This window comes from Ornithorhynchus anatinus, chromosome 5 (genome assembly GCF_004115215.2).
Source record: "Ornithorhynchus anatinus isolate Pmale09 chromosome 5, mOrnAna1.pri.v4, whole genome shotgun sequence".
Taxonomy (NCBI): domain Eukaryota; kingdom Metazoa; phylum Chordata; class Mammalia; order Monotremata; family Ornithorhynchidae; genus Ornithorhynchus; species Ornithorhynchus anatinus.
The window spans coordinates 62,467,097-62,538,145 of NC_041732.1; the positions used below are offsets into that span (position 1 = coordinate 62,467,097).

The 71,049-nt window shown below is 49.3% G+C and overlaps 2 protein-coding genes across 3 annotated transcripts in view; both read left to right on the forward strand.

The window, feature by feature from the left end:
• Positions 1-3,555: 3,555 nt before the first annotated feature.
• On the forward strand, positions 3,556-54,655 carry PADI2 (peptidyl arginine deiminase 2). The gene is made up of 16 exons (XM_029066310.1): positions 3,556-3,647; positions 15,942-16,125; positions 18,549-18,621; positions 25,859-25,920; positions 30,616-30,733; positions 31,253-31,378; positions 35,898-36,076; positions 36,743-36,846; positions 37,347-37,458; positions 39,341-39,448; positions 42,169-42,320; positions 45,390-45,534; positions 48,451-48,544; positions 48,655-48,740; positions 49,992-50,120; positions 51,431-54,655. Exons 1-16 carry the CDS (start codon positions 3,556-3,558, stop codon positions 51,662-51,664), a joined length of 1,998 nt encoding a protein of 665 aa, XP_028922143.1. The 3' UTR covers positions 51,665-54,655.
• A 5,278-nt stretch (positions 54,656-59,933) lies between these two features.
• Positions 59,934-71,049, forward strand: part of SDHB (succinate dehydrogenase complex iron sulfur subunit B) — a 19,994-nt gene continuing 8,878 nt past the window's right edge. The window contains exons 1-3 of one of the 2 annotated variants that reach the window (XM_029066352.2): positions 59,934-60,144; positions 63,361-63,449; positions 70,821-70,948. In XM_029066352.2, coding sequence (XP_028922185.1) covers positions 59,955-60,144; positions 63,361-63,449; positions 70,821-70,948 — 407 coding nt within the window. In that variant the 5' untranslated portion in view covers positions 59,934-59,954. The remainder of the gene's footprint in view (positions 60,145-63,360; positions 63,450-70,820; positions 70,949-71,049) is intronic. The other variant, XM_029066353.1, reaches the window with a different exon arrangement.

A 71,049-nucleotide genomic window follows, 5' to 3' on the forward strand; every position in this document is an offset into this window, starting at 1 on the left:
CACATATGGGGCTCACAATCTAAGGAAAAGGAAGAACAGATACTGAATCCCCATTTTGCAAATGAAGAAAGTGAGGCACAGTATAGTAGAGTGACTTATCCAAGATCAAACAGGGGGATTATTTTATCAGCCTCCGTGCTGACCTCCCCACCTCTTGTCTCTTCCCACTCCAGTCCATACTTCACTCTGCTGCCCAGATCATCTTTCTACAAAAGCATTCGGGACATGTCATCCTCCTCCTCAAAAATATCCAGTGGTTGTCTATCCACCTCCTCATCAAACAAAAACTTCTCACATTGGTTTTAAAGAACTCCATCACTTTGCCCCTTCCTACTTTAACTCGCTTCTCTCCTTCCACAACCCAGCTGGCATACTTCAATCCTCTAGTGCTAATCTTCTCACTGTGCCTCAGTCTCACCTAGCCCACATCCTGCATCTGGCCTGGTTCGCTCTCCCTCCTCAAATCCGACAGACAATGACTCTCCACCACTTCAAAGCCTTATTGAAGGCACATCTCCTCCAAGAGGCTTTCCCAGAGTAACCCCCACTTTTCTTTTTCTGCATCACTTGACTTGCTCCCTTGCACCCTGACAGCACAGCACGGTCCTGGGATTCAGAAGGTCATGGGTTGTAATCCCGCCTCTGCCACTTGCCTGCTGTGTGACCTTGAGCAAGTCACTTTACTTCTCTGTGCCTAAGTTACCTCATCTGTAAAATGAGGATTGAAACTGTGAGCCCCATGTGGGAAAGGGACTGTGTCCATCTCGATTTGCTTGTATCCACCCCAATGCTTAGTACAGTGCCTGTCACATGGTAAGCACTTTACACCATCATCATCATTATTATTATACCTTTAATGATATCTATTTGTATTGATGTCTGGCTCCCCTCCCTCTAGACTGTGAGCTTGTTGTGGGCAGGGGATGTGCCTGCTTATTATTGTATTGTACTTCCCCAAGTGCTTAGTATTCATTCATTCATTCAATCATTTTTATTGAGCATTTACAGTGTGCGGACTACTGTACTAAGCACTTGGACAGTACAATTCGGCAACAGAGACAATCCCTACCCAACAATGGGCTTGCAGTCTAGAAGGGGTAGACAGACAACAAAACAAAACAAGTAGACAGGCATCACTACCATCAAAATAAATAGAACCATAGACAAATGCGTATCATTAATAAAATAAAAAGAGCAATAAATATGTACAAATAAATAAATATGTAGCTGCTGTGGGGAGGGGAAGGGGGTAGAGCAGAGAAAGGGAGTTGGGACAATGGGGAAGGGAGGAGGAGTAAGCGCTCAATAAATTCCACTGAATGAATGAAGGAAAGTGGTGGATCAGGGATTAGAACCCAGGTCTAATTTAGCTTAAAGTTTAGCCGCCTTCTGCATACCTTCCTCTCATCATGGGTGCCAGACTTTGCTAAGTAATGTACTTTATGGACTACTTGCTTCTGTGTGTTTCTCGGTGGGCTCGGGGCTCAGGCATAGAGGTTAGGGAGTAGAAACCAGCAGAACCTTTAATTCTTCCCCTCTCCCCTTTTCATCTTCGAACTCTAGGAGGGTTGCTAGCTTTCCCCCTCATTGACTGGCGCTCCATCCCCGAACAGAGCCCATAGGCGGGCAGACCTTTTCCCGTTCTGACCCAGGGCTATGCCAACTGGCGTGTCCTCAGTGCTCCCTCAGCCAGCTAGGCCCTGGGAAAGATGAAGTCACTGAGGCAGCAGGTTGTCAGGATCAATAGCCCTGGTGTTGAATTTCTCTAGATCCCTTGGCTGGGTTTGGGCATCGCTGGGGTGTTGGGACCCCCTGCTTTCACAGAGGCTGCTGCAGACATATTCCCTGTTGATGGTGGTTCCCAGCTGCTGTGCTCTTAATCAATGCCTAATTTAGCTGCCCAGGGAGACTGCAGGGGCCTGCGGGATCCCTGCTGGCCGGGCACTGAGAGGACAAGGTTGGCTGGACCGAGGGCCTGAAGCTGTTAGTGCCTTGACTTCTCTCCCCATTATGGACTCACACTTCTTCTCTCCTCTCTGGCCCCTCCTTCCTAAATGTGGGGGTCCTTCAAGGCTGAGTCCTGGATCCCCTCCTATTGTCACTTCACGCTCATTCCCTTGGGGAGTTACCACCGCTACAAAGATGACTCCCTATTCTACCTCAGTCGGTTGGACCTCCCCTGTCAGTCAGTTAATCGTATTTATTGAGCATTTTCTGTGTGCAGAGCACTGTACTAAGCGCTTGGGAGAGTACAATGCAACAATAAATGGATATATTCCCTGCCCATAATGAGCTTACAGTCTAGAGGGGGAGACAGACATTAATAGAAATAAATAAATTCCAGATATGTACAGAAGTGCTGTGGGGCTAGGAAGGGGGGAATGAATAAAAGGAGCAAGTTAGGGTGGTGCAGAAGGGAGTGGGAGAAGAGGAAAGAAGGGCTTAGTCAGGGAAGGCTTTTGGAGGAGATGAGTCTTCAATAAGGTTTTGAATCCAGGAGCAGTAATTATCAGACATGAGGAGGGATGGCACTCCAGGGCAGAGGCAGGACATGGGTGAGAGCTGAGCGGTGAGGTTCAGTGGCCAGTACTTAGTACAGTGCCTAGTACACATAGTAAGCACTTAACAAATACAATAATAGTAATAATTATTATTATTATGGGATCGAGGCAAAGTAAGAAGGTTAGAACCAGAGAAGCGAAACAGTGTGGCCCAGTGGAAAGAGCACAGGCGTGGGTGTCAGAGGTCATGGGTTGTAATCCTGGCTCCGTGACTTGTCAGCTCTGTGACTTTGGGCTAGTCACTTACCTTCTCTGTGCCTCAGTTACCTCATCTGTAGAATGGGGATCAAGACTGGGAGCCCCACGAGGGACGATCTGATCATTTTGTATTCCCTCCAGCACTTAGAACAGTATTTCGCACATAGTAAGAGCTTAACAAATACTATCATTATTATTATCATCTCCTCTGCTTCCAGAACATCTCCATATGAACGTCCCCCAGCCCTTCAAGCGTATCACGTCCCCTCAATCCCCAGATGTCCAGTCCCAGCCCTGACCGCCAGACCCCAGGAGACCCCAAAGGCAGGCCCTCTGCCCCTGAAGCTGTCCCTGTCCCCAAGTTTAAAAGGTTGGGACTTTGACCTCGAATAAGCTAGGAGTGGGTAGGGCAGAAGGCTGGGATGGAGCTCAGGGGAGGTGAAAGGGAAAGGGTCGCTCTGGGTGGCTCTTCTAGCGGGCCCTGCCCCATAGGGGTAAGTCATCTGTGGGCGGGGATCGTCTCTCTTTATTGCCGTATTGTACTTTCCAAGCGTTTAGTCCAGTGCTCTGCACACAGTTGAATGAATGAAAAGGGGGAGGTGGGACGGGGGGGGGGGGAGCGATGGGAGGGTCTTCGGGCCAAAGAGGGAGGAACTCGTCTGCGGTCCCGCCCCTTCCAGCTGGTGGATAAACGGGCAGGCCTGCGGCGGCTGGAGCTGCTGCTCGGAGCTGGGCCGTCCTCAGCTGGAGCAGCTGGGGCCGGTGGTGCTGTCCTTGTCGTCGCCGCCCTGTCGCGATGCTGCCGGAGCGGACCCTGCGGCTGCAGTACGGGAGCCGCATCGAGGCGGTCTGCGTGCTGGGCACGCAGCTGTGCACCGATGTCTTCAGGTCAGGACCCCTGCCTTCCCTTTACCCCCCAACCCCCGGGCATCTCAACCCTTCCCCTGACCCCTGCCTCCCGCACCCCGAGCTCTCCCTCCCCTGCACCCCGACTCCTACTCCCTGAAATCTCCCTCCCCTGCACCCCGACTCCTGCACTCCAGGCCTCTTCCTCTCCTTCACTCCAGGGTTCTTCCTCTCCTGCACCCCTGGGCTCTTCCTCTCCTACCCCCCACTTCCTGCGCCCCAAGCTCTCCCTCTCCTGCCCACTGACTCCTTCACCCTCGGGGCTCTTCCTCTCGCACCCCTGGTCTCTCACTCCCCTGCCCCTCGACTCCTGCACCCCGAAATCTCCGTCCCCTGCACCCATGGGCTCTCCCTCCCCTGCCCCCTGATTCCTTCACCCCGGGGCTCTTCCTCCCCTGCCCCCTAACTCTTGCACCCCTGGATCACCCTCTCCTGCCCACCGTCTCCTGCACCCGCTGTTCTCCCTCCCCTGCAACTCCTGCACACCCTGGCCTCTCCCTCCCTTGCCTCCCCACCTACTTTCCCTGTTCTTCCCCATGCCCGGCAGCTCCTTTTCCTCCATCACCCCTTCCTCCCTCATCCCTCCTTCCCTTCCCTGGGTTCCCCCTAATCTTTCTGAGTTGTCATCACCCTTCCCTGCTGCTTCTTCTCAGTCACCTGAGCCACTGCCCTCCTGCCAACCACCCCCTGCTCCTTGGGGCTCGGGGACAGCTGTGGTCCAGCTTCCCCCAGCCCTCTCTGCCACAACCGATGTGTCTGCTCCTCTTGCGCCTCTGGTCCCACCGTTGCCCCGCCAAGAGCTGGACCTTAGAAAATGCCCTTAGAGGTGGAGGTGCTGTTCCCCAGCGCAGGTGGGCAGTTATCAAGGGGTGAGATTCGGTCCTGAGAAAGCTCTGCTCTTAGTCCCCGAGTGTGTCGTGTTTCTGGTCTTTGTGTTCTGATATTGGCTATCTGATCCTGGGGTCTGACCAAGGGACCCTTGTCCGGGAATACCTTCCCTGAACTTCAGCCCAGTTGGTTACCATACTTGTCCCTGGGCCTCTGACCCTCTGGCTTGGGACAGGGTGCCGAGGGATCACCAGACTCACCGATGCCCCGCTCCCGGGCCCTGATCCGGCCAGCCGTGCAGAAAGTATTTGGTCCCCTCCCTGTCTGCCTCTGGGCCAAGAGCTGTAAGGTAAGCACTGACTATTGCCCAGAGATTAGGCCTCGAAGCTACCACCGCATGCCAGCTGCTCCTCCTGCTCATGTTTAGTGAGCTTGTAAACTTTGCTTCTCCAAGGGAGTGTTGTGTGACTCTGGGCAAGTCGCTCAACCGCTCTATACTTTTAGTGCCTTGCAAAAGGCATTTCTTTTCAAACACTCACTAGCCCAGGTCCCTCCACTACTCTTCCTAAACCCGCTCTTGCACTTGACACTTCCCCTAATTCTCTGCTCTTTCCTGCCTGCACCCCATCTTCCACCTTGGAACTTCCCTCGTCTCTGCCTGTCCATCTCATGGTTAGGATAATAATAATTGTGGCACTTGCTAAGTGCTTACTATGTGTCGGGCATCGTACTAAGAGTTGTGGTGGTTACAAGTAAATCGGGTTGGACACAGTCCCTGTCCCACATGGGGCTCACAGTCTTAATCCCCATTTTACAGATGAGGTAACTGAGACCCAGTGAAGTGACTTGCCCAAACTTACACAGCAGACAGGTAACAAAGCCGGAATTAGAACTCAGATCCTTCTGACTCCCAAGCCTATACTCGATCCACTAGGCCATGCTGCTATTCCAGAGGAGAGTAGTGCTTTATTTAAGATGATGGATGACCTTACAATAAGCCCCCACCTGCAGATGCTGCCTCAGCTCCTCCCCAAAGTCTGGGCAGTAGGAGGTGGTGGAGGGAAGGTCCGAGGAGAAAAGACATGCCTTGAGAACAGTCATCTTCCTGAAGATGGATTTAGTCTTTCAAGTAGCTTGTCTGTCATGAACCAGTCTAATCCCATAAGCCTCTGCTGTCACTGAATACTCTTGTTTATAGCTGTGCATATCTTGTGTCATCTTGAATCCTCATGAGAAGCCAGGCTGGGGAGTCAGGGGTTGAGGGAGGTAGGAGGGCAGGGTGAGAGAAGGATCCTAGTACAGGCCACCTGCTGCCTCGATTCTCCCTCAGGGCAGAGGCTCCTCCTTCTCCCCTTCTCCCCACTGAGTGCCTGAGGCACTTGCCACCACCAGATCTTAGAGGGTGACCCCCTCAACCAGGAGAAGATAACTTGGGGGGGAATGTTTTGGTCGGATGAGGGGGTGATCCCCACTGCCTCTGGGGAGAACTTTCCTTTCTGTTGGGCAGAAGCAGGAGCAGTTCTCTTCGCCTTCTCCTCTAGTTTTCCCCAAGGTAGGGCCTGAAGGCAGAGTGAGAACACCAAGTGGTTTTCTGGGATGGGGATGACACATGCACCTGGGAGAAAGAGCCCTGGGCATCTTGGCCACAGGAGGGAGAGGGGAAAACAAGGCAGGACCTGACAGGAAAGCAGTCCCTGAAGAAACTGTCCTGTTATTGGTTAGCCCCAGGTGGGTGGATGGATGGATGGCCATCCTTGGCTTCCAGGATGCTAAGTGCTGCCCTGTTACCTTGCCACCAGTGAGGGAGTCTCTGATGCTATATTCATCTCAGCCACCCCGCAGGACCTGGTTGAACCAGACGAAGGTTTTTCTCTTTGTCCAAGTGGACTCACACGGGGAAAGAGGATCGAAGGGGTCAGGAGGGTAAACAAGACGCCATGAGTGTGGGCAAGGGATGTCTACAAAGTGTGTCAGCCTCTCTCACCCCTTCTCTGAGTACTGTTAATGCTGCTGGTGGCCCTGCCCTTCCCTCCAGTAGACACCCAAGGGGCTCTCCCACAGTATCCACCAGGACCCGAGCTAATTCTCATGCATGTACTCTTTCCCAGTGCTTAGTACAGGGTTTTTGCACCCCATAAGTGCTTTAACAAATATTATTATTAATACTGGTACCATTATCTCCCCCTCTAGACTGTAAGTCCCTTGTGGGCAGTGAACATGTTTACCAACTCTACTGTTCTCTCATAAGGGTTTAGTACAATACTCTGCTCAGAGTAGGTGCTTGATAAATACCACTGATTGACAAACCAAGCTTCAGAGCTGATGGAACCCCCCAAAATCCCCTTTATCCATTCCCTTAGCTTCCAGGCCTGACTGCCCATCCTAGAGACATAGCACTCCTCCCTCCCATCCAGAAGACTTCACAATCCCATTTGGTCTTGCTGTCCAACAGCTGGAAACCTTAGGGAGGTTCTTTACTGCATCTATCTTAAATCCCTCCTATGGCAGTTCTGGCCCATTTGCTACCCGTACCCTCCCCAGCTTGACCCCCGCACATACGCACTCACACGGAGATCTTCATGTCACTGGAAGAGCTCTAGAGGATGAAGGAAGAAGATTTGGCTTAGCGGTGGTACTTTGGTGGTTCTCTCTATTGCGTTGGTTGATCCTCTCCCGGTTTTGTTCTCCCTCATCCCCAGTAGAGGCTCCCGCCTGAGATGGCGGTGCCTCGTCTTTGTCTCCCTCAGTGCAAATCGCCTTTGTCTGGACTTGTCCTCCATCCCTTCCATCAGAGTGGGTAGTGTAGGAAGACATCCGATGCTATATGCATTTTAACTGGCCCCCATTCTCTCACGTGGAAAGAGTTTTGTTTTCAGCTTTTGTTATTTGACTTCTCTCCAGGACGCTTGTACTCTCCCCATTCTTTAATGAACGGCCTTTGCCTGGAGTCAGGGTCACCACTTCAGTTCCCAGGTAGCCACTCTGGGAGATGACACCATCCCCCTCCCCTCAAAAGTGATCTTTTTTGTTTTGGGTGGAGCAGCTCGGGCCCTTGGGATCTGCACCTGACTCACTTTTGAGTTTTTGAGGTCAGGTGACTTTCCTCTGCCTGTTCATCCACCTGTGAAATGGTCTAAATTCAATCATTCAATTGTATTTATTGAATGCTTATTGTGTGTTAAGTACTATACTAAGACTGATTTCCACCACTCCCTCCCTCCTTCCCGATCCCTTTGAAGTCAAAGAGAACTTCTGGGGAGAGGAAGCCCATGAGAACTTTGACCCCATGGAGGTGCTGCTTTCCCCAATAGCTCCGAGTGCCAGGAGACCAATCCGCTCACTCCTCCATTAATTCAATCGTATTTATTGAGTGCTTCCTGTGTGCAGGGCACTGTTCTCTGTACAATATAACAATAAACATAAACATTCCCTGCCCACAACGAGCTTAACAATAATAATAATAATAATGTTGTTATTTGTTAAGAGCTTACTATGTGCAGAGCACTGTTCTAAAAGCTGGGGTAGATATAGGGTAATCAGGTTGTCCCACGTAATCCCCATTTTACAGATGAGGTAAGTGAGGCACCGAGAAGTGAAGTGACTTGCCCACAGTCACACAGCGGACAAGTGGCAGAGCCGAGATTCGAACCCATGACCTCTGACTCCCAAGCCCGGGCTCTTTCCACTGAGCCATGCTGCTTCTCTAACTCTAGAGGGAATAATTATTATGGCACTTGTTAAGTGCATACTATGTGTCAAGCACTGTTCTGGGAACTGGGGTAAATATTAATCAGGTTGGACACAATCCCTGTCCCACATGGGGTTCAGACTCTTATCCCCATTTTCCAGGTGAGGTAACTGAGGAACAGAGAAGTTAAGTGACTTGCCAAAGGTCACCCAGTAGATATGTGGTGAAGCTGGAATTAGAACCCAGGCCCTTCTGACTCCTAGGCCCGTGCAGTATCCACTAGGCCATGCTGCTTCTCTGTGTTGGGTTAGTTCACCCTGCCCCGGCTGGAGTAGCTGGAAGAGGAAGAAACAGCACCTGGGGGAAGATTAGGTAGGGAGAGAAGAAAGGGGATACACAAGACCTTGAGCACTCCTATCCTGGGCCAGACTCACCACCCACGCTTCCAACAGGGAACCCCTGGCCAACAGTTTGGAGGAAGCTGGAATTGAAGGGTACTTCTGGGGAAGGAAACCAGGACCAAGAAGATGTTGGTATGTTAAATGACACTCCCAATTAGTATGGATCTGGTTTGAGTCCACTCTTTAGGACTTTGACAGAGGCCGCAGCCAAAGGTATACCAGTTTCTGTGCTGGTCTCTGGCCCAGTGAGGATCTGCTAAAATGATCCAGCAGGGACAAACTCCCAAGCTGCTCACATTGCCCCTATAAATCACCCAAATGCCTGGACATGTTCAACCTTCCAGGACCCTGGTTGGAGGTGTTCCCAGGGGCAGGCGAGGAGTGGCTGAGCCAGATCCCATGGGGGGACGAGGTTACCACAAAGGGCCTGGGGCCTTTGCCAAGAAAGTGCCAATCTCTTTGCCATCCCAGTGGACAGCTGTGTGTTGCTCCTCTCCTTCCTTGGGCCAAGGTTGGGCAATGAGTAGGGGGAGGACTCAAGCCCCAAACTTGGTAATGAGCCAACCAGGGCACCAGACCCTGACCTGCTCCTTCCTGCCTGGTTCTCTTGTCCCAGAAGCTCCCAGACCCCATGGGACTATGAGGGGCAGTCTTCTAGCCTGCCAGGGTCTGTGGATGGCTGGGTTGGAAAGCTGATAGGACCCACTGAGTAGGGTGGGTCATAGAAGGATTAGTCTTCTTGGTTTCTCTCCAACTCTGATTTCTCAGGAGATGTAGTCAGGAGGATGGGGACTACTTGCTTAACTCCAGTGTTCTTGTTCTCCTTATCCCCCTGCCAGAGGGGACAGTGAGGGATAGTCAATTTGACAAACCAAGACCCTGTGGGGAGAATCAGAGAGGAGAATTTAATTGGAAGTGAGAAGGCATCTCTGCATTTGGAAAGGCTCATCTAGTCCAGCTCCCTGCGTCTGGGCAGGTGACATCCTAAACCCTCCAGGATTGCTCTTAACCTGAACTATCTGTCTTACCCTGCTATAGCATAAGCTCCTGAGGGCAAGGATCATGTTTACTAACTCTAGTGCACTCCCCCAAGGGCTTCGCACAGTGCTGTGCACGCAGAAGGACTCATTAAATACCACTGATAGGGAGGGTTCAAGATGTTCAGGGAAAGTATCATCCCTATTCCATATAGGGAATTCTCCTTGGAGGAAATATCCCCCCACTGCAGACCTTGTATCCTTATTCCAACTTCTTTGTCCCTATTGATCAACGGTTCCATCTGTATGAGGTTGAAAAGAGCAAGAAGCTGGGATCCAGGAGTCCTGGGTCCAGTTAGTCATATTTGAGAACTTTCTGTGTGCAGAACACTGTACTAAACACTTACAGTACATTATTATTATTATATTTGTAAAGCACTTACTATGTCCCAAGCACTGTTCTAAGCACTGGGGTAAATACAAGGTAGTCAGGTTGTCCCATGTTGAGCTCACAGTCTCAATCCCCATTTTACAGATGAGGGAACTGAGGCCCAAAGAAGTGAAACGACTTGACCAAGGTCACACAGCAGGCAAGTGGTGGAGCTGGCATTAGAACCCACATCCTCTGACTCCCAAGCCCATGCTCTTGCCTCTAGTCCACACTGCTGCTCTACCAATACAGGTGATAAGCATGATCTCTGCCCTCAAGGACCTTATAGTCTAATGAGCTATAAAGTCAATTAATGAGCTTAAAGTCAATTAATCAATTACCAATAGGGGAAGCTGTGGAGTATGAACATTAAATACATTACATGCTGGGTGTGAGAGAGTATCCAAGTACTTCCACTGTTCATTGTGTCTTTTCGCACTCCTCTGAACACACCCCATCCATTCTCTGCCTCACAGGGGTCTGTAAGGCTGGTTGAGTTAATGCAAATGGAACTGGCAAAGAATAACAATGTTCCAGTATCTCCCTGCTTCCCCTTACTGCTTAACTTACTTACCTCTCCTCCTTCCTCACCACCTTCCGTTCTTTCTTCTATTCCTCATTTCTCTAGTCTGTTGAGAGCATGGGGTTCTCTATTAAGATGTTGCTTTGCGATCCATCAGCGTTGGTATTTATTGAGCACTTGCCATGTGCCAAGCGCTGCACTAAGCGTTTGGGGAGAGTTCAGTATAACAGAGTTGGTAAAACTGTTCCCTTCCGACAAGGACCTTGCAGTCTAGAGGTGGGAGAAAGAGACATTAAAATAAAGATTAAGATCCCTGATTTGAGGCCCCATTGGTTGGAGGAGATTTTGAAGGGACAGTGGTGGAAGTCTGTGTTTGAGCCCTGGGCCAAATTTAGCATCCCATGGACAATGGGTCCTTTTGAGGAATTTTGTGCCCCTTTTGGAGCACAAAGCTCACCATCCTTAAAGGGTGAGAATCAAACCTTAGCCAGCAAATTGAAAAAGATAGACTCTTTCTCTCCCTGTGCCTGACTACTACCTGGAAAGTGAAGGCCAGACTGACTAGGAATAAAACACAGGTTTTCCCATGTCTGCAAGGCTGGGCTAAGTGAAAACCAGCTATTTAACAACACCCTTGCTCTAACTTGTTCCAGAACTGATGTATCCTGGGGTAATGATGCTTTCCACAGGGTGAGGAACTAGTGGAAACCCTAAGGGGAACATCACAGGAAGAACTATTTGAGGCATCTTTAGAGTCATATATGACTCCAGTAGGGAGCAGGAAACCTATACAAAAGGGAACAGGACACCCAACACATGCTAGAACTCATGCATTTATTAATCTGTAAGGAAACCGAATCTGTCTGCAACCCTGCGTCCTCTGCTACGGGTGGGCTGGGCATGTTGTTAGCAACAGCTAAGGCCGGGCAGCTATGTGGGCCTTGGCCAGCGGTCTGGAGCCAGGAGGCTGTCTGGGAGGTTTCCGTGGAAGGAGTTGTCCACACCTCCAACACCTGAGCCCCCTTCTAAGCCAGAAGGGGGTGGGGGGGAAGGCTGTGGCAAGTTGTGGCATTCCACAAAGGCTTTGGAAACCACTGGCTAAGGAGCTAAAACCCAGACAGGAGTACACCAAAGTCGGGAATTCTAATACTAAACAGTCACTGACATTTATTGAGCATTTAGTGTGTGCCAACTGCAGAGCACTGTTCTGAGCTCTTGGAAGAATGCAATAGAGTTGGGAGATCTGATCCCTGCTTATGGTCAAGCTGGGAGGATGGATATTAAAATACACTTCAGGTAGGAGAAGGAACTGAGTATATGTGTTCCACAGTGTTTAGAGGGTACAGATTTAAATGCACAAGTGACAAAGAAAGGGAGAATAAGGTGGGGTGATGAGCAGTTAATTAGGGAAGACTTCCCAGTGAAATGAGATTTTTTGTGAGGCTTTGAAGATGGAGAAATTGGTAGACTGTTGAGGCAGGAGGGAGGACATGGGCAAGGAGTTAACAGTGTGAGAGGGTGAATAGGTTGGGGTTAGAGGAGCTGTCTTGTCCCAGCCCATTGCCGGACAAAGTCACTCCTAACCATATAAATGATTGTGCACTGTGCCCTGCCCTTGTTGACCAATTTCCCTCCCATCCCCACTCCCACCCATCAGAAGAACCTGGGTTCATTCATTCCATCATTCAATCGTATTTACTGAGCACTTACTGTGTGCAGAGCACTGTACTAAGCACTTGGAAAGTACAAGTCAGCAACAAATAGGGACAATCCCTACCCAAAAGTGGGCTCGCAGTCTAGAAGGAAGGAGGCAGACATCAAAACAAGTAAACAGGCATCAATATAAATAAATAGAATTATAGATATATATACATAAATAAATAGAATAATAAATATGTAAATGGGGCAGGGGTGGGGGTAGAGCAGAGGGAGGGAGTCGGGGCGATGGGGAGGGGAGGAGGAGCAGAGGAAAAGGGGGGGCTTAGTCTGGAAAGTAATCCCAGTTCCACCACTTTGGTAAATCCATTTAACTTCTCTGTGCTTCAGTGACCTCATCTGTAAAATGGGGATTAAGACTGTGAGCCACATGTAGGACATGTGTCCAGCCTGATTGCCTTGTATCTACCCCAGCACACAGAATAGTGCTTGACACATAGTAAGTGCTTAACAAATACCCTTATTATTTTTGTTATTATTATTATTATCATGCTCGTGATGGGACCCACCCCAACCCCAGATCCTCCCTCAGTGCCCACAGGCCAGTTCTGAGGTGGGAACCACCAGCCTCCAGCCCCCTTCCCTTGAGTCCCAGCCAACCTGAATGGCCACTGTCTACCCCAGACCTTTGGGATTGTCCTCTGGTGAGCTGGACAGATGCCCTGACCTGCAGCATTGCTAGCAGCTTGGCCCCCCACCACCCACCCTAATGCAGTTTTGCTGCCATGAGGTAGGAGAGCGGAGAGGAGAAATCTCCCAGTGTGAAGGAGGAGGAAGAGGCTCCTGAGACAAACTCAGGCTGGTGTTCACAGAGCTCGTCTCTAGACTGTAAGCTCGTTGTGGGCAGGGAATGTGTCTGTTCATTGTTATACTGTACTCTCCCAGGAGCTTAAAGAAGCATCATGGCGTAGTGGTTAAGGGCACAGGCCTGGGAATCAGAAGGTCATGGGTTCTAGTACCAACTCTGCCTCTTGTCTGCTGTGACCTTGGGCAAGTCACTTCACTTCTCTGGGCCTCAGTTACCTCATCTGTAAAATGGGGATCGAGACTGTGAGCCCCACATGGGACCGGGCTGTGTCCAACCCCATTTGCTTGTATCCACCCCAGCACTTAGTATAGTGCCTGGTACATAATAAGCGTTTAACAAATACCACACTTATCATCATCATTATTATTATTTAGTACAGTGGCACACAGAGCTCAAAAAGTACAATTGAATGAGTGAAATGCTTCCAACATGTGGCATCAGAGATTGTATTTTCAAGACACAGAAACTCCTTGTGTTTTGCGGGCTACAGTCTGGGCAGGTGATCTGGCACCAGACCATCCCCAGGAGACTGTTGCTTCTTGCCTGACCTTGGCCTGCTCCTCCACAGGTCTGGTTGCGAGGGAGCAAGTGCCAATAGGGGGCTGGCAGCTTCTCTGGCCTGAGAGGTCAATAAATGGTACTTACTGAGCACCTACTGTATGCCACACACTGTACTAAGTACCTGGGAGAGTCCAATAGAGTAAGTAGACACAATCCTTGCCCTCAGAAAGCTGACAATCCAGCAGATACTAATGAGCAACTGGTTTCAAGAGGCCAGAGAGGAAGCTGTGGGCAGCAAACTGGACATGGACAGGCACTGTCTTGGACACTTTTCCCACCCCTGCCTCCTTCCGTGCTCCTTAGCCGCATCAGTCTTAGAGGTAATAAGAGTACTTATAATGATAATTGTGGTATTAAGTGCCTACTATGAGCCAAACACTTTACTAAGTGCTGGAGTAGATATAAGCTAATCAGGTCAGACATAGTCCCTGTCCCTGGGGCCCACAGTCTAAAGGGAAGGAGAGAACAGGTATTTGATCCCCACTGAACAGATGAGGAAACTGAGGTAGAGAGCAACTAAGTGACTGTCACAAGATCATACAGTAAGTAAGTAGTGGAGCTGGAATTAGAACCAGGTCCTCTGACTCCGACACCCAGACTATTTCCATTGGACCATAGGACTTCCTCAAGTATTGAGACTAAATCTGTTGTAGAAAAGCAGTGTCACTTAGTGAATAGAGCACGGACCTGGGAATCAGAAGGACCTGGATCTGCCACGTGTCTGCTGTGTGACCTTGGGCAAGTCACTTCACTTATCTGGGCCTCAGTTATGTCATCTGTGAAATGGGGATTAAGAAGGTGAGCCCCATGTGGGACAGGGACTATGTCCCACTTGATTAATTCATATCTAACACTGCTTGGATAAGTGCTCTGTACCTAGTAAGCACTTAATAAATACAGTTGAATGAATGAATCATTAAGTGCTTTACAAATACTGTTGTTATTATTAATATTATTAAGTAACTTATGCTCAGCAACGGTCTTACTTTAGACTATAAGCTCGCTGTGGATAGGGAATGTGTCTGCTAACTCTGGTATTGTACTTTCCCAAACACAAAGTAGAGTGCTCTGCACATAATAAGTGCTCAATATATATAACTAATTATTTCCTGACACTTTCCCTCCACCCTTCCTTTCCTCTGACTTCTTTCATCCTGGTTCTCATGTTTCCGACATGGAGCATTTTCCCCAAATCCAGTGCTCTGAGCCTCAAGGTGAGAAGCTCCAGACCCTCAGATTGGCCTCTTTCTCTTCTAGCCCAAAAGATGCTGGAGGAGAGAGAATCCTCCAGGGGCTTTGAGGTGCTGAGCTCCAAGTACTGAATGACAAAAGGATCTTCCTGGGTCTAAGGTTTCAGCCCTTGATTCCAGAGAATGGCTCCTAGTTAATGACTCTCATTATTCCCGAGCCCAGATGGCCTGAGCGGGTTCTATTCCCTCACACCAAACAAAAAGGCAACAACAGCAACCGCCAACAGGATGAATGTAGCTCTTTGTGCTGCTGGTTCCTGGAATGGCTGTTTTGCTACTTGGAGCCAGATTTGATCTCGGGTTGCCGGGGAGGGGAGTTAATGGGGAGTTGGGGTTGGGACTCTTTTCTTAGCTGTTGTGTTAACTCCTTGGGACTGGCAGGAACCAAGAAGTGGGGAATGTCCTCCTCCCTGGGCCTCCATCTTTCTCAAATGTCAGAGGAAGGAATAATAATATTAATGATGGCATTTGTTAAGCGCTTACTATGTGCCAAGGACTGTTCTAAGCGCTGGGGTAGATACAAGGTAATCAGGTTGTCCCATGTGGGGCTCACAGTCTTAATCCCCATTTTACAGATGAGGTAACTGAGGCACAGAGAAATTAAGTGACTTGCACTTAGCTGATAAGTGCACACAGCTGATAAGTGGCAGAGCTGGGATTAGAACCCAGGGCTTCTGACTCCCAAGCCCATGTTCTTTCCACTAAGCCATGCTGCTTTTAACAAATACCATTAAAATGGAAGGCTGTGTCAGGCAGAGGAAGAGCTCCTGCCTGCCCATTCATTCATTCAATAGTATTTATTGAGCGCTTACTATGTGCAGAGCACTGTACTAAGCACTTGGAATGTACAAATCGGTAACAGATAGAGACAGTCCCTGCCCTTTGACGGGCTTACAGTCTAATCGGGGGAGACAGACAAGAACAATAGCAATAAATAGAATCAAGGCGATGAACATCTCATTAAAACAATAGCAATAAATACAGTCCAGGTGATGTACATCTCATTAACAAAATAAATACGGAATTTATGTCCATGGCTTCCTCTCACCACTATTTCTTGACCCAGTGCTTCCCCTCCATTTCCTCTGTTGCAGTGCGGCTCCAGCTGAGGCCCGGACCTTTGGCCTGAAGTACACAGCCGGGGTGCGGGTGGACGTGGTGAAAAATGGGCAGGCGGAAGAGACAACTAGAAATGGCAAACGGCGCTGGGCCATCTCCTCGGACACCACCCTGAGCCTCAGCATGAACCAAGCCAGCGCCGAGGCCAGTGACCATAAGGTACGGCAGCCAAGAAGGGCCACTTCCTTCTCCTCCTAGGCCCCCCGTTCATGCCATGCAAACCTAGTAGCCAGTCCCGACTCACCATAAGCAATCCAAAAGACCGGCCCCCTGCCCCAGTTGTGCTTCAGGATACCCAGTGGACTGGAGACGATACCTGGCACTGCCCAAGGAAGGAACCGCTGCTACTGAGTTCTACCTCAGCCCTGCCCTTAGTCCCACCCCCAGTGGCCTAATCCAAGTAGCTTCCTGGGATTGGAGAAAGGTTCCCTCTAAAATTCTCCCCTCTCTCTCTCTCCCAAAGTGGGAATCATCCAGTGGCCTCCTGAGCAGAGTTTCTTCAACCTGACATTTTCTGAATCCAGTCTTATCTGCTGTTCTAATATAGAGTGATGCTGAGACACCGATGAGGCCCCTCCTTCTCTAAGGAGGCTTTACAAGAAATATGTCATGCCATTCATTCATTCAATCCTATTTATTGAGCACTTACTGTGTGCAGAGCACTGTACTAAGCACTTGGGAGAGTACAATACAACAATAAATAATAAACAGACACATTCCCTGCCCACAATCTTCAACCTCCCTGATTCTAGTTGGCATCCTCTCACCTGAGAATCAGCTCTGCAATAAGGAGAAACTCTCCTCCTCCCTCTGGAGCTCTGCTCAAGAGGAGCCCGAGATGGAGGCTGAGGAAGCCGTGGAGCCCATGAGAGGCTGACTGGGTGACCAGAACCCCTGAGTTTGGCTCCTGGCACTCTTTCTTTCCCACAGCTGAGTGGACGGTGGTCGGGGGAGAGAAGTTCCTTTCCCTCCCTTGGTCTCAGTTTCCCTCTCATACAGAGGAAGAAAGGGATCTACCTATAGAAACGTTGTTGCGAGAACTTATCAAGTCTTCCTTGACAGGCAAGCAGGGTGGCCTAGTGGATAGAGCACAGGCCTGGGAGTCAGACGGACCTAGGTTCTAATCCCAGCTCCGCCACTTGTCTGTTGTGTGACCACGGGCAAGTCACTTAACTTCTGTGCCTCAGTTCCCTCATCTGTAAAACGGAGATTTAAGACTGTGAGCCCCGTGTGGGTCAGGGACTGCAGGACAGGGACTGTGCCCAACCTGATTAGCTTGTAACAATGCTTAACATACAGTAAGCGCTTAACAACTGCCCTCATCATCATTATTATTATTATTATTATTTAGAAGCCAGGTGCTGAGGCTAGCTGATGCTCTTTCTCCCACTTGAGCCTTGATCTGAGCTTAGTGTCTTGGAACATTGAGCCGTCAGGCCTGTAGATTCCTCACCTGGCCCCCGATATTTAGTTTTCCAATGTGAAATCCCACTTTCCCAATCTCCAGTCCCTAAGGAAAGGTCTGAATCTTCAATAGAATCTGACAAGGAGAGCCTCCGGCCTAAATTGGGGTGACCCAGGCTGGGACCGTCCAGCAGGACCATTGCTCAAGTGTCTGGTTTTCTGCCTAATAAGCAGTGTGACCTATTGGAAAGAGTGTGAGCCTGAGAGTCAGAGGATCTGGGTTCTAATCCCCGTTCTTAACATTTAATTCATTAATTCAATTGAATTTATTGAATGCTTACTGTGTGCAGAGCACTCTACTAAACACTTGGAATGTACAATTTGGCAACAGATAGAGAGAATCCCTGCCCAACAACAGGCTCACATTTGGCTTCTGTGTGAGCTTGGGCAAGTCACTTAACTTTCCCGTGCCTCAGATACCTCATCTGTAAAATGGCGCTTAAATTTTCCACCTTCCAACTTAGACTGTGAGCCCCATATGGGACTGGGACTGTGTCCAACCTGATAAACTTGTATCTGCCCCATTGCTTAGACAGTGTTTGACATATATTAAGTGATTAACAAATACCATAAAAAAAACACCCTGCTTACCTAGGCACAGGCCTACTTCAGGCACTACTGGTTCTTCAGAGTTCTCTTTGGGAATTGTTATGGGCAGAAGTAGGTGAGCCCTGCTCAGGGGCACCAGATGACCAGGACAGCTGGCAGTTCTGGGAGGGACTCTTTTCTGCCCTGAGCTGGCCTTTTACTCCCCACCCTTTCCTTTCCTTGCCAGCAAAAAGCAGAAGTTGGAGGAGCTGAAGAATAGCAACTTGGTGGGGAGCTTCAGTGCAACTCTAGAGAAGTAGCAAAACTCATTCAGATACACTAGCAATAGTGTGGGGTAGAGTTTACCCACTGCCAGTACCTGTGGCCTAACCCCTCAATATTCCAGCCCACAGAGGGGGTTTTCCCAGCCCTTCACCCTAGGAAGTACCCATGGGTACAGTCTCTTGAACCACTTTCCCTGGCTCACCCGCGCAAGTGTTCCTGGAATTGTTCCCCAGGTGTAACTGGACACATGACCTACTTTCCCTCTCACTTCTTTCTCTCCCCTCTCCCACTTTGTGCACCCCCAGGTCACTGTCAGCTACTTCGGGGAGGAAGGGAACTTGCCAATCGACCAGGCCGGGGTCTTCCTCACTGCCATCGGTAAGTGCGAGAGGGTTGACCGGGGTTCCTCCCAGGGGGGTCCCCCTCTGGAATTTGCCATCACCAGCTCCAACCTGAAGAGTCCTGCACTAAACATTAGGGTAGATATAAATTAATCAAGTTGGACACCATCCCTCTCCCATTTAGAGCTCACAGTCTTTTACAGATGAGGTAACTGAGACATAGAGGAGTGAAGTGACTTGCCCAAAGTCACACAGCAGACAAATGGGGGAGCTGGGATTAGAACCCAGGTCCTTCTGACTCCCAGGCACGTGCTCTATCCATAAAACCATGCTGCTTCTCAAAGCTGTGGAATTATTCACCTCCTTCTTTAGTTTACTGCCTGTGAGTTTTCATATAGAAAATATTCAGCCTGGATCTGCCTTAATAAATCATCCAGATAATCCAGCCCCTCAAAATACTTTGGCTGAAATTAACTGGATAGGCAGTGTGGCTTAGTGGATTCAGCACGGGTCCGGAAGTCAGAAGGTCATGGATTCTAATCCCAGATCTGCCACATGTCTCCTATGTGACCTTGGGCAAGTCACTTCACTTCTGGGCCTCATTCGTCATGTGTAAAATGGGGATTAAAAGTGACCCTCTGTGGGACAAGGACTGTGCCCAACCTGACTAACCTGTCTCTTCCCCAGCACTTAGGACAGTGCTTGGCACAAAGTAAGCACTTAACAAGTACCATAATTAAATGTATTATTATTATTATTTTTGGAATTATTATATGTTAAGTTCTCATTATGGGGCAAGCGCAGTACTAAATTCTGGAGTAGAAACAAGTTAATCAGATAAGACGGAGTCTGACTTAGTTCAGTGCTTGGCCCAAAGGAAATGCTTAAAAAATATTATTATTACTATGCTGAAATCCCCCCCCGCAGGCTCATATCTGGAGAGTTCCCAGTACCCTACCAATCTCAACTACAGGAGGGAGAGTCAGGCAGAGGTCTATCCATTCCATTCCTAACTCTATGGATACACGACCAGATCAATTGCAGATGAAGGTGGGGCATTCTGAGAGAGACGTGTCCATGGCGTCACTATGGGTCGAAGACAACTCGACGGCATAAAACAAGACCCTGAAATCAACTCTTTTCTTTCCTCCTCCCTCCCCACTCCCTACGGCAACCAAGCAGGGCCAGGTCTAGGTATACCAACTTGGGTGGAAAGGTCATACTTTTCAGTCTTCTGCTTCATGACCCAAGAGGGCCAAGGGTAGGATCCACTGAGGCTCCTGCTTTTGGCCAGAATTGCAGGAGAGAAAAATCCTCAGCTGCTACAGTGGCGGCCACGGCTGCTGCCCCCGAAAAAAGTGGGGGAAGAGGAAGAGGAGGGGTACCGTGATGCATGGCTGCAGTCTCCACTGTAACTAAGCTGGGCTTCCCAGGCCAGCGATTAGAGCTTCTGGCCCCGCCAAAGAAATGTCACCCAGCTGCTGGAAAGCTCAGGTCTGATATGACTCCCAAGGTTAATGATGATGATGTACTTGTTAAGCACTTACTATGTGTCAAGCGTTGTTCTGAACACTGGGATAGATACTGGGGTTGAAGAAGCAGCGTGACTCAGTGGAAAGAGCACGGGCTTGGGAGTCAGAGATCACGGGTTTGAATCCCGGCTCTGCCACTTGTCAGCTGTGTGAATGTGGGCAAGTCTCTTAACTTCTCTGTGCCTCAGTTACCTCATCTGTAAAATGGAGATTAAAACTGTGAGCCTCACGTGGGACAACCTGATTACCCTGTTTCTACCCCAGCACTTAGAACAGTGCTCTGCCCATAGTAAGCGATTAACAATTACCAACATTATTATTATTATAATACAAGCTAATAAGGTTGGACACTGTCCCTATCCCACCTGGGGCTCACATTCTCAATCCCCATTTTACAGATGGGGTAACTGAAACACAGAGAAGTTCAGTGACTTGCCCAAGGTCACAGAGCAGACAAGTGGGAGAGCCAGTATTAGACCTCAGGTCCTTCTGACTCCCAGGCCCATGCTCTATCTCTAATAATAATAATAATTGTGGTATTTGTTAAGCTCCTACTATGTGCCAAGCACTGTACTAAGTGCTGGGGTGGATACAAGGGAATCAGGTTGCAGACACGGTCCCTGTCCCTCTTGAGGCACCCAGTCTAAATCCCTATTTTACAGATGGGGTAACTGAGGCCCAGAGATGTGAAATGACTTGCCCAAGGCCACACAGCAAACAAGTAAGAGAAGCAGCGTGGCGCAGTGGAAAGAACACGGGCTTTGGAGTCAGGGCTCATGAGTTCGAATCCCAGCTCTGCCACTTGTCGGCTGTGTGACTGTGGGCAAGTCACTTAACTTCTCTGTGCCTCAGTTCCCTCATCTGTAAAATGGGGATTAAGACTGTGAGCCCCACGTGGGACAACCTGATTCCCCTGTGTCTACCCCAGCGCTGAGAACAGTGCTCTGCACATAGTAAGTGCTTAACAAATACCAACATTATTATTATTAAGTGGCAGAGCAGGAATTAGAACTCACGACCATCTGACTCCCAGGTCCATGCTCTATCCACTACACCATGCCTATTTCTAGGACATGCTGTTCCCTAGGCCATGCAAGCTACACTGGTCACCAAGCTCAGCTGGCTGGCTTCCCAGCCCAAATACCATGGCACGAGTCCCATCCTCCTAGGATCCGCCGGTGGTTCCACCCTGGTCGCCCGGGGCCTCTGGTTGGTCCTAGTTGGCAGAGGCGAACCAGGCTGGCAGAACTATTTAGCTGGTTTCATACCAGTCCATCTGGTTTTCAGTTGGTTCATCCCCCGGGATGGTAAAGGATGCAGAGCCGGATGCTTCTATTGTGGAATTTTTCTTTTTAACACTTCTGCTCCTGCCCTCAAGTCCAGTGGGTGTTGGGGCAAGAGGGCCTATGTTTACTGGGACTGGGGAGTGGGACACAATGGCTGTGGAACCAAGTGGGGTTGGGGGTCCCAGCATCAACACGCTCTGTAGAGTTCGTAGGTTACCTCAGGATCAGCAGGGAGCTGTCCCACGTTTGTGAGTGCTTTCAGCGTCATCCCAGCTTGGGAGGCAGGGACTTGTCCAGGGGAACAGGCTGGGAAACAGTGGCACCAAGGACCCCCATTGACAGGGTCTGAGGCTCTACCTGCCCCTCACTCTGCCCCATTCATTCATTCAATCGTATTTATTGAGCACTTACTGTGAGCAGAGCATGACACTAAGCACTTGGGAGAGTATAACAATAAACAGGTGCATTCCCTGCCCACAATGAGCTTACAGCCTAGAGAGGGAGACAGACATTAATATAAATAAATGAATTACAAATATGTACATAAGTGCTGTGGGGCTGGAGGGAGGGATGAATAAAGAAAGGAAGTCAAGGCGATGCAGAAGGGAGTGAGAGAAGAGGAAAAGAGGATTTAGTCTAGGAAGGCCTCTTGGAGGAGATGTGCCTTCAGTAAGGCTCCCTTGCTCTGCCCCTCACTCTGCCCACCCCTAGCTTCCAACATTTTTCTCCCCTCTGAGTTCCCAAAAGTCTGTTCACATTAGGCTCTCCTCACCCCAAGTCAGTAAAGATATGATTAGCTGAGGGTAGGATGAGCTGCTAGGAAGAAACAGGGCCCAGACACTCCTTCCCAAGGGAAGCCAGGGGATTGAAAGGTGAGAATTGCTGGCGGGCAAGGCTAAACCTGCCGCCCTCCTGTGGGGCAATCAAGCTGAGCTAACTGCCCTGGGCCATGGGTTGGCCGCCGGGGGCACAGGCCATTTGGCTGGCGACCCCAGGGTGGGAGTACAGACAGTCCCCTGGGATGGAGGTAACAGAGGCAAGGGCGGTGAACAGAACTTCAGAGCCCAGTTCTAGGCTTCACACCCCGTGGCAGGGACATTCTGTTCACACTCACTGCAATCCTAAACAACCATAAATTGTAAGCAAGAAGGGTAATCTCGCAGTTGCCTAGATCTGCTTTCAGGGGGATTTACTGAACATCTACTGGGTGCCGTGCATTGTTCTAAGCCCTTGGAATGGCACAGTAGAAGTAAGTCAGAGTCTCTGACCTTGAAGAGTTTCCAATTTAAGGGGCACCCCCCTGTAGCACGTGAGGCGACCGATGCAATGGTGGTCTGAGCACTTCCCGAATGAGAAGCACTCTGCTAAGTGTTTAGGAGATGATAATTGAAGCAAGACACACATTCCTTCTTTTAATTCTGAGGATGACAGATGTTGTGAAGGGGACCCAGTTTTTACTCCGACTGAGATTCCCAGGCCACATTAGTGCTGGACTTCTTGGATTGGGAGCCCTGGGCAGCAGCTTGGCTTTCTGGAATGACTTTGGGAACGGGAGCTGGGAGATCCGGGTTCTAGTTCCAGTTCTGCCATTGGCCCTCTGAGTGACCTTGAGCAAGTGACTTAATTGTTCTGTGCCTACATTTCCTCATCTGTAAGAGGGGGAGAAGATACCTGTGCTCCCTCTCTCTGAGATTTTGAGCCCCACATGAGGGTCGGGGAATGATCTGATTTTTTGTGTCTACCCTCCACATCTAGCACAGTGCTTGGCCCACAGTAAGTGCTCAGTAAAACCGTAATTAAGGTGTGGGGTGTGCAAACGACATGTGTGAGGCTGTGGTACTTGCTAACTCTGTGGCCCTCAGAGACCAACACAGGAAAGACACTCGCATTGGAATGTGGGATAAGGAGATTTTAGTTATTATTAGTATTAATATTATTAATGCCGGGGTAGGTACAAGTTAAATTAAGACAGAGACAGTTCCTGTCCCACCTGGTCAGGTTAAGTAGGAGGGAGAACAATTACTAAATCCCCATTTTGCAGATGAGGAAAATGAGACCCACAGAAGTGAAATGACTTGCCCAAGATCACATAGCAGGCAAGTGGCAGAGTGGGGATTAGAACCCAAGTCCTCAGACCCCCAGGCCCATGCTCTTTCAACCAGGGCAAGCTGTTAGTCCTCAGTTCCTTCCCTGATCCAGTGAGGGGCCCTGCCTGCTACTGATGCCGGATTGAAGAGGGGTGAAGAGGGAGTGTATGTTGGTTGGAGGCAGGGGGAGGGAATGGCCAAAGCCAGGAGCCTGAGCCAGGCTGGCGCCATCACCCCGCAGGCAGGCTGCCCCGAACACAATCCCCCTGACATTTCCCATTAATCTGCCACTCCACGGCCACCTGACACCTCAGAGATTATTTTGGGTAGCTGAACTGCGGGCACATTCCTCTGGAAAGCATCCCTCTTGGAGGACCAGCTCCAAAGCCAGACTGCCCCTCTTGCTTCCTGGGAGGGAGTTAAGGGGAGGGGTGTCTGAGGGAGAGATGTTTGATGCTGTGGAATCACCCAGCTTCCAGCCCCTGCCCCTCTCCCCAAACCAGTCCCTTCCCAGCTGACCCTGCAGTGGCTCTGTTGGGTCCTGAGGGAAATTAGGCTGGACTAGAAAGAAACTAGGCCAGGAGCAAGTCAGACCTTACTTCTGCAGGGAGCCCTCCCTAGCTGCCCCACCCCCATCACCAGGAGCAGCCAAGAATCAGTCCAGCTACCCTCAGGGAGGGGGCAGGGCTAGCTCCCAGCACCCACAGCCAAGGACACAGGTGCCAGCCGATGAGGTGAGCCCAAAAGATCCCCAGTACGACCTCACTGTACACTGATTCACTCCAGCTCACGCACAAGGTGGCCAAAATCCCTAGAAGACTCGGCAGGCAGAAAGAGAAACCCTGCCTGGTCCGGAGAGGTGCCCCGACCACCGGCCAACCGGTTGATAACACGGCCGTGTGATGGCCGGGAGCCGAGGATTCTCCATCATCACTGTCCCTCTCGGGGTAAACGCTTTCCTCTTTCAATAGGGCTGATGGATCGGGGGTGCCCCCCTCCCATAGACCTCCACCCACCTGGGTTAGTGGTCACCAGGCGATGAACCACTGATACTGTCTGCCTTCCTAAGGGAGGAAAAGGAGGACCCAGTAATCCGGGTCCTTGTTTGTTTTAAGCAATTACTGGGCGTGGGGTGTACATATTGACTGTTAAACTGTGCTGTGACCTTCAGACTGAGGCATAGTATACCGTAGTATGGTATAGTGGATAGAGCACTGGCCTGGAAGTCAGAAGGTTATGGGTTTAAATCCCAGCTCCGCCACTTGTCTGGGCAAGTCACTTCACTTCTCTGTGCCTCAGTTACCTCATCTTAAAATGGGGATTAAGACCGTGAGCCCTATGCGAGACAAGGACTTTATCCAACCTGATTTGCTTGTATCCACCCCAGAACTTAGTATGGTGCCTGACACATAGTAAGCACTTAACAAACACCATAATTATTATTATTTTTATTATTATTATTCTGCATTCTGTATCTAGCAGGATTTTATCCCCATGACAACTCCTCCCTGCCAACCCCTCCCTGCCACCGCCCCCTGCACCCTCCCCCCATGCCCCCATCCCAACACACACACACACAAACACACACACACACACACACACACACACACACATACTACCAACCCACCTCTCAGGGGGGAGAACAAGGGAAGGCCATTTAAGAGCCTCGGTTTAGGGTCTGGGCACTCTCCATTCAGGGTGTGGATTAGCCAGGCTTCTGTCTCTCTTGCCCTCCTGCCAGCATTTGGGCCCTTTCCTTGCTCCCTAGCAGTGTCCTGTGGCCCCTCACTAGGAGAAGGAGCAGGAACAATGGAAAATGAGGAAGGAACAGAGACTCAAATGAGCCCATATCGGTTCTCCAATATGCGATGTCTCCTATATCCCCGGAGCCAGAGGTCAGTGGCTCTGGGGGTCGGGGAGGGAAAGAGGGTGACCCCAGTGGCTCAAACCGTGCATTAGGAAGCCCAGTGGGATTTCCCCTCTAGACAGCTCGTTGTGGGCCAGGAATGTGTCCATTATACTATCGTGTTGTACCCTCCCACGTGATTTTACACCATTATACTATCATGTTGTACTCTCCCACATGGTTATACACTGCTCTGCACACAGTAAGTGCTCAATAAGCATGATTGATTGATTGATTGATTGTAGCCCAGGTTCAATCTGGTCCACGCAGGCTTAGCTCCTGGAAAGTTGGCTGCTGGATCATCTCCAGGCAGGACCGACTCGGTTCAGTAGTCAGTATTGAGTGCTCACTCGGTGCACAGCACTGGGCTCACCAGCATGCAGGAGAGTACACTAGAGCAAGTAGACGCGACTCTGGACCTTGAGTAGTTTACACCCACTGGCCAACTGTGTGTCCCCTGCAGAGATCTCTCTGGACGTGGATGCAGACCGTGATGGCGTAGTGGAGAAGAACAACCCCAGGAAGGTAACAGCCCCCATCTCTACCCCATGTCCTCTGCTCCATATGAATGCTTACCGACCCGGCCGTCCAGAGCAGAGGTGGCCATAATGCTCAGCACCCAGAGAAAAGTGCTCCAGCCCGGGGGAGGGAAGGGATTGTCAGGGGAATAGAAAGGCACAAAAGGAAACGAATGGAGAAAAGGTGAGTTTAGCTAAGCTGAACTCTGTAAATCTATGCAAAGGGTGGCAACAAGTATGAGGATGTGGGCATAAGTGCTATGGAAGGAGAGGTGAATACTTAAGTGCTCAGGGGGTATGGACTTCAGCACATAGTACAGAGCTCTGCTGACAGTAAGTGCTCAATAAATATGATTGACTTCAGTGCAGAGGTGTTGCAGAAGAGAGGAGCTTGGGTGGGGAGATTAAAGGTTAGTCAGAGAAGGCTTCCTGCAGATGTGATTTTAGCAGTACTTTGAAGATGGTGGAGGATGACGGTCTATCAGATATGAAGGATTTATATTGATATCTGCCTCCCCTCTTGAGAATGTAAGCTCGTTGTGGTTGGGGAATGTATCTGTTTATTGTGTGTTTAGTACAATTCTCTGCACACAGTAAGAGTTCAGTAAATATGGTTGAATGAATGAATAAATGATTGAAAGGGGTTGGCTGAGGTCCTGCTCATGAGGAGTCCTCTGAGGTAGCACAGAGAAAGAATCGGGCCAGTTTCTCAAATGGGTAGGGTAGCCCTGGAAGAAGAAGCAGTGTGACTTAGTGGAAAGATGATGGGCCTGCCAGTCAAAGGACCTGGCCTCTTATCCCAGCTCTGCCGCTTATCTGCTGGGTAGCCTTGGCCCAGTCACTTAACTTCTCCATGCTTCTGTTTCTTCATCTGTACAATGGGGATTCAATACCTGTTCTTCCTCTGTGAGCCCCCTCCCTCTTATTTAGGTTGTGAGACCCATGCGGGGCAGGGATTTTGTCCAACCTGGCTATCGTCAATCTACCCCCAAGCTTAGACTGCTTAACCCTCATTACTATTATTATTGATTATATTATAGGGACAATACTAGTTAAGCAGTATACTAAGTACAGTGGTAAGATAGGAGATATTAAAATGTCATTATTATTAAATTACTTATAGGAATAATGATAATAACATGTGAGCTCTGCAGAAGCAGTAACTCAAGGCAGTTGGAGGGGGGGGGTCACCTGACGTAACCACACCAGCCTTGCTGAAAATCCAAGATTAAGTTGCCTCTTCTCTCTCACTTCCCCTTTCTCACTGTGGGCTCCACCCACTCTCCCCACTCCCAGTTTTAGCAGTCAGAACCCCCAGACTCAGGGTTCCAAGTTCTTTGACTACCTACAGCCCCCCGCCCTCTGAGAAGGCAGGCCTTCGGGGCAGGGGCTTTGGGCCTGTTGCCTCACCAGCTTCCCCAGACAGAAACGAGGCCCGGGCTTAGCTCACTCCTCATCTCTGGGTGGTAGAAAGTGCTGTATCCTGAGCAGAAGGCCACTGTCTTCCTTACTGAGGCCAAGAGGGACTAGGCTTCCCCTGCAACAAGAAAGATTTAAGTCAGACGATAAGAAGAACTTTCTGACTTTGGGTTGCGAGACCCAGGAGGGGGTAAACAGAGACCGTTGTGAAACCTCTATAGCTGGAGCTTTTCAAGAGAAGAGGATTCTGCAATCTGCCCGGGTTTTGTTTTTTTTTAAAATAGTAGTATTTGGTAAGCTCTTACTATGTGCCAACCGCTGTTCTGAGCACTGTGGTAGACAAGTTAATTAGATCAGACACAGTCCCTGTCGCACATGGAGTTCACAGTCTAAGTGGGAGGGAAAACAGGTATCTCCATTCTAAAGTTGAGGAAACTGGGGCACTGAGCAGTTAAGGACTTTCCTCAGGTCACTAGACAGACAGCAAGAAACAATCACACTGAAGTCCTGGAATTAAGTTAGGCTCCTATCACTGAATTACTACCCAACTGTACGACGTGGAATACATGAAGAGAATGGAAGACATTAAGATACCCCACCAAGGGTTATACAGTGATCTGAAATTAGAAAACCAAACAGGGAAGTCAGAGTCCATTTCAGGTGGAGGAGGATTAGAACCCGTGTCCTCCTGATTCCCAGGACCGTGCTCTCTCCTCAAAGCCATACTGCTTCTCTGATTCTTCCTGGGCTTTGATTGGGTGAGGTTCTGGGGGCCTTGACAAACCCTAGTCCTCATGAGCCCCTGCCTGCAGTGGGCATTCTTTCTGGGAAGAGTCCACCTGTCACTAGATAGCGCTCAGCGGCGAGGTGGCCCTGCCCTTTAAGAACGATTGCGCGAGCACATGCCCCATCTGTGCATCCAGAAGAAGCTGAAATAGAAACCCACTCTCATAAAGCCAAGATCGGCACGAGAGCATGTGTCATCTTTGCCCAGAGCCAAAGCACGTTAAAGGCACAAACTCAGTTTAAAAAACATTACCTGGCTGTCATCAGAGGAGTGGAGACTGATGGATAGGAAAGGAATCGCAGACTCCAGTTCTATTCCATCATGAACAGGCTATGTGACCTTGAGTTGAACATTTACCTTCTCTGGACCCTTAGAGTTCTGTCTTCACCGAAGGGATGTGGGGAGGAAAGCAGGGTGATGGCTGAAGTCCAATATGGCAGGGGAGAACAGAATGAGGCCAGCAGAGCGGGGACGGGACTGCTACAACAGGGCGGGAGTGGACAATTGCAACTAAGAGACCAAGTTCTCTTTTTACCAAAAGTTTTGAGTGAATCAACTTCCCCAAGGTCACACAGCAAGCAACTGGGTGGAGCCAGGTTTAGAACCCAGGTCCTCTGACTCCCGGGCCCATGCCTTTTCCACATGCTGCTTCTCAGGAACTGATCTTGAGGACGCTTCTGCTCGGAAACCAAGGGCTGCCAATCAGCCATCATCATAGCTATTGAAATGGGGCCAGCGGGGGCCCAGGGGAAGGAATGGGAGGATTTGGGCGGATGTCAGTGAGCATAATGGCCAAGCTTCTCTCTGGTTGCTTCACTGCCAGGACAAGTTGTCTAGGATGCTAACGGTTTGCACAGCATCAATGGAGCTCTCTCGTCCCTACCAGTTGTGATCCTGCTGGGGCACAAAGGGCAACTGGCAATTAAAGCAAGCTGGGGTGCTGCACATTACGACCTGCACACCAAGGCATTGGTGCGTGCAGGCTGCATTTATGGTTGGAGGGGTGGCATAATTGTGCCTTTAGTGCCACACGACTCAGGCAGGGTAGAATGTGGGCCTCTCCCTCTCCCTTCCACCCCTGCCTGCTGTTGTCTCTGTTGTTTCCTCTTTCCCTTCTTCATCATCAGCCCCAAACAAATACTGGGGAATCAACCAGCCCCGGGTTCTTTCTGGGAATGATCGGACTTTGGCCTCAACCCCGGCACTGGGTCTACTGTCCCAGGTCCTCCCATCCAGCTCTGAGGAGCCAGCTCTCCCTGTAAGTCTCCTCTCCTTTAGACTGTCAACTCCTTGTAGGCAGGGAGTGTGTCTTCCAACTCTGTTGTGTTGTACTCTTCCAAGGGCTTAGTACGGTGCTCTGCACATGGTACGTGCTCAATAAATACCATTGATTTATTGAGGAGGAGGAGTCTGCAGGGGCTGGGAGCCCAAACAGCTCTGAGAGATGGTTGCTAATCCACCCAGAGGTCTTACCTCTTGGAGTACTGGCAACCCCAACTCCTTTACGCTTGGGGATTTTTTTATGGTATTTGTTAAGTGCTTATTATGTGCCAGGCATTGTACTAAGCACTGGGGTAAATACAAGCTAACCAGGTTGGACATAGACTATATCCCTCGTGGGCCTCACAGTCTTAATCTCCTTTTTACTGATGAGATAATTGAGACAGAGGGAAGTTAAGTGACTTGCTCAAGGTGTCACAGCAGACAAGTGACAGAGCCAGGTTTTGAATGCAGTTCCTCTGACTCCCAGCCTGACATCTTTCCACTGGGCCATACTACTTTTCCCAAAGGGACTGTCATGCTGGATGGGCTTCTTCAAAAGAGATTCTCCTGCCATATCTGACCTACCATTCCAGCTGAGTGTTCTGTTTTCCTCCCTCCACCTTCCCCATCCTTCTGTAAAGAAAACTCCAGAGTTGACTTTCTGTCCTATTAGAGAGGGCAGACATCTCCTTCTCTGGGGATCATTAGGAAGAAGAGAGACTCCCTGGAACTGATCAGAATCAGTCCTGCCTGGTGGCAGGGGAATCTTTGGTTCAACCCCGTGGACATTGCCTTCAGTGAGGGCCCGTCTATCTTTCAACATAGCTCACTGTGGGGAATGTATCTGTTTACTGTTGTATTGTATTTTCCCAAGCACTAAGTACAGTGCTCTGTACACAGTAAGCGCTCAATAAATAAGATTGAATGAATGAATGAATGAAGCCCTTGTATTGAACTGCACCAAGCAGCACAAATGACTACATAAACACAAACCCTGGAGTCTTTGGGAAAGGGTGCAGGAATTCAGGGATGGTGGGGAGGGCTCTGCCCATCTGCACTCCCCTCCAGAAAGCAGCAGGAAAGGGAGATCTCGGGCCAGCGTGGCACAACGGAACAGACATAGTTGGGGGTGGGGCAGAATGGATTGGGGTCCCGCAGGAGGTGGAATTTCCTGGTCTTAATCACTGGTTTCCTGGTTTCCCGTCTTAATCACCGCTCTCCTTGTGGCCACAGGGTTCTTGGACCTGGGGCCCTGATGGACAGGGGGCCATCCTGCTGGTGAACTGTGACCGGGAGACCCCCTGGCTGCCAGAGGGGGACAGCGCCGACGAGAAGATCTATAGCAAGGAAGGTAGGCGGTGACGGTGGAGGCAGAGGGTGGGATCCTGGGAAGATTAGCTTCAGGAGAGGTGGACCCCTTCCTCTGAGTCCAGAGGAACAGGGAGCAGGAGGTAAGGGGAATGGCTTGGAGAGAAAAAAGCGGGCTGATGGGTATATTTGGCAGTTGGGTGTTCCTTTCTCCCATTCAACTGTAAGCTCCTTGAGGGCAGAGGCTTAGTCTTTTACTTCTGTTGCGTGTTCCTAAGGGCTTATGCTATTCTCTGATGGGTCAGGGTGGACCAGTTCAAGGTGAATTTATTGGAGCTGAGAGGAAGGGTTCTGGTGTCTGGGGGAGAAACCAGAGTAAACATGCCTACCCCTTCTGCCCAGGTTTGTCTGCCAGTCTGTTGAACCAGTATTTGAACCCGTTTCCCTCAGAGGTCTGCTAGAACCAGAGAATTGGGAATGTGAGAAAGGCCTGAGGAGAAGGGATGGAGAACCTGGACTTCCAATGGTCCTGACCTGTCTGTCTGTCTGCACTCCCCCCCAGATCTGAACGACATGTCCCGGATGATACTAAGGACGCGTGGCCCTGATAGGCTCCCGTTTGGCTACGAGATGGTCCTCTACATCTCCATGTCAGACTCCGACAAAGTTGGCGTGTTCTACGTGGACAGTGAGTGCCCTCCTCTGATTCATCAGCCCATAACTGGGGCAGCCCCCTCTCTGGGGAGGGCTCTCACCTCTTTCTTCTTCATTGTCCTCCTCCCTCCCTCCATTTCCCATCTACACCACCGAGAGTAGCTAGACCCCATCCTGCTCGGTTCCTTAGCAGCTTTCAACTTTCTCCAGGACTCCTTGAACTGCTCCTCTTCTAATTCCATTGTGGTTCCCTGGGCCCCATCTTTCCTAACCTCAAATGGAATCCCAGGGCTTCCCATATCCATCTTTCCAATCCCTCTTCTCCTCCCTTTTATCCTGAGGCCTCGGGCCTACTCTGTTTCCCCCTCCTCCCTTGTCCCACAACCAGGACCTTCTCCTCCCAACCAGCTTCTTAATTCTCCCCCAATTCCCTGACCAGAGCAAGTTGGAATCTGGCTCTTCCTCTGCAAGCTGCATCTTCTAGACCCCACAGAGTGACTGAATCTCAGTCTACAGGATCTCAAGTTGAAGAAGGAGCGGCCTGCCTAGCTCCCCAAATGTCCAGATCCTGGCTCTGTCCATGAGTTCTCAGTTTCTCCACTCATAAAACAAAGATCCTGGGAGATGTGGAATGGCAAAGCCCAGTAGGGAGAACCGAAAGGAAATTCTGAGGGTTGGGTTTTGGAACGGTTAGGTAGGAAGAAACTTTTAGATTAAGATAGTAAGAGCTTAATACAGTGCTCTGTACACAATAAGTGTCCCATAAATACCAATGATTGATTATTGTAAACCTTTCATTTCTCTCCTGCCTTTCTTCCAGAGTGGATTATCAATTTGTTCTCATTTATTCCTATGACACTCCTCTTAGCTCGGAAAGAAATGGCAATGACTAGCCCCGTTTCTCAGTGGCTCAGAGATATTAAGGGATTTGCCAAGACCCCAACAGTACCTAAGTGGTGGTTCTGAGAAAAAAATGCAGGTGTCCAGGCCCACAACCCAGTGCCTTCTTCTCTAAACTCTCTGACCAAAGTCCCTGACAGGCCTGTACTTCCAGAGGAATAGTATGAAAAGCAGCATGGTCTAGTGAGTGTGGGCTTGGGAATCAAACAGACCTGTGTTCTAATCCTGGCTCTGCCACTTTTCTGCTGTATGACCTTGAGCAAGTCACTTCACTTCTCTGTGCCTCACTTACCTCATCTGTAAAATGGGGATTAAGATTGAGAGCCCTTTGTAGGACATGGTCTGTGTCTAAACTGATTACCTTTTATCTACCTCAGTGCTTAGTACACTGCCTAGTACACAATAAGCACTTAACAAATACCACTTTTAAAAAAACAGTAAGTAGCATTTATTGAGCACCCATTTGGTGCATTGCACAATACTAGGCTCTTGGGAAATACAGAATAACAAAAGGATATGTTCCCTACCCACCAGGATCTAACCCTCTAATGGGTGTCCAGAGGACCTGCACCTGAGGCCTCAATTACGAGGTCCTGGTTTGGCATTCTGGGTAGTTAAATTCCTCAGACCAGGAACCCCAAGGGAGGTTGAGTTGTTACTGAATGCGACTTATGGCTTCCCCTCTGGCTGCCTAGAGCTGATGGATGAGAGTTGGGAAGAGCAGACAGACGGAACCCAGACGAGGGAGCCCAAGGGCAGGGCTGGAGGAGACCTCGGGCTCGGGGATCAGACGGGCTGACTCAGGAGAACTGCATCATTGTTTGGCAGTGAGAGCTAGCGCGTGGCAGAGGCGTGGGTGCCGAGGGGGGCCGTGCTCTCCTCCAGACAATGCCGGGACTGTTCTTCCTGATGAATTGACCAGCCCGGAGCTGGACCTGGGGACTCGGCCCGAGAAACAAGGTCCATTGTGGACAACAAGCCTGGCCTCCTTGTCTTCGTCCCCCCCTCAGACCTGAGTCAGCCCCAGGGGTGGGATGGGAGTCACGGGATGGTTGGGATCTTGTTTGAAGGTCCAGACTCTGTTTCCTTGGCTCCTTCTGGCTCTTCCCCAGTGTCTGTCCCCAAGCCCTATCTCTCAGAGAAAGCACAGATTCATTCTGCTCCCATCTCTGCACTGAGTGTCTTGTAATGTTTTCTCTGAAGTGCCCCATCTCGCAAGTCTCCGTGAACACAGCTGTGCATCAGGATTTTTCTTTGTTCTGGATCCTAGCGACATTAACGAGAGCAGTTTATCCTTTGGTATTTCTGGGGAATATTTGGTCAGTGGTATGTATTGAGTGCTCACTGTGTGCAGAGCACTGTACTAAGTGCTTGGAAAAGTACAATATCTTAGAGTTGGTAAACATGTTCCCTGCCAACAAGGAGCTTACAGTCTTGAGGTTTGGTTTGGTTTCTCCCGACAGTTGGGTTCCCCCAACAGACTTTATGTTCCATCGTCATTAGGAATTGCTGATGAACCAACAGGAAAACTGAGGGCCCAGCGTGATTCAAAGGGGGGATCCCATCTTGGAACTCAAATCCTAGGTTCTAATTTTAGCCTGACCCTTCCTCAGGCCTCAGGCTTCCCCTCAGAGCAGTGGGGAGAATGGCTGTGGACAGAGGTGGGGAACAGAGCAGGAATCCATGTACATGGCCACTTCTCCTGGCCTTTGGAATAAACAGATGTTGAATTTGAAGTCAGAGCACCAAAGTCACCAGCTGCCCTTCGATTGCTGTCAATTCAGTCAGCACAGATCTCCCACAGAAACCAACTCATTGTAGGATCCCAGCTGGAAACCCGTGTGATTTGCCCTTCACCCACTTCTTTCTCTGGGGAGATCAGAGTGGCCGCAGTCATGAGCAGTTGCAGAGAAAGCCATTCTATTCATGTCACAGTTGGCTATTCCAGCCTCTCCTAGCAGGCCCAGCACCCCTCTAGAGGCTGGAGCCCAGACAGATCCTATCCCTAATCCCAAAGGAGACATCCTAGCTCAGGATGTTGGATGCTTGGGCTCTGGCTCTTAGTCTCCTAGTAACCCAGGAGCCTGCTGGGCCCTGAGCAGTAAATGCCTAGAGCGTTTTGGCTTTCCGCCATAGGAAGGAGGGTGGCCCCATGTCGTCACTGAAGTCTTGGTAATTCCAAGAATCACTCTGTTGAAAGAGAACTCCAGAGATCATTTGGTGCAGTCCTCTGCCTCCCCAACAGAACTGTATAATCCCCATTTCAGGTATATGGTTGCCTGTTTTCCAAAGGGTCAGCACCCAACATCTCCTCACTCGGTAGCCTGTTCCAGAGGGCTAAGTGACCCCTGCAGTCACAGTCCATCCTTTTCATTCATTCATTCATTCAATAGTATTTATTGAGCACTTACTATGTGCAGAGCACTGTACTAAGTGCTTGGAATGTATAATTAAGCAACAGATAGAGACAATCCCTGCCCAGGGATGGGCTCACAGTCTAAACGGGGGAGACAGCAGAGCAAAACAGAATAAAACAAAAAGACAACATTATCAAGATAAATAGAATCAAGGGGATATACACCTCATTAACAAAATAAATAGGGTAATAAATAATATATACAAATGAGCACAGTGCTGAGGGAAGGGGAAGGGGGAGGAGCAGAGGGTGGAGGGGAGGGGAGGGAAGCAGAGGGAAAGGGAGGCTCAGTCTGGGAAGGCTTCTTGGAGGAGGTGAGCTCTCAATAGAGCTTTGAAGAGGGGAAGAGAGTTATTTTGGCAGACTTGAGGAAGGAGGGCATTCCAGGACAGCGATAGGACGTGGGCCAGGGGTCGACGGCGGGATAGGCGTGAACGGGGGACAGTGAGGAGGTGAGCCGCAGAGGAGCGGAATGTACGGGGTGGGCAGTAGAAAAAGAGAAGGGAGGTGAGGTAGAAGGGGGTAAGGTGATGGAGAGCTCTGAAGCCAAGAGTGAGTTTTTGTTTCTTGCGAAGATTAATAGGCAGCCTCTCCTGTGCCCACTTCTCCCTCTGCTTCTTGTTTCATCCTCAGAGGAGGTCATCTGGATGTCCTCCTCTATTGTGGCCCTTTCAGACTCGATCAAGGACAGTCTTCAATCGATCAGTCTTTTTATTGAGCACCTCTGGGAGCCCAGCCCTGAACTGAGCTTTTGGGAGAATACAGTAGAGGTAAAGACAAGGTCCCCACCCTCAAGGAATTTACAGGCTAATGGGTGACTTTTCTTCTCCTGGCTCCTGGTCCAAGCTCTGTTCCCTGCTCTCCACCATAATAATAATTCATTTTGGAATTTGTTAAGCGCTTACTACGTGCCAGACACCATACTAAGTGTTGGGGTGGATACAAGCAAATCAAATTGGACACAATCTCTGTCCCATGTGGGTTCACAGTCTTAATCCCCCTTTTACAGATAAGGTAACTGAGGTCCAGAGAAGTTAAGTGATTTGCCCGTGGTCACACAACCAGACAAGTGGCAGATCCAGGATTAAAACCCAGGTCCTTCTGACTCCCAGGCCCATGCTTTATCCACAAGGCCACACTGCTTCCCATCATCTAGAGACTGTTCTCTAAGGGCCTCTCTTGAGACTTGCCCCAATCCCCACCCCCAACCCCTCCCACCATTCCACCTCCCTTCCAGACCCATTTTTCGGTCAGCGATACATCCACATCCTGGGCCGCCGGAAGCTCTACCACGTGGTAAAGTACGCCGGTGGCTCCGCTGAGATGGAGTTCTTCGTGGAGGGCCTGCGTTTCCCGGATGAAAGCTTCTCTGGCCTGGTCTCCATCCACATTAGCCTGCTGGAGCGTCTGATTGAGGTGTGGGGGCAGTGGGAAGCGGGGGGTCTGGGAGGCCCAAGGAGGAGTAGGGAAGGGCAAGAACTGGGTTTGGGTGGGTGGAGGTTCCCTTGCTAGGAGTTACCTAACCCCCACTAGGGAAATCTGGATCTTTTGGGCTTTCCAACAGATTGCCTCGGTTCTCCATGCAACCGGAAAAGGAAGCACTGGGGGTTTTCAGCAGCCTAGTGGAAAGAGCACAGGTCTGGGAGTCTGGAGACCTGGGTTCTAATCCCCCAGCTCCACCATTTGCCTCCTGTGCAACTTTGGGCAAATCACTTCTCTGTCTCTGTTCCCTCATTATATTAGTATTATCATTATCATATTTGTTAAGCACTGTGTGTCAAGCACAGTTTTAAGCACTGGGTTACATACAAAGATAATCAGGTCAGACACAGTCCCTATCCCTCATGGGGCTCACATTCTTAAATGAAGTGAAAAATGGGGATAAGCTACTTGTTCCCCAGCCCTCCCTCCTTGGCCTGTGATCCCCATAGGGAACAAGGAGATTTATCACTGTGCTTAGCACAGTGTTTGGCACACAGTGTACTCAAATACCACGGAGTGTCAGTCCCCATGGGGTTGCGAGGCTTCTTCCAGCTCTCGAATGGCTCATTCGCCAGTGGTGCTCTGCCCCCATCTCTCCAGGGTGTTCCTCGGACCCCCATCTTCACAGACACTGTGACCTTCCGAGTGGCTCCGTGGATCATGACCCCCAACACCCTGCCTCCCGTGGATGTGTTTGTCTGCAAGTAAGAAGTGGGGTGGGAGGTGGGGATTGGCACTCCCTGTGTGCCCCTGACCAGCTCACCCAAGTGGGCATTTCTGGGATTCCTGCCTCCGTCTCAGGGACCATCAATCCCTGGGATCAGAGTCAAATACCCTAAGGCACACAGAGAACTGTTTCCCTAGCCCTCCTCAATCCCCTGCCATAGGACCATTATTATGGGGGTACAGAGTTTGGGGTTATTAAACCACATGGGGTCCTGTTGGAGGGGCAGATGGGTCTTAAAAGAATGTCTACATTCCACCCTTCGATCTCCCTTCCCTCCTGATAGATGCTGGCAGCTCCGGCCACTGTACGGAGCAGGAGGGGTACCATCCCAGGCCCCTGACTGCCTCAGGGGGTCCCTTCCCCTGTTGCCTCATGGGTGGCACCAGTCCTTCCCAGCTTGTCCACACAAAATCTGTGAGTGTCTTACCTCTGGCTCTGCACTCTTGCCCTTCCATCCCCCTGTCACGTTCTCCTCAGCGTGAAGGATAACTACCTGTTCCTGAAGGAGCTGAAGAGTCTGGTGGAGAAAGCTCGCTGCAACCTAAAGGTCTGCTTCCGGTATATGAACCGTGGGGACCGCTGGATGCAGGTGAGGGGCCGGCCAGAGAGGTCCTGAGACATGGTTCTCCCCCATTCCAGAAGTACCGCCCAGGACGCGATTGGCCCCCAGAAAAGGTCACCCATTCATATGGGATCAGCCTGCCTCTGCCCTGTAGGGCATTTTCCCACTGTGCCAACTGAGTGGAGCTGCCCCAGGAGGGACTTCCTGCTTACCCCTTAGGATTGAGGTGGAACATTGGTGATGCTCACTAACCAGTCACCGCTGCTCTCTCTTAACTTCCTTAAAGTGTGAGCCCCCTACCCAATTGTCTCTGAAATAGTCCAACCCTGATTCCGTCCCTTCAATTCTGATCTCTCGGTGGAGCTTCCAGTTTCCCTGAAAAATATGGACTGTTCCCCTCCCCACTCTCTCCACACCAAACAAGAACTTGTGAATGCAGGGCTTCAGTGGGCAGTTGACCCTTTCCAGTGAGCTCCTGGAAAAGGCTCTTGTGCTGCTCAGACTGCTGGGCTAGTGCAGCCTGGTCTGCTCTCCCTCTACCATGGTTTGAGGGAGAAGCACACCAGCCTCTAAGGAGAGCAGAGTAAGGATAAATCCAGGGCTGAAGGTGGGAACAGTGGTCATCACAACAGCAAATAGATGCTAGAGGATTGGGCCAGAGGCAGTGGTGATCACAGCAGTCAGTCGGTCAATCGTATTTACTGGAGAAGCAGCGTGTCTTAGTGGATAGAGCATGGGCCTGGGAGTCAGAAGGTCATGAGTTCTAATCCTGGCTCTGCCACATATCTGCAAGCCAATTCACTTCTCTGTGCCTCAGTTACCTCATCTGTAAAATGGGGATTGAGTGTGAGCCCCATGTGGGACAACCTAATTGCCTTGTAATAAAAATAATGCTGGTATTTGTTAAGCGCTTACTATGTGCAGAGCACTGTTCTAAGTGCTGAGGTAGATACAGGGTAATCAAGTTGATACAGGGTAATCAAGTTGTCCCACATGAGGCTCACAGTTAATCCCCATTTTACAGATGAGGGAACTTAGGCCCAGAGAAATTAAGTGACTTGCCCACAGTCACACAGCTGACAAGTGGAGGATCTGGGATTCGAACCCATGACCTCTGATTCCCAAGCTCGGGCTCTTTCCACTGAACCACACTGCCCAGTGCTTAGAACAGTGCTTGGCACATAGTAAGTGCTTAACAAATACCGTAATTGTTACTACTATTATAGGCCAGAGACAGAACATGGGCGAGGGGTTGGCGGTGAGGTAGACTAGATCGAGGTACAGTGAGAAGATTAGCATTAGAGAGCAGTGCATGATTCTAGAGGTCTGAGCCAGCAGCTGCAACAGGGACAGGCCCTGCAGCCCCTTGACCCAGTCCACATGGCAGCCAACCCTCCTTGATCCAGATGCTTCCAACATCCTTCTCGTGTTTCCCGCCTCACGGCCACTTCACTTTGGATGGGCACTACTCCTGAAGCTGGGACAGGATCATGGAAAGGAGGAGAAACAAAACTCAGCCATTCTAGCTGAGCCCAAATGACTCAAAGAAAACTGGTGGGGAGGGGGTAGAAACAAACCACAAAGGTGGCACTGTAGGATTAGATGTGGGTCTCCACTACCAGGGGCACTCCCATCCCCCAGGACTGGTAACTGGGAGTTGGCAGGACTCAACGCCCTCATAATTGATTCTATTTATTGCTATTGTTCTTGTCTGTCCATCTCCCCCGATTAAACTGTAAGCCTGTCAAAGGGCAGGGACTGTCTCTAGCTGTTACCGATTTGTGCATTCCAAGTGCTTGGTACAGTGCTCTGCACATAGTAAGCGGTCAATAAATACTAAAATACTATAATTGGAATGGCTTCCCCCAGCTTGCATCTCCCTGATGTAGATTTCCTGTCCCCTTAACAGGATGAGATTGAGTTTGGCTACATCCATGCTCCTCACAAAATCTTCCCAGTGGTGCTGGATTCCCCCAGAGATGGAGACTTGAAAGACTTCCCGGTGAAAGAGCTCTTGGTGAGACTTCAGGGGCCCCTCATCTGGGTTTCGGTCTGGCAGCCTGTGCTCGGACAAGCACGAATTCAGAGATAGGCCCTCCCACTGCAGCAACCGCTGTTTGTTAACTCTGGCTGCAATAACCCTTAGAGACATTGTGGGGTGGGATCCAGTCAAGGGGAGGAAAGAGGAAAGCTATGTGGTGGGGGAGAAGTGAGAATCTCCAAAAAGACTGAGGAAAGAAAAATTCCACTGAAGGGTTTTCCCTGCTTACCTATCTCATCCTGCTCCTCCTCGTCATCTCTCACCAACCTCCTACCCAACCACGATTCTCAGTTCTTAAACCCAAAAAGACTCAATTAATGGGATTTATTGAGTGTTTACTGTGTGCAGAGCACTGTACTAAGCACTTAGAATACAAAAGAGTTGGTAGATATGATCCCTGCCCACAACAAGCTTACAATCTAGAGGACCTTACAGTCAAGATAGATACCAGAACTTTGCCCACAAGGGCCTATGGGGGCATTGGAGGAGGAAGCAAAACGGATCTCTGACTTGGAAAGGAAGCAGATTTTTCAGTGCAGCTCAGCTCTAAACTACCTGTAGTACCTTGCCAACCTGGCAAGCAAGGACTGTGTCTAACCTGGTTTTCTGGTATCTACTCCAGCGTTTAGTACAGCGTTTGGCCCATAGTAAGCGCTTAAGAAATACCACAGTTATTATTACTGCTATTATGTGGTACCCTCTATTCCAGGAGGGCCAGTATATTCTTTCAGAATGGTGTTAGTCGGCCTGGAAGCCAGAAGGTTTGGGTTCTAATCCCACCTCTGCCACTTGTCTGCTGTGTGACCTTTGTCAAGTCATTTCACTTCTCTTTGCCTCAATTTCCTCATGTATAAAATGGGGACTAAGACTGTGAGCCCCAAGTGGGATAGGGACTGTGTCCAACCCGATCTGCTTTTATCCACCCCAGCGCTTAAACAGTGTCTGGGGCTATTATTATTATCATTATTATTATTTCAGTCTCTCATGCTCGCTGCCGTCCTAGTTCCCTCTTCTTTGAAAAGCCCACTTCTCTCCTCTGCAACCCATCGGGCAGGTGGCTTCTCCCAGGGACAGAGGGCAGGGGAAGAAAGTGCAGCAGCAGACGTTTACTTGCAGGAGAACTCTGCTTTGCCAGCCCCCTGCTCCCGATTACATTGCCCAATTCAGTCTTAATTTTTGTTTTTCTCCTCCAATCACCTCTGAGAAGTAAGCTACGATAAATGTTATTTCCATCGTCATTATTATACAAATGAAAACTGAGGTCCTCTGCCCAAGATCCTTTGGAATGTCAGTGAGTCAACGCCCCTGACTCCCTGCCCATTTCCACCCCACTATCTTTCCATGGTTCCCTCTCTGCCCTCCTTCCCCGCACAGTCCAGGTTGGTTGGCCTAGAGGAAAGATCATGGGAACAGGAGTCAGGAGACGTAGGTTCCCTGGGCCTCGGTCTCCTCTTTTGTAAAATGGAGATTCGATATCTGTTCACCCACACACACACACACACGCAAGCACACACACCCCCTACACATAAACACCTATCGTAGACCGGGAGCCTCGTGTGGGTCTGACCCTGGACTTGATCTGAATGTATTGTTTCTATCCCCAGCGCTTGGCACAGTGCTTGGTGTATATTTAGTAAGCTAAGCTCTTAACAAGTACCACAACACACAAGGATTATTATCTGTTTCCTACAACAGCGTTACAAGCCCGGCAATCATCCACAGCACTCATTCGGTGCCCATCCACGTGGGCCTCTGGGCGCTGGCCAGACGAGAGCCAGTCATGGTCGCCGCCCCATAGCTGCTCACACAGACTAAGGCAGAACAGATGAGAGTAGACAGACAGATGAAAGCTAGTGACAACATCTCTCCCGTGTGACCTCTGCCAAAGGGGATTAGGAGCTGTGGGTTCAGAGATTTGTTTTTCCATTCTCCCCCCTCTCCTCCCGCACCTGGTCTTTGACGCCCGTGGCTTGGAGGGGGCCCAGAGAGATTTGGGTTGTCATCACTGATTTGGCTCCTGGAGGCTGAGCAGCAGTTGAGTGATCCGTGCCTGGCTCTGATTGTCACTGTGCTCAGCTCCCGGAGATGCCCAGGGAAGCCCCCACCTCATCTGCTTTACCAGCTGAGACTGCCCATCCACCCAAATGAGAACTAACCTTTCCCCATCTGGCTGGAGGAGAGTGTGAATGACTGTGCGGACACTCTCTCCGCTTTAATAGAGGGATTTATTGGACATCCACTGGGTGTAATGCACTGGACAGTCCACTGGACTGGAACAAGTGAAACTCAGTCTCCCCCAGCCCCATCGTCCCCTGTCTGAAACTTGGGGTTGGGGAGGAAAGTGGATCCTGGCCTGATGCCCAGTCCAGTATCCATTGGCTACTGTGTGACTTTGGGTAAGTGGCTTAACTTCTCTGTGCCTCAGTTTCCTCATCTATAAAATGGAAATGAAATACCTGTTCTCCCTCCTACTTAGACTGTGAGCCCTGTGTGGAGCAAGAGTCTATTTACCATGTATCTTCCCCAGTGCTCAGCACACAGCAAGTGCATACGTCCTTAACAAATACTAATATTATCATTATTTAAAAATGCTTCTGTTCAGCTCAATGTTTTATTAACAAGAGCAGCTGTGTGGATTTGGGGCAGGGGTGCAGCTTCCAGAGTGTGGGCACTGACTGTGCTGTGTGACTGCCCAGGGCCCAGACTTCGGCTACGTGACCCGAGAGCCCCTGTTTGAGAAAGTCACCAGCCTGGACTCCTTTGGGAACCTGGAAGTCAGCCCTCCGGTGAAGGTGAACGGGAAGGAGTACCCCCTCGGCAGGATCCTCATCGGCAGCAGCTTCCCCATGTGAGAGACCCTCGGGGGTCTGGGCACTCCAGGGTGGGGATGGGGGGTGGAGCAGGTGGGCCAGGTGTAGGGGGCTTCTCCAGCCCGGTAGCCTGGATGCTAGACTGGGGAGAGTAGGGGGAGGCATCAATCAGTCAATGGTATTTATTGAACACTTACTATGTGCAGAGCCCTGTACTGAGCACTCGGGAGAGTACAATACAACAGAAGTAGCCGACACACTCCCTTCCCAAAATGAGTTTACCGTATAGAGGCATGTATGTTTCTGGTCAACTCTAAGTACCTCGAGGAGAGGTATTGTATCTACTAACTCTATTGTGTTGTAATCTTCCTAGTGCTTCCAGTGCAGTGCACTGTATCAAGTGTTTGGGAAAGAACAATACAATAGAGTTGGCAGACTTGATTCCTACTCACGAGGAGCTTACATTCTAGAGGGGGAGGCAGGTATTAAAATAGTGTAAGGATATATACATAAGGGTTGAGGGTGGGGTTAATATCAAGTGCTTACAAGGTGTAGATCCAAAGGTGACACAAGGGGAGGGTGGGTAAGGGTAATGAAGGATTAGTTAGGGAAGGCTTCCTTAGAGGAGTTTTGATTTTAGGAGGGTTTTAAATATAGGGAGAATGAAGGTCTGTTAGATGTGAAGGAGGAGGGAGTGGACAGAAGGAGGCCGTGGGCAAGGGGTTGGTGGTAGGACAGAAAAGACTGAGGTACAGTCAGTATGTGGGCATTAGAAGAGCGAAGTGTGCAGATGGGTTTGTAGTAGGAAATCAGCGAGGTAAGGTAGGAGGAGCACTGATCGAGTGACTTAAAGCCGATAGTATGGAAGTTCTATTTGATGCAGGGTGGATGGGCAACCACGAAAGGTTTTGAGGGTGAGAAGAGGCACTGTTTATGAAAAATTATCTGGGCGACAGAGTGAAGCAGGAACTGGAGAGGGGAGCGATGAGAGGCACAGAAGTCAGTAAAGAGTCTGATGCGCTAATCAGCATAACAGCCATTTGGATGGAGAAGAAAGGTCAGATTCTAGAGAAGTTGTGAAGTTAGAAATGACAGGAGTTGGTGACAGACTGAATATGTTGGTTGAATGAAAGGGATGAGAAGAGGGTAAGGACAAAGTTACAGGCTCTCCACAGTGATGGAAAAGTCAAGGGTAGGACAAGGTTTGGGTGGGAAGGTGAGTAGTTCTGCTCTGGACATATCTAGTTCGAGGTGTTGGCGGGACATCCAAGTAGAGGGGTCCCAAAGGCAGGAAGAAATGTGAGACTGCAGAGAAGGAGAGAGATCAGGCTGGAGATGTAGATTTGGGAATCATCCACAAAGCGATGATACTCGAAGCCACGGGAGCGAACGATTTCTCCAAGGGAGGTGGGTTTAGATGGAGAATAGAAACGGACCCAGAACTGAGCCTTTAGGGACTTCCGAAGTTAGAAGTGGGGCCCCTCACAATAAATGCTCAATACTTGACTGTTCACTTTTAAAGCTTGGAAACAATCTGCTGACCTCAAGTAGGATGGGAGCTTTTTGGGGGGAGGGTGGTTGTTTATTTGTTTGTTTCATTTTTAAAGGGGACAGGCCATCTGGGGGAAGATATTTCAGATATTCCAAATGCTTCAATCCTCACTGTTCCCCTTCCCTCCCCCCCCCCCACCCCTGTTTTGTCCCTGGTTGCCCAATGTTGATCTCCTGGGATGGAAGTGAAGCTGAATATAGACCCCTGGGGCTGGCCAAGGGATCAGAAAAGGCTCTGGCTCCGTGCTTGGGTGGGGCTTTGTTCAGAGCATCTTGGCAATGGTAACGTTCCATTGGATAGTCAACTCCTTGAGGTCAGGGGTCACATTTTCTACTTCTGTCATGTTTCCAAATGCCTAGCACAGTGCTTTGCACGCAGGAGGCAATCAATTTTGGTGGTGGTGGTGGTGGTGATGGTGATTTGCTCATCCATTTCACCAGCTTCTCTCTGACCCTCACTGCCCTCCCATAACTGCTTCTGGGAAGTGCTGTAATCAGCCTTCAGTGTTTCTCTCCAGCCCCTCAAGGGAGGGTCCTTGAGATGGAATGGGACAAGTGATCTCTAGAGGGTCCTTGAACCTTGGCCTTGAACCAGCCAGTGGGAATCCCTAGATGATGAAGAATTCTCCCTTTGGGGAAAGATTGATTATACAATCCTTACATGTATTATAGTCCTAGAGTTCAAAGATACTAGGGATTGAGCACTTACTTTGAACAGAGCACTGTACTGAGCTTGGGAGAGTATAATACAACAGAGTTGGAAGATCTGTTCCCTGCCCACAAGGAGTTCACAGCCTAGAAAGGGAGAGAGAACTGATAATAAATTATGGATATATACATAATGCTGTAAGGCTGACGGGGGGTGAATGTCAAGTGCTTAAAGGGTTCGAGTTCAAGAGTGATGCAGAAGGAGAAGGGAGTAGAGGAAATGAGGGCTTTATTTATTTACCTATTTATTTATTTATATTAATGTCTGTCTCCCCCTCTAGACTGTGAGCTCATTGTAGTCAGGACTGTGTCTATGTGTTATTTTATCGTACCCTCCCAAGCCCTTAGTACAGTGCTTTGCACACAGTAAGCACTCAATAAATGTGATTGAATGAATGAATGAATGAATGAATGAATAGTCAGGGAAGGCTTCTTGGAGGAGATATGAATTTAGTAAAGCTATGAAGGTGAATTCAGTGGAGAGGCCTAGTCCAAAGGAAAGGGTAATGGAGGGGGAGACAGGAGACTTGGCTTCTAGTTTCAGCAGCACCATTCCTCTGCAAACTTGCCACTGATTGATTGATGAGATATTTGTTGAGCACCTACTGTCTGAAGAGCACTGTAATAAGCGTTTAGCACTCAGTAGCTTATCATCTCTGAGCTATATTGCCCCCTCTAGTCCCTTCCCGTCTGTGACTCTGCAAGTTGGGCTGTGGGGCATGTTTTCCTCCGCTGTTCATACCCACAGCCTGTGTCTAATTCCCACCTGGATATTCTCTCCCATTGTTTAGTGCAGGACTCTGTACACAGTAAGCGTTTAATAAATACTATCACTGCTACTGCCTCAGGGCTGCTGGAAGGAGGATGACCAAGGTGGTGCGAGACTTCCTATGTGCCCAGCAAGTGCAGGCCCCCATTGAGCTGTACTCGGATTGGCTGGTCGTCGGCCACGTGGACGAGTTCATGACTTTCATCCCCATCCCGGGCAAGAAGGTGAGTGGAGAGGTGAAGCTGAATTGGATTCAGCCCAGTGGGAGGGCGGGAACCTGTCCTCCCAGTTCTTGGCAGCAGACAGTGGTGTCTGCAGGAAGTGACCTAACCAGAGGAAGAAGGGCATAGACTGGAACGCAATGTAGTGTTGGGGTGATGCCATCCCAAGAGTTGGGCAGAGGTTCTCCAACATTTTCATCCGACGACAGCCCCCCACGAAAGGCTCCCATAACTCCTCTGAACCATCTCCATATCGGAGTGTTCCACTTTAGGTCTCACAAAAGACCTTTAGGCCTTTCTTTAGATCTGAAATTCCGAACTAGATAAAAGGCTTCAATCAAAGAAGCAGATTGACCTAGTGCATAGAGCCTGGGCCTAAGAGTCAGAAGGACCTAGCTTCTAATCCCGGCTCCGCCACTTGTCTGTTATGTAACCTTGCCCAAGTCACTTAACTTCTCTGTGCTTCAGTTACCTCATGTATAAAATGGGAATTAATATTGTGAGCCCCTTATGGGGCAAGGACTGTGTCCAACCAACCTGATTAGCTTGTATCTACCCCAGTGCTTAGTACAGTGCCTGGCACATAGAAAGCACTTTACGAATACCATAAAAAAATCAATCTCTCAGTTAATAATGATATGTAATGAACACATACCGTGTGGAGAGCTCAGTACTAAGAACTTGGGAGAGTACAATATAAAGAGTTGGTAGACACATTCCCTGCCCACAAGGAACTTACAGTATAGAATGGGAGATGGACATTAAATGACAAAAGTAGATGGCCACTCTGGTGACTAACACCATCACACAGCTGTTCAGAACTCTATTGCTCTTGTCTCCACCAACTTCCCAAGCTCCCCTGGTTCCCCACATGAAGTTCCCAACCCCTATTTTGACCGGTGTTGCCTAGTGGATAGAACTCGGGTCTGGGAGTCAGAAGGACCTGCTTTCTAATCCCGGCTCCTCCACTTGCCTGCTGTAGGACCTTGAGGATGTTACTTCGCTTCTCTGTGCCTCAGTTACCTCATCTGTAAAGTGGGGATTAAGAGTGTGAGCCCCATGTGGGACAGGGACTGTATCCAACCTGATTAACTTGTATCTACCCTAGTGCTTAGAACAGTGCTTGGTACATTGTAAGCACTTAACAAGTACTATTATTATTATTAATAATAATATTACAGTCTAGAGATGAGCTTACAGTCTATCCATCAGTAGTATTTGCTCAGTGCTGACTGTTTGCAGAGCACTTTACTAAACACCTGGGAGACTACTATAAAGTTAATAGGAGGCAGGATCTCTGCCCTCAAGCTTTCAAGCTAGTAGGGCAGAAACTCTAAATTTAAAGGTGGGGAAACAACTGAGTATAATTGAGAAGCCGTGTGACTTAGTGGAAAAAGCACAGGCCTAGGAAGCAGAGGACCTGGTTTCTAATCCCAGTTCTGCCATTTGTCTACTGTGTGACCTTGGGTAAATCACTTAACTTCTCTGTGCCTCAGTTGCCTCATCTATAAAATGGAGATTAAGACTGGACAAGGACTGTGTCCAATCTGATTACTTTGTTTCTATCGCAGCACTTAGTACAGTGCCTGGCATATAGTAAGCACTTAAAAAAATCTCTTTTTTAAAAAAGTATAAAGATATATACCCAAGTGCTGTGGGGTGGATTGAAGATCAAAGTACAGATTTGAGTGCACAGGTGATGCAGTAAGGAGGTAAATAGGGTTGCATTTAGTCAGGGAAAACTTTCTGGAGGAGAGGTGATTTTAGTAGAGCTTTGAAGATGTGGGAAGCTTCATTTGAGAAGCTGGAGGTGGAGTTTAAATTGACACTCTGCCTCCTCAGAGGAAGGCACTGGATGAGAGGACCCAGGGATCTCCATTGTGATTCAGTCCCTTAGACCTGTGAGAAATCCACAGGTTTGTCCTGTTCCCTTGCCTCTTCCCAGCCGTCACTTTTCCTGCTAGAGTGTAAACTCCTTTAAGGTAGGGATCATGTCATTCTCTAGTGTACTCCCCCAAGCATTTAGTCCAGTGTTCTGCACACATTAAGCGCTCAGTACACACTTTGTCTTCTGGTGTATGTTTCCCAAGCATCTAGTCCAAGGCTTTGCATGTAGCAGGCTTGCTTGGCACAAAGTCAGTCCTCAACAAATACCACAGTTATTATTCAATCAATTGCCGCTGAACTCTCTTCTCACCCCCGTTCCCACTCTCCTCCACTCCGCTGCTCCCCTGTCTCATTGCATTCCCCCCTCCTGCTCTCTCCAGTGTTCCAATCTCTGCTCGGCAAACAATCAATCAACGGTATTTTTGTTGAGCACTTACTGTGTGCACAGCACTGGACTAAATGCTTGGGAGAGTATAAGAGAGTTGGTAGACACGTTCCCTGCCCACAACGAGCATACAGTCTAGAGAGGATCCTCAGCAGCAGCCTCAGTCAATCAATGGCATTTATTGAGCGCTCACTGTGTGCAGAACACTATGCTAAGTGCTTAGGAGAGTTGGAAGACACACTTCCTGACTACGAAGAGCTTACAGTCTAGATACTGCAACCAATCCCCCTCCTTTTCTCTCCCGGATGATGTGAATAATTCCTTGAATTTGTGGAGCGTTCTTAAATTCTATCATATCAATTTTTTTATTTTATCCTCCCAACAGCCCCATGACATGGGAAGAGGCAAGTACTATTATCCTCATTTTGCAGGTGAGGAAACCGAGGCCCAGAGAGGTGAAGTGACTCACCTGTGGTCACTCAGCAGGCCAGTGGCAGAGTTGGGATTAGAACCCAGGCCACCTGCCTCCCAGCCCCTGCACTTTCCATTAAACCACACAGCTTTCTGGGCTACCGGATTATTAGAACTTGGATCTTTTCAAGTTTCATCTTCTGTCCCCTGGGCTTTCTCCCCACACCCCACCTCAGGAATTCCGAATGGTCATGGCCAGCACTTCTGCCTGCTACAAGCTCTTCCGGGAGAAGCAGAAGGAGGGCCACGGTGAAGCGGTCATGTTCAAAGGTATGTCACCCAAGGGAACTGGGATGGCCAGGGGGGTCAGGGCCAGGGAAGCCATGGTCGGTGGAGGCTGGCAGAGGGTGGTTGGGCACTGGGCAACCTGTCCTTCACAGGCTTCAGTGGTGTGAACACCAAGCGGATCACCATCAACAAGGTCCTGTCCAACGAGAACCTGATACAGCAGAACCTGTACGTCCAGGTAGGCGTGCGGGCCCGAGCGCAGGGGTTCCGGCCCTGGCCGAGGACCAGAAGTTGTAGGGGGAGGAAGGAGGGGCCTGGAATTGCTAAGCCCTATTCCACCCTCCTCCGGCCAGGCCCAGGTGTTGGACAGAGAGGGAAACCGGACTCCCGCTACCCACTGCTTCCCTGGAATGGGGCTCCGAAACTGACCCAGGGGTGCCAGCTCTCAGACATGAGGGTGGGGAGGAGTCAGGAGAAACCATTTAGAGACCCCCACGAATGGGGTGACAGTGGAGATGGCTCTGTTAATAATCATCACTGGGCTATTGGTTAACTCCTCTGGACTGCGAGCTCACTGTGGGGAGGGAACGTGTCTATCAACTCTATTATATTGTACTCTCTCAAGTGTTTAGTACAGTGCTCTGTACACAGTAAGGCCTCAAATGCCATTTACTGATTGATTGATGATTAAGTACTTTCTACATGCTAAGCACTATGTTGAGCATTGAGATAAATACAAGATCACCAGTCTCTGTCCCACAAGGGGCTCACAGTCTAAGACGGAGGGAGAACAGATATGTCACCCCCTTTTGACAGATGAGGAAACTGAAGCAAAGAGAAGTGAAGTGACTTGCCCAAGGGCACTCAGCAGGCAAGTGGCAGAGGTACAATTAGGGTCCAGGACCCCTGACTCCCAGTCCCGGGCTCCATGCACTAGGCCACACTATTCCTCAGGAAGCAGGGTGGTTGCTGAGATGGAGTGATGTGTTGTTCCACCCCAGCTAGGTCACCATTTAGATGAGCCACACGGAGCGAGACTGCAGAGCAGATCAGGGAGGAGGCTTTGGGGACACTTCCCCAGGCGCCTCTGATCCAGGAAGCGAAATGAAAAAGGCTCCATGGGGAACTAGATGAAACTACCCTGGGGCTGTTTGCTGGTTGTTCAGATCCAGAGCTGTGGCCTTTCATGGCTTCTCTCACATCCTCCTGCAGCCCTTCTCCTCCCTCTTCCCCCAGAGCAGACAGATTCCTCTACACCAGGGCCAGAAAAGGGCAGAGGCAGCCTACATCCGGGATAGGGTGGGAGCAGGGCCAGTGCTTTGCCAGGTGGTGGGGATCAAGGAGCTCGGCTGCAACGTGGGATTGGGGAGACTGGCAGAAGAGGGACCCACCCTGGCTGTGGGACTAGGAGAGGGCGGCCCTGGATCTCCTCATCCTGGCATCCTGGCTCCTCTGACTGCTCTCCCCACCCCTCTCCTGGCTTCCACAGCGCTGCCTGGACTGGAACCGGGACATCCTGAAGAAGGAGCTGGGACTGACGGAGCGTGACATCATCGATCTTCCGGCCCTATTCGTAGTGAACGAGCAGGGCCAGGCCCTGGCTTACTTCCCCAACATGGTGAGCCCCTCCTTCCGGTCAGAGCTTGAGGTTGCTCCACCCCTTCCTCTGGGGCCTGGGCTCCAGGGCCAGGATCCTCGCACCCACAACCTGTCTTCTCATCTCACCTCCAGAACCACCTGCTGGGGGGAACTGGAAGGGGGAACTGACAGTGAGAATGGACACCAGGGATCCCTGGGGGCAGGGAGGGCTGGAGCTACAGCCAGCCCACCCCCTTGCTTTTCCTAGGCCCTGCCCACCGAGGGCTAAATCCTACCCCAAATTGTACATTCCAAGTGCTTAGAACAGTGCTCTGCACATAGTAAGAGCTCAATAAATACTATTGAATGAATGAATGTCCCCTACCACCACGTTGCCCCCATACCTCAGTCAGGAATTGTTAAAACAGTTGGGGGAGCACCCCCTGCACCCTATCCTGGCTTAGCACTCCAACTGGAAACTTCCCAGGGCAAGCCCCTTTAGGGAGGGTTTCCCAGAGCCACGGAGGCAGGAAGGGGAGAGAGGAAGGAACAGGAGAAAAGAGTGCTTCCAATCCCACCTCCTTCTCAGCTCCCCAGCTCCCCATTCCCAGTGACTGATTCTTGGGCTTCAAGGTGGCCCAACTGGACCTAGGGGATCTTTCAGGACATCTCACCCGGGAAGCTACTTTATCCTTTTTTCAACCAATCAGTCATCTCTCTTTTATTGAGCACCTTCTCTGTGCAGAGCACTGTACTAAGCATTTGGGAGAGCAAAGTAGAATTATTCAACCCCATACCTGCCCTCAAGGAGGTTATGATCTAGCCAGGGAGATGGACAGAAAATACTTTACCGATAGAAGGAGAGAAAGGAAAGGTGGATGTGTAGATGAGTCAAAGCTTAAAAAAGTAGGGTAAGTCAGTGTGCACAGAATGGCTATGCATGGCACGTGAGGGCATAGGTGCATAGGTGACAAAAATGCTATTTTTTGGAAGGGAGACAATGCAGGGAGAAGAAATATTAAACAGGAAAGGCTGCTTAGAAGGGTTTGGAGTTGAGGAGAGTAATGGTCCGGTAGATTTGAAGTGGGGAGGAAGGGATTTGATGTAAGGAATCAGTAATTATTGGAGGTTATTGGGGAGTGGGATGATGAATGCTGAATGATGTTTTAGAAAAATGATCCAGACAGCAAGGAAAGTATGGACTGGAGAGGGAAGGAGCTGGAGGCAGAGAGGTCAGCAAGGAAGCTAATTGTGACTTAAAGAGGGGAAGAGAGACAGACAACAGAAGACAGTTGGACCGGAGCTCAGAGGTGGGCAAGGCCTGCTGACCTGCTGCCCTCTCCTATGCAGGTGAATATGATCGTGCTGCAGAAGGACCTGGGCATCCCCAAGCCCTTCGGGCCCATGATCGAGGAACAGTGCTGCCTGGAGGCACACGCCCGAGCCCTCCTGGAACCGCTGGGCCTGTCCTGCACCTTCATCGATGACATCTTCTCCTATCACAAGTACATGGGCGAGGTCCACTGCGGCACCAACGTGCGCCGTGAGCCCTTCCCCTTCAAGTGGTGGCACATGGAGCCATGACCCCTCCCCCGGCGGGCTGGAGCTGCCCCTCCTCACCCCCTGCCCCCAGAGCAGATCCCTGCGGGGAGGCCACTTTTCCCTGTTGGCATTTGCAGGGGATGGGGTGGGACCCGAGGAGGGTCGCCTGTGATAGATGTTCCCCAAAGACCAGGAGGGTCCCAGAGAAATCCAGCCTCAAAGGGGCTTGTGCCCAACCACCTGTCTCCCCCATCCCAAAGAATCACCCAGGTCACCTCCCGCTCCAACAGATCTCCAAGTTCCTGAGCAATAATTCCCAACCAGATTACCTGTCAGTGGGAGCCCCTGTCCCCGCCCCAACTTCTGACGCTCCATCTCTGCCACCCGCATTCGCTCCCTATTGCAAAGGCCTCCCCATTGTGGCCCGGCTGGGTCCACATTCCTGAACGAGCAGAGTTGGCATGTTCCTCTGGCCACTCCATCAGCAGCAGGGATCTGCCCACTGTGGCATCCCAATTGCCAGTATGCTTTGCTGGCCCCAGGACCTCTGGGCATTGGGCATTTAGCATCCTCAGCTGAGGTGTCCTGGCTCAAGAATCAGCCTATCACACAAGGCTGAATGCTACTGGGCCTCCTGGGGTCCTGATCTGGGGTTATTCCAGGCCACTAGAGCCAAAAGATCCTACAGCTGGAAGGGGACCTGTGGGGGGAATCATGTGGTCCAGCCCCTGCCTCCAAGCAATTGAATGGTCATCGTAATCAGGAAAAATGGTTCCTTTTAAAATAATAATAATAATCAGGGACAAAGACCCAAGAACCTCTCTTGGCACCCTGTCCTAGTATCCTAATCCCTTTGTCTAGGAAGCTTCTCCTTACTGAGCCAGGTCCTGGGAGAGTTCTGTTCTAGAATCAACTAGGATCCAGAAAGTTTCTGTCTAAGTATCGCAGAGCAGAGGAGAGGGCAGGATGGTTATTAATAGAACCCCAGCAAGAGACTGAGAAGACACTCCATTGGAAGGTCTATTCAAGGAACACCAGCCCTCTGCCTGAGGATCTGATAACATTTCTCTTAGAGAGACACCAGTCTGGTTGAAAGACACCCCACCATGAGCTCCCACCACACCCCACAATGAGGCCTGTTGGTCTTTCTATCAGAGAACAGCCTGGGATGGATCCTTGGATCTCTCTTGGTAGGGGAGCCAGGGAGACACCTCAGGGCTGTAGGGGCTAAAGGGGAAGTAACTGGCCCAAACTGGCCCATCTCTGTCAGCCTGCCTGACCTGCTTTCTGCTTCCGCACCCTGATTGGGCTGTGTGCTATAAGACTTTGCACCCACCCGCCTTCTGGCCCAGCTCCTGTTCAGGCAAGGTTCTCATGGCCAGCCTTAGAGAGGGTGGATTCCAAACCAGCCTGATCTGGTTCTAAGGACACAGCCTTCCTCCCAACTCCCGGGCAGCTCCCTGGCTTTTCCCTTCTTTCCAGCCTCTTGTCCCGGCCCTCATTTTTCCAACTCACAGGGGTGGGATTTGACTCCATTTACAGCTCCTAAGCCTCACTGGAGGCTGGCCCAGCCCCACACCTCATAGAGAATTTAACAGGTAATCAGCCTGGCTTTCCCAAGCTGTCAGCTACTGGTTCCCTGGCACGGAGGGCTGACCTGTGACTTGCCTAGTAAAATCAGAGGGAGAGATGGAGAATACAGAGCAGGGTCATTTTCTCAACTCCACAAACCCTGAACGGATTATCCCCCATCCAAAACACTCTCCCTTCATCCCCGGGAGTCTCTCATTGACTCTGAAGGACCTTGCTGATTATTCAGAGATGATGATGAGCATAGTGATGATTCAACCCTCTCTGGTGTTAGAGACCAATAGCAAAAACAGGCTTGGGAGCCAACAGTAAGATGTGGCAGAATTCTGCACCTAGATCACTTTCTGGCACTGTCCACGTTCCTGCCAATCTGCATGATTAATGTGATAATCCTAACACTCCTGCAGCATCACACCTAAAAAATGGCTTGGGGCAAAAGGAAATGATTTAGTTTGGAAAGAGAATTCCATTACAGAAAGATCCTGCTGGGTGGCATGAGAATGCAAGTTTTTCATTCCACCTGGAAGGACGCAGTTTATTTTGAGGGAAATTGTGGCTGGAGTTTTCGGGTCTGGAGAGGATTCTGACTTTCTTCCCTCCCCTCTGTCCCCAAATCCCACGCTGCCTGTGTTACCCCTGCAACTGAAGGGTGTGTGTGTGTGTGTGTGTGTGTGTTTTCGAAGAACGTGACCCTTCTGTGATAGGATCATTTATATGTATCTGGGCAGAGAGACCCACTTCAACTCCATTTCACATTCAGTAGGGAGCATCCTTCGAAAGCAAAGGCATCTGAGGCTCCGGAACCAAGGTGCCTGCCAAAATCCAAAATAGCCAAAGGGGTCTGGGAACTCTGGCTCTTCAGTTCTTCCTCAGGTTCTCACCTTCCTGCCTATGCATGCCAAGTGCCTGTTAGAGGGTGTTAGTCTATGGGGAAGACCTTCTCGTGGAGGTGTGTTTTTCTCTTTCTTTACTGCTTTAAGGAGATGCTAAGTTTTTGGAGTGCAAAATCGGTTTACCTGTGGATTTTTCTGAGGTTTTTGCAGCCAAAGTCAACTGTTTGACATGATTCTTGCCAACAATTAAGCCTGTCATCTTCCAACCTATTTAGAAACATGAGGGCCAAGACATCTGTGGAAGCAAGGAGTGTGGCAGGTCACTGTGTTCTGGACTAATCGGCTAGTTCTTAGTGTTGGCGGGGATGAGACTGTGTGTGGCAACTAAAGCCAGTTCCTCTTCCTGTTTTTTCTTGAAATGATTTGGTCACTGGTGGCTTTGAATTCAATGAGCCACAGTTGATTTTTTGACTCTTTTGGTAAAATGAAGTATGGGCAGCAGCAATCCTGAGGGCCCTTAGGAGTTGGTTTGCGTGAGCCTAATGCTGCTTACAGCACTGCTGACTAAAAGAAAATAAAATGCTATTGTGAAATTGAGGGGTAGTTGTCAGAGGCTGCTTGACTCCTCTTTCTTTGGTGAATGCACACGGAGGGAGTCTCTCACCAGGAGCGGCAGAGAAGCTTGGGCCGAGAGCCTTTGGTACCAAGACATGCCCAGAGGAATTGATTCGGGTGATGGTGGTTGTGTGCTATCCCCACCAGTGTGTTCTCACTGGGACAAAGAGTATGTGAAACTAAATACATTCAGGTACATTCTTGTATACACAATTATTTTCCCTCCCAAACATAGACCGCCCCCAAATCCTCACAGAAAAGAAATAGAGAATTAGAGAAACAGCCTGGCCCAGTGGATAGAGCATGGGCCTGTAAATCAGAAGGACCTGGGTTCTAATCCCAATCTAATCCCAGCTCTGCCACTTACCTGCTGTGTGACCTTGGGCAAATCGCTTCAGTTACTTCATTGGTAAAATGGGTATTAAGATTGAGAGCCCCATGTGGAACACAGACTGGGTCCAACCTGATTAGCTTCTATCTATCCCAGCATTTAGTACAGTGCCTGGCACATAGTAAGCTCTTAGCAAATACCTTTAAAAAAAGGCAACTAATTTGAGCAAGATTATTTTGAAAGTCTGCCCAGTGTCTCTGAAGAATGGCCCAGAAAATCAAGGATGAGGAAGTGAAGACCAGAGTTGAGGCCTCGACTCCAACATTGCATCTTTCTTGGAACCTAAGCAGCCGAGTTGCTCAACCACAGAACGTGCGGCCTCAGCTCTGGCAGGGCTGATTCCTTTTATCTGAATCACCTCCTCTTTACCAGAAGGCTGGAGCTTCAGCTGCCCATATTCTTCCCTGGAATAAGTGGTGTAATCGTGCTTGTTAATTTGCAGTTAATGCTTGAGCAAACCACTGCATGATTGACTGGCCATTGTCACCAGAGAGCATCTGCTGAGTGAGGGAGTCAGACTCTCTTGGGGGCCACCGACCATGGGCCCATTTACAATCCTTTCCTCTCCAAGCCCGAATTGTCAGGGCTTCGCAGCCCACAGGGGAAATAGGATCCCTCCTAAGGCTTCCCCACAATGGAAATCTGTCTCTGAGGCATTCACCACTTCTGGGGAGTGTGACCAATCTGATTGTCTTGTATCTACCCCAGCACTTAGTACAGTGCTTGGCACAGAGTAAGCACTTAAATACTATTATTATTTGAAGCAGGATGGCCTAGTGGATAGAGCACAGGGCTGTGAGTGAGAAGGACCTGGGTTCTAATCCTGGCTCCACCACTTATCTGCTTTGTGACCTTGGGCAAGTCGCTTAACTTCTCTTTGCTTCGCTACCTCATCTCTAAAATGGGGATAAAGACTGAGCACCCTGGGGACATGAGCTGCTTTTGGAATGAGAGAAACAAGAGAAGAAAGGAATGGCCATTCTAAAGGCATGGGGCCCAGTGAGTGCGAGTCCTGTCAACTTTCCCCTCAATGCTGGTATTTATTAGCCCGATGTGCCGAACACTGTGCAATGTGTGGGGTGGCCACAAGATAATCCGATGCAGACTCTGCCCCACATGTCCTCCAAAGGTACTTTGTAATGTCCAAGAAGAGGGGTAAGCACCCTATGTGAGCAAAAGAGACACACTAAATTATGCCTTTGAGCAGTAGATGTGCAAAAAGTCAATCCTACAATATAAACACACATGAACGTCACTTCTTTCAATATGAATAACAGTTTTAAATGCCCTGCCGCTGTCCCCCCAGCTTGAGAGCCACATTTGATTCCAAGGGCCAGTTACGGTTCCCAAGCCATAGATTGCCCAACCCTGCTCTAGAAATGCTCAGTGAGACATTTGGCAGCCGCTAACTCCTCCAGAGAGCAGTGACTCACAGCAAGAAGTGTAGCACTGGAGCCGGGTTACCCAAGAAGTCTCAGCCCTTGGCTCCGATTGGTTGCGTTCAGATGCTGACTCTACTCGCCTGGGAGCCAAAATAGCTTACCCTAGCCTGTGGCAGGCCTCTGCCCCAGCCCAAAATAGCCTCCTTCCAGCTTCGCCCTTTTTGTGCAGCTGCACATATCTAAAGTTATCATAGTAGCAGCTCATGATGAATGCCCGCTGGGTGTAAAGCACCAAACTAGCCCTTCTAAATCGCCGGATACTTCCCTCCCCACAAATCTCCAAAGGCTTTGCACATACAACACTCCTAGCCACTGGCTTCTAGTCTCTCTATCCTCACCCACTTATCTGTTCGCTCTCTTCTCCCATTACACTCCAGTTCCTGCTCTTTGACCCTTTAGAGCAAACCTCCTAGAAAACCTTTGCTCTTAGCTCCCCCATCTCCAGCCCATTACTCACATAGACTCTAATAATAATAATAATTACTTGTTAAGCACTCACTATGTGCCAAGCACTGTTCTAAGCACTGGGGGTATTCACAAGTTAATCAGTTCGGACACTGTCCCTGTCCCACATGGGGCTCATGCTCTTAATCCCCATTTTACAGATGAAGTAACTGAGGCACAGAAAAGTTAAGTGACTTATCCAAGGTCACACATCAGACATGTGGCAGAGTCGGGATTAGAACCCAGGACCTTCTGACTCCCAGGCCCCTTTCTATCCACTAAGCCATGCTCTTCTCTCTTGTGTCTACTTCATTAAACCCCTCTCTTCCTTCAAAGTCTTCATTAAAGTCTCCTGCTCCAGAAGATATTCTCTGATGTATCTCCTCTCTTACCCGGCTCAAGCCTTCCTTTTAGTCACCTCAGCACCCTGAGGTTCTTATTCCTTTATTGCTTATTGATTTATTCCTTTAACTAGTACATAGGAATGAGTCAAAAGTGTTTTTCATAACTTCTTCCATAACCAGGAAGCAGCATGGCCTACTGGATAGAGCATGGGCCTAAGAGTCAGAAGGATCTGGGTTCTAATCTCTGCTCTGCCACACTGTTGTGTGACCTTAGGTAACTCACTTCGCTGTGCCTCAAGTACCTTATTTCATTCATTCATTCATTCAATGGTATTTATTGAGCGCTTACTATGTGTAGAGCACTGTACTAAGTGCTTGGAATGTACAATTCGGCAACAGATAAATACAATCCCTGCCCAATGAGGGGCTCACAGTCTAATCTACTCTTATTTGTATAATGAGGTTTAAGACTGTGACCCCCCACGTGGAACAAGGAATGTGTCCAACCTGATTATCTTGTACTTAGTACAGTGTCTGGCACATGGTAAGCACTTAACAATTCAATAAAAAAAGGAAGCAATATTCAGAGTCACTGCTCATTATCCTATCTACTTATGTAACAACAAGTGTTGGAAATGTCCACAGATGCCTGTAGATATGCATTTCACTGCTTATCTTGTTTGCAGACATCCACCAATGCAATAGAGATTTGTAATAGCTTTCTTCAGATAAAAGAGATTGAGGATTGTCTTTAGGTCAAGGCTTGTCATTGTTCCAACAGCAAAAAATCGGAGGGTTTAAATTCAGGTAATTATAGTGTCCAAATGTCTTTAGATATTACCTCACTGAACACTCCATATAGAAAAGCGGAACCATGAGCCGTATTATAGCAGATCCTTCCTACTGGGAGACAATTTTCTCATTTAAATGTTCAGTAAAAAGGTAGAGGATCATTTGACGAAAAACTTTCCAAGATGGGCGTGCCCTTAAAGAGCTGGAGCTGATTACCCAATTTTGCAACAGGGTGTCACCACACCCCAATTGTCCGTTTGAAAGATTTTTTAATCTCCCAGGAATCCATCACAATTTGAGCACAGTTATTTTGGTTGTCAGTCTAATAGGATTAATAAGGCATATCTCTGTCAAAGATAACCACGTTCTCTGCACTGTGTTCAAGGGGGTATGTTAGTGACACTACTAATCAATCAATGGTATTTATTGAGCACTTTCTACGTACAGAGCACTTTATTAAGTGCTTGGGAGAGTATAATACAAGAGAATTACTGGACACGTTCCCTGCCCATCACCAGTTTACAGTCTAGTAGGGAATGGTGGTTGATGGGCAGTTACCTCTACTAGCGAAGGCCAGTTCAGCTCCAAATGATAAAGAATTTTTTAAATATAGTTGGTACAGAATCCGAACTGACAGCACAATACTTGATATGGATTTTAAGATAGGCAGCAGTGAATTCTCTCCTCTGAGCAATTGTCCTCCTGTAATAGAAGCCAAGTGAGCAGATACCACTTCCTGCCTCTGACCTAATCTACTCAGGGGTTTTGCCTAGACAAAAAAGGAATACCGCCATCCTAATATGAGACCTTTAATACACCAATCTCTCTAAGACAGGCGGGATGGACAAAATGGTTTCTTCCCCACATCTTTCAAATATGCTCCTTTCCCCTTTTCTAAAAAAACCCTCCCTTGGCGCCACAGCTCCCTCAAGTTATCACCCCATTCCCTCCTACCATTCCTCTCCAAACTCCTTCAGGCAGTTGTCTGCATCTGTTGTCTCAAGTTCCACTCCTCCACTTCTCTCCTTGTCCCCCTCCAATCTGGCTTCCAGCCCCTTCACTCCACAGAAACCACCCTCTTAAAGATCACAAATGATCTCCTTCTTGCTATATCCAACAGCTATTCCATCCTAATCCTCCTCGATCTCTCAGCTGCCTTCAACACTGCTGACCACCCCTTTCTCTTGGAAACGATATTTAACCTCAGCTTCACTGACACTGTCCTCTCCTGGTTCTCTTCCTATGTCTCTGGGGGCTCATTCTCAGTTCATTACACAGGCTCAGGTACAAAAACCAACATTATTCATTCATTCAATAGTATTTATTGAGCGCTTACTATGAGCAGGGCACTGTACTAAGCGCTTGGAATGGACACATCGGCAAGAGATAGAGACAGTCCCTGCCGTTTGGCGGGCTTACAGTCTAATCGGGGGACACACGCAGACAAGAACAATAGCAATAAATAGAGTCAAGGGGAAGAACATCTCATAAAAACAATGGCAAATAAATGGAATCAGGGTGATGTACATCTCATTAAACAAAATAAATAGGGTGATGACAAAATATATAGGGTGATTAAAAAAATAGGGGGATGACAAAATAAACAGGGTGATAAAATAAATAGGGTGATGATAATAAATAGGGGATAACATTATTACTATTAATAAATGCTACTATACCAACATTATTATTATTATTAATAAATGTTGTGGAATGAAGGACTTGTCAAAATGGCCAAGGAATCCCATTTCGAGACAGGCCTCAAGTGCGCGTGCGCCACCGCCTCCTGCGCATGCGCAGTGGGGATGGCCGTTCAACTCTCCCCCCCTCCCCCGGGCTCGCCCCGTTGTCCCCCTGGACCGGAAGTGGCTTGTCAACTCGATGTCCTGGGCGCGGCTAGAGTGTCCTCCTCCCCCCAATGCGCAGTGGGCCTGCGGAGGAGCGCCGGCGTGGAGGGGGGCGGGGTCCGACGTCAGCGGCCAAGATGGCGGCGGCGGTGCTGGGAGTCTCCTTGAGGCGCAGCGGCCCGGCCGTGACCCTCCGCGGCGGAGCGGCCGGGGTCTGCCTGCGGGTAAGGCCCGCCGGGCCGGGACCACCGGGGCCCAGGGGGCGGGGACGGAGCCCCTCCGGGGGCTGGAGAGGCGGGGGCAGCTGCAACAGCGCGGATCCCCTGCCCCCCCTCGCTGGCCGCCCCTCAAATCTCGTTATCGCGATATCTGGCGGTGCGGCCTGTGAGGGGGACAAGCCCGAGGTCAAAGGTCGCGGGCCTCAACGCCTGAGGAAAACTTTCGCATTTAATAATGTTGGTATTTGTTAAGCGCTTACTCTGTGCAGAGCACTGTTCTAAGCGCTGGGAGAGATCCAGGGTCATCGGGGGGGGGGTCCCACGTGAGGCTCACAGTCTTCATCCCCATTTGACAGATGAGGGAACTGAGGCCCAGTGAAGTGACTTGCCCGCAGTCACCCAGCTGACAAGGGGCAGAGCCGGGATTCGAACCCATGACCTCTGACTCCCAAGCCCTTGCTCATTCCACTGAGCCATGCTGCAATAGTATTTATTGAGCGCTTACTATGTGCATAGCACTGTACTAAGCGCTTGGAATGGACAAATCGGTAACAGAGCTCCTTCATTCATTCAATAGTATTTATTGAGCGCTTACTCTGCGCAGAGCACTGGACTAAGCGCTTGGAATGAACAAATGGGTAACAGAGACAGTCCCTGCCCTTTGACGGGCTTACGGTCTAATCGGGGAAGATGGACAGACAAGAACAATAGCAATAAATAGAATCAAGGGGAAGAACATCTCATTAAAACAACAGCAATAAATAGAATCAAGGGGATGCACATCTCATTACAACAGTACCAATAAATAGAATCAAGGGGATGAACATCTCATTAAAACAATAGCAATAAATAGAATCAAGGGGATGCACATCTCATTAAAACAATAGCAATAAATACAATCAAGGGGATGTACATCTCATTAACAAAATAAATAGGGCAATAAAAGTATATGCAATTGAGCATCCCTCCAGCTCTGCCCCCGCATGGCCCCTGCCAAGCACTTAGCCCAGTGCGCTGCACATAGTAAGCGCTCAGTGAACCCGAGCTTGGGAGTCAGAGGTCATGGGTTCGGATCCCAGCTCTGCCACTTGTCAGCTGGGTGACTGTGGGCAAGTCACTTCTCTGGGCCTCAGTGACCTCATCTGTAAAATAGGGATTGACTGTGAGCCTCACGTGGGGCCACCTGATGACCCTGTATCTCCCCCAGCGCTTAGATCAGTGCTCTGCACATAGTAAGCACTTAACAAATGCTAACATTACTATTATTATTATTTCATTCAATTCGACTGTGTTTCTTAAGTGCTTAACAAACACCAACATTATCGATTAGACTATAAGCCCGTCAATGGGCAGGGATTGTCTCTCTCTGTTGCCGAATTGTCCATTCCAAGTGCTTAGCCCAGTGCTCTGCACATAGTAAGCGCTCAATGAATACGCTTGATTGAATGAATGAGTGAACTCGCCCAAGGTCACACAGCAGAGAGGAGGCGGGAGTTAGACCCAGGTCCGCCAAGGTCACCTTGGCGTTCTCCTTGACTCCCCTCTCTTCTTCAGCTCCCACGTTCAGCCTGTCACTAAATCACTCTGTCAGCTATGTGACTGTGGGCAAGTCACTTCACTTCTCTGGGCCTCAGTTACCTCATCTGTAAAATGGGAATTAAGACTGTGAGCCCCACGTGGGACAACCTGATGACCTTGTATCTACCCCAGTGCTTATAACAGTGCTTGGCACAAAGTAAGCGCTTAACAAATACCAACATTATTATTAAATACTGTCAGTTTCACCTCCACCCCATCAATGAAACCCTTTCCTCTCCATCCAAACTGCCACCACGTTGCTCCAAACACTTGTTTTACCCAGCCTTGATTACTCCGTCAGTAATCAGAGAAACAGCATGGCCCAGTGGAAGGAGCCCGGGCTTGAGAGTCAGAGGTCATGGGTTCTAATCCCGGCTCCGCCACTTGTCAGCTATGTGACTTTGGGCAAGTCACTTAGCCTCTCTGTGCCTCATTTACCTCTTCTGTAAAATGGGGTTAAGACTGAGCCCCATGTGGGGCAACCTGATTATCTTGTATCTCCCCCAGCGCTTAGAGCAGTGCTTAGAACATAATAAGTGCTTAACAAATACCATCATTTATTACCAGCCTCCTGTCTCTCCACTTCAGTCCATACTTCACTCTGCTGCCCAGGTCATTTTTCTTTAAAAACGTTAAGTCCATGTTACCCATTCTTCAAGAACCTGCAGTGATTTTTTTTTCCATGCATCTCCACATCAAACAGAAACTCCTTACCATCAGCACCCGATCACCTTGCCCCCTCCTATTGTACTCTGACTACTAGGCTATGCTGCTTCTCAGGTTTTCTTCAGTTTCCCATCTCCTAAGGCTTTAGTGCAGTGTTTTGTGCCCAGCAGGTGTTCAATATAATGGCCTTGTGGATAAAGCTCAGGCCTGGGAGTCAGAAGGAAGTAGGCTTTGTTACTTGTCTGTTGTGTGACCTTTGGTAAATCACTTAACTTCTCTAGGCCTCAATTACCTCGCCTGCAAAATGGGAATTGAGACTGTGAGCCTGATGTGGACTGTGTGCAACCCGATCTGCTTATATCCTCCCCAGTGCTTAGTACAGTGCCTGGCACGTAGTAAGCACTTAACAAATGCCACAGTTGTTATTACTGATGAGTTGATTAATTGTCAGTCTGTGGGATTGTGACTGAAGAGACCAATGCAGGATCATTGAATGCACATAAGGATAGATTCCTGCTGCCATCTTATTCGGCAAGTTTTTTCCCTGTCAGGATCTAGGTCTGTTTCCAAGCCTGTCTTTTCATATCCCAATTTTCCTGAAGCTGTTCTGCCAAGTGATTCATAACATTACTCGTGGAGCATTATTTCTGTGTGCTTAACTCTTGAACTGTGTGATTTCTTTAGACTGTGAGCTTGTTGTGAACAGGTAACGCATCTCCCAACTCTGTATTGTATTCTCCCAAGTGCTTAGTACAATGCTCTGCACACAATAAGCACTCAGATACCATGGACTGATTGATTCTGGTTCAGGGCCTGACTTGTTGCAATTCAGTTTGGGCAAGTGACACTCAACCTCTGGCCCCTTCCGAGTTGGTTATGCTTTCAGTTTGTGACCTGCTCTTCAGAAACCTAGGTTATTAATGATCAACTCGCTTATCCCCCCAAGACACTGTTTGCCAATAACCTCTACCTTTGCAGAGAAAAGAGCTGAGAAAGCAGATGTCGCTTTAAGAAAAGCCAACCTGGGAACAAATTCCAAAACCTGGATTCCCTTTTCCATGTGTACGGTAATGGTAATAATATTTATTAAGTGCTTACTCTGTGCAGAGCACTGTACTAAGTGCTGGGAAAGAATACATGGGTGCTGGGAAAAGGTTGTTTGGAGTGAATTTCACACACAAATTAGACTCACCTCCTTGAAGCAATTAAAGTAATGATTTCTCTATTTGTGGGGAAGGGTATTTACCTGAATTATCAGATAACTCAAGAGTGCTAAGGTGTGGTATATATTATTACCTATGGGGTAATAATAGCAGTGAATAGCAACGGTGACTCCTTGAGGGGTGAGAAGAAGTGATGGGAGACCAGGGAACAGTGGTATTTATTAGCATTTACCGTGTGCGAACACTGTACTACGTGCTTGGAAGAGTTCAGTACAGCAGAGTTGGTAGACATGATCCCTTCTCAAAAGGAGCTTCCAGTCTAGAAGATGGAAAGCTATTGTTATTTTTGGCTACGGGGTGTTGAGAAAGTGAGCAAAACTCAGAAATTGACCCAACTGTACCAGCCCACGGCCTCCACTTCAGCTCACAACATCTCTCCGGTCTTGTTTTCCACCTGCAACCTTTCACCCCCACAGTCCCAAGCGCAGTCACCTCCTTCTTTGAAATTGCAGCTCAAGCCCCTGTTTATGCCCTTTCCCTTTGAAACACTAGTCCTTCTCCAATCACTCAGTGCTTCAAGGTGTGTTTGTCTTGTCTCCCTCACTGATTATAAACTTCTTGAGGGCAGAATCATATCTGGTTTTTATTTTAGGTAGCCTAAAGATCCTAGTGGATTTTCAAAAGGGGCTTGACCCCAGTAACCCGATGAAATTGATTAATAATAATGGAATTTGTTAAGCGCTATGTGCCAGACAGTGTACTAAATGCTGAGATAGTAACAAAATAATGGGGTCCCACATGGGGCTCAAAGTCTTAAGTAGGAGGGAGAATTGGTATTGAATTCCTACTTTGCAGATGAGGGAACTGAGGCCCAGAGAAGTTAAACCAAAGTCACACAGCAGGCAAGTGGCAGAGTAGGGATTAGAACCCAGGTCCCCTGAGTACCCGGCCTGTGCTCTTGTAATCAGTCAACCAGTGGTATTTATTGAGCGCTTACTGGTGGAGAGCACTCTACTAAGCACATGGGAGAATACAGTACAACAAAATTAGGAAAGACGTTCTCTTCCCATACGGGCTCTTCCCCCTGGACCACACTGCTTGATTGCCTGCCGGGTGCAGATCTCTTAGGAGACCACAGTCACATCAGTAGGCGTGATCCCTGCCCTCAAGAAGCTTACAAGGTAAAGTGGATTATCTGTCAGTGAACCAACTCCAGGAGAGCAGGTTTTGGGGTTGTTTTTATTTCCCCCCAAGGCTGGCTACTCAGAACTTTGAGCAGTGTGTGGGGTGGAGCAGTGGGTGCTCCTGCCTCAGGGGGTGATTTCTGGAAGGATCCTTCAGTCAGTTGTATTTGTTGAGTACTTACTAGGTGCAGAGCACTGTCCTAAACTCTTGGGAGAGTACAATACAGTCCTTGGCCTGGCCGCCCCAAGGAATCATCCTCCACATGCCCAGGACTCTCTTAATGTTTTCTCTGTTTCTGAGCTGGTTCCTATTCTGCTCTTCTCCCAGACCTTGGGACCTTCAGGCTGTTTTTTGAGTTGTTCCCAGATATGTACCCTGTCCCCCTAGGATGTAAGATATTTATTCATATAATTTTAAGACCTCTTCGTTGAGATGTCTTGTACTGTAGTGTGAGGGCTTCGATAGCTCTACAAAATGACGAGTTTTGGATTTGGGGGTCTCTTAAAAGAATGATTTGGCTGTAATAATGGAGGAGAAAGGAGTGGAAATTACCTATTGTAAATTACGTGTTCATATTAATGTCTGTCTCCTCCTGTAGATTATAAACTCACTGTGGGCAGGGAACGCGTCTGCCGATTTCCCTTGCGTTGTAACCGCTCAAGCACCGTGCTTAGAAGCAACATGCAGAGTGGTGAGAGCTTGGGCCTGGAAGTCAGAAGGTCACGGGTTCTAATCCCGGCTCTGACACTAGCCTGCAGTGAGACCTTGGGCAGATCACTTCTCTGTGCCTCAGTTAACCCATCTATAAAATGGCAATTGAGACTGTGAGCCCCACATGGGTCAGGGATTGGGTCCAACTTGATTTGCTTGTACCCACCCCAGCGCTTAGTACAGTGCCTGGCAAATAGTAAGCACTTAAGAAATACCATCGTTATTATTACTATTATTATAATTAACAGTGCTCCGCACATAGTAAGTGCTCAATAAATACCGTTGTTTTTGAAATTACGGTAATCTAGAATCCCAGGGACATTTCCTCCAGTTACCATTAGGTGGCAATAGAGAGCCACATGGCTTCTACCTGCAGCTCTGTGCAGCCAAGAGTAATAATAATAATAATAATATTTTTAAGCACTATGTGCCAAGCACTGCTCCAAGCGCTGGAGAAGATACGAGATAATCAGGTTGACCCACATGGGACTCACAGTCCTAATCCCCATTTTACAGATGAGGTAACGGAGGCCCAGAGAAGTGAAGTGACTTGCCCGAAGTCACACAGCTGACAAGCCCGTGCTCTTTCCACTAAACCACGCTGCTTCTAATATGTGTATTGAGCCCCGACTAGGTCTACTAGTATTTATTAAGCACCCACTTTTTGCAGAACACTCTGAAGCCTTGGGAAGAAAATACGCCGATGAGAATTAGTCAGGCAGGCTGACTTCCAAGTGGCTCCCAATCTAAGACTGAGGTGGGGAGTGTTGGCAATGGACGTATAAAGAGGGATGAAATGATAATTGGGAGTCAGAGGTCATGGGTTCAAATCCCCATTATGCCACCTGTCAGCTGTGTGACTGTGGGCAAGTCACTTAACTTCTCTGTGCCTCAATTACCTCATCTGTAAAATGGGGATGAAGACTGTGAGCCTCACGTGGGACAGTCTGATTACCCTGTATCTACCCCAGCGCTTAGAACTGTGCTCTGCACATAGTAAGCGCTTAACAAATACCAATATTATGCCCTACTGAGAGCTCACGCCCTACTGAGAGCTCACCTCCTCCAAGAGGCCTTCCCCGACTGAGCTTCCCCTTTTCCCTCTGCTCCCTCTGCTCCCTCTCTGCTCCCCCTCCGCCCTCTGCTCCCCCTTCTCCCCCTTCACCTCCTCTCAGCTAAGCCCCCTTTCCCTCTGCTCTTCCGCCTCTCCCTTCCCCTCCCCTCAGCACTGTGCTCATTTGTATATATTTATATTACCCTATTTATTTTGTTAATGAGGTGTACAGCCCCTTGATTTTGTTTATCGTGATTATGTTGTCTTGTTTTTGTCCATCTATCTGCCCCGATTAGACTGTAAACCCGTCATTGGGCAGGGATTATCTCTATCTGTTGCTGAATTGTACATTCCAAGCGCTCAATAAATATGAATGAATGAATGAATGAACGAACGAACGAACGAACGAACAACATGAGACAAGGAGAATGGCAAATACCAGGAATGGGATAGGGCATCGTGGCCAGGGGAGCAGAGTTTCTGCTCTTCGTGGCTTAGAATTCGTCGTTCTAAAAATTGTGGCAGCCCTCCGTTGCCAGAATTGGAGTCCCTCCCGGCCCATCTGGCATGGGGCAGGTCAGGAGCAGGGCCCCAGGAAGGCGTACAGGTGGGGCGGAGGTTATTGCAAGGCACCGGGCACCCCCAGGGAAGGGTAGAAGGCCAAGGCCGTTCACTGCTGTTGGTGGAAGCCTCCCCGACTCCACTCGGGCTGAACAGGCTAGAAGCGCTTCAGTTTAATCCCACTACACCATTCAGCTTTGGCCCCATCTCCTTCCTCTCGTTCCATTCAAACTCTTCAAACAGGTTGTAAACACCCTCTGCCTCCACTTCCTCTCCACCTCCCTCTTTGACCATTTTTCTAAAATACAGTTCTGCAGACATCTTCCCACTCCTCAGAATCTTCCAACCATTGCCCATTCCTGCCCCCAGCAATCAGAAACTCCTGACCACTGGCTCTGAGGCCCTCACTCGGCTCTCAACTTCGATCTTTTCCTCTCTCTTCTCCCAGTGTGCCTGAGCCCGAACTTCATTCCTCTCAAGTTAACCTTCTCACATGGGGCCTCATTCTCATCTCCTGCTGCTGACCTTGTGCTAGCTCCCTCCCTCCCCCTTCGTATTCACCGTGCTGCAGCTCTCCATTTCCAAAGCCCTTCAGAAGTCACATCTCTTCCAGGAGGCCTTCCCTGATTATTATCTCTTCTCCCCAAGTCAAATCTCCCCAGCTAACACCTCAGCATTCCCACACCATCTAAGGCCTCAAGTACTCACAACCACCATAGCACTTAGATCCATTTCTTACTTACGTATTCCTCATACCATTTGTGATTTATTCTAGTAGCTATCTCCCCTGCTAGACTAAGCTCCGGGAGGGGAGGGATCGTGCCTTCCTACGGTAGTTTTTCTCTGAAGGAGTTAGGGTGCTAGGCACAGAGAAGGTGCTCAGAAAATAGCGTTGATTGAAGCTCCAGGGTGGCACGGAGAGAATTCCTGGTGGTGTTGCCCAGTGGTTGAGTAGGGCGGAATGCACACGCCATGAGCTTCCCAAGGCTCATATGCCACCGGAGCAGATGGAAAGCAGAGCAGGATCTGATCTACTCCTAGAATGGCAAAAGGTCCATCTGAGTCCGACACATTATACTGAGCACTTGGGAAAGGGCAACAGGAGCACAGTCGATGACAGTTGTTGAGCATTTACTGAGTGTAGGGCACTACACTAAGTACTATACTTAGTACTTAGATTCTGAGCCCCCTCACACTCTCTTCCCCCTCATTTTCCACCTCTAGCCCTCCTGGGGTGGCGGAATGACTGTATCTCATTCCCGCCTCTGTATTCTCAGTGCTTAGTACAGTGCTCTGCACAAAGTAAGCCCTTAACAAATGCTGTTACTACCAATGCTTGGGAGCGTTATGGTAGATTCGATTCCTGGCTACAAGGAGTTTACAGGCTAGTGGGGGAGACAGATGTTAAAATAACTTTTGAATAGGGGACTTTATTATGCTGCTTCTGAGCCAAATACCATGCTAAGCGCTGGGTTAATACAAGCTAATCAGGGTGGATGCAGTCCTTATCCCACATTCTAGAGGGGAGGGAGAATGGGTATGGAATAACCATTTTACAGATGAGGAAACTGAGGCATGGAGAAGTTAAGTGAGTTGCCTAAAGTCATACAGCAATCAAGTGGCAGAGCTAGGATTAGAACGCAGGTCCTTTGACTCGCAGACCCATGCTCTTTCCACTAGGCCATGCTGCTTCTACCTAAGGCTCTTTACTTCAATGCTGTGGGGTGGTATGAGCTTCAACGTGCTTAAGGGAACAGACCCAAACACATAGGCAACGCAGAAGGCAGGGCGAAAAGGGGAGACGAAGGCCTAGTCAGGGAAGTCCTCTTGAAGGACGTGTGATTTAAATAGTGCTTTGAAGGTGGGGAGAGTGCTGGTGTGAGATATGAAGGGGGAAGAGTTCCAGTCACAGAACCCCTCTCCTTGCCCAAGAGGAGCTCACAGTCTAGTGTAATTGGCAATTCACCACATTCCCCTCAATGGCTGTGATTCTAGATTAATCCATTGGCCCCTGAGACACACACTCAAATACACGCAACCCTAGGGTTCCCCAGGCACTCCCCCTCTCTTGGCAGAGGCTGGCTGGGGAGGAGAGATTGGAGCACAAACCAGACTCGGATCCCAGGCGCTGGTGGGTTCTGGGCCTTCTAGAGGGTTTGGTTGGCGGTAAAGTGGGGCACGGCTCCCTGAGCCAACTGAGGGGCAAGGGAAGCCATAAGTGGTTTCTGGAGCTCCCTCTCATCCCTTTTTTTTAAAAATAATTTTTTCATCTTTGAAGCTTGTGATTAGCACAAACTCTCAAGTGGCACCCTTCCATTTTTTAAGATTGTAGTAATATATGCAATTGGACATTATTAACAATACAGCCTCTTAGATTGTTAGAGCCCAAAGATCAGAAAAGGCAGTTTGAGGTGCCCATTTTGGAATTTTTGTTCATTTTCTACTCCAAAACATCATTCTTTCAAAAATCCAGTCATTTTGCTGACACACACACCGCCGCCCCCATCCTCCCCAGCCTAATGTGTTCTTACCTTTCCCCCCTGGGCCTTCCTCCTTTCTCCCTTAATTGTAATAGTAATAATTATTATTATTATTATTACGATACTTGTTAAATGCTTATTCTGTTCCAAACACTGTTCTAAGCAGCATCCTTTCTGATCTCCAACCTCCTATCTCTCCCCACTTCGTCTATACTTCACTCTGCTGCCTGGATTATCTTTCTAAAGAAATGCTCTTGCCATGTCACCCCCCTTCTCAAAAATCTCCAGTGGTTGCCTATCAACCTTCATATCAAACAAAAACTCCTCACTATTGGCTTCATAGCTCTCCATCACCTGGCCCCTTCTTACCTCACCTCCTCTCTCTCCTGTAGCCCAGCCTGCACACCTCCTCACTGTGCTTTGCTATCATCTGTCGACCCCTGGCCCATGTCCTACCTCTGGCCTGGAACGCCCTCCCTCCTCCCATCTGCCAAACTAGCACACTTTACCCCTTCAAAGCCCTACTGAAAGCTCACCTCCTCGAGGAGGCCTTCCCAGACTGAGTCCCCCTTTTCCTCTGCTCCTCCTCCTCTCCCCTTCGCCCTGACTCCCACCCTCTGCTATACCCCCCCCACCCCACAGCACTTATGTATATATGTACATTTTCATTATTCTATTTTATAAATGATGAATGTATCTATAATTCTATTTTTGATGATGCAGTTGATGCCTGTCTACTTGTTTTGCTTTGTTTTGTTGACTGTCTCGCCCCTTCTAGACTCTGAGCCCGTTGTTGGGTAGGGATTTTCTCTATCTGTTGCCGAATTGTACTTTCCGAGCTCTTAGTACAGTGAGCTTAGCACACAGTAAGCGCTCAAGAAATACGATTGGTGGATGAATGATTGAATGAATGAATGAAGGTAGTCAGGTTGGACACAGTCCCTCTCCCACATAGCTCACACACAGTTCCTGGCTCACACTCTTCATCCCCATTTTAAAGATGAGGGAACTGAGGCCCAGAGAAGTGAAGTGACTTGCCCATGGTCACACAGCAGACATGTGGCAGAACCGGGATTAGAGCCCATGACCTTCTGACTCCCAGGCTCGTGCTCTATCCACTAAGCCAGAAATTGTAGAATTTCTGGTCTCTGAAGCAGGCCCACTAGAAGCCTGCATTTCAGCAGTGATGGTTGGTCCTGTCCCGGTGTCTGCCAGACGGAAGGGTTTACCTCGGCCACTTTTCTGACTGTTTTCCTTCCCACTCCCCCAATTCTCTGCTTCCAGGCCATCCGTGGGGCTCAGAGCCAGGCAGCGGCAGCTCCTCGCATTAAGAAATTTGCCATCTACAGATGGGACCCCGACAAGCCCGGAGACAAACCTCGCATGCAGAACTATGAGATAGACCTGAACAAGTGAGTGTCATGGTGAAATAGGGTGGGCATCCGGTCAGGAACCATCTCAGTCACAGGAGCGACCGACCCGGCAACCGACCCCCTGCCCGCCGCAGCAGGCA

Bases quoted from the DNA above. Each gene is read 5' to 3' on its own strand.
- PADI2 (XM_029066310.1), top strand. From the start codon at position 3,556: ATGCTGCCGGAGCGGACCCTGCGGCTGCAGTACGGGAGCCGCATCGAG. The intron at 3,648-15,941 runs GTCAGGACCCCT...CCTCTGTTGCAG, and splicing joins CTGTGCACCGATGTCTTCAG to TGCGGCTCCAGCTGAGGCCC. The intron at 16,126-18,548 runs GTACGGCAGCCA...GTGCACCCCCAG, and splicing joins CCGAGGCCAGTGACCATAAG to GTCACTGTCAGCTACTTCGG.